The 72,089-nt window shown below is 41.4% G+C and overlaps 1 long non-coding RNA gene across 1 annotated transcript; it reads left to right on the top strand.

The window, feature by feature from the left end:
- Nucleotides 1–37,359: 37,359 nt before the first annotated feature.
- LOC123367657 lies at nucleotides 37,360–40,424 on the top strand. Its single transcript, XR_006578583.1, has 3 exons — nucleotides 37,360–37,516; nucleotides 37,690–37,939; nucleotides 39,437–40,424. It is a non-coding gene; the product is annotated as an uncharacterized LOC123367657 (long non-coding RNA).
- The last annotated feature ends 31,665 nt before the right edge of the window (nucleotides 40,425–72,089 follow it).

Here is a 72,089-nt window from a genome sequence, read left to right as displayed (position 1 = left end):
TATGAGCATCATCTAGGGGATGGTTATGGGGAATGATAAAACTGATCATATTAGACCTTCGTGTCCACAATTGGGAGCTCAATGTGAATCGGGATTTAGGCTATTTTTTAATCTGTTTTTTAAAGATTTTATGAAAGCATTGCTCTAGGTGTCAATAACCAGATTTCCAAGGAAATAGATGGAGGTCAAGGGTTCACAGGCTCTTTATAATTACCTATATTTGATAGATCCCTTTGAAAGACCTACTGTATGTCACTTGACTCCTCAGGAAGTTTTCAGAGGGCTTTAGTGATAATTCCAAACTGCAAATTTCTTTAAAAGATTCCAATCAAATTAATGTCTGAGGGTGATTTGTCAGATTTTATGGAGAGTAAAGTAGATTATCAAACATACTGAGGAAGAATGTGTTTGGCATGTGCATAGTATAAATATGTTTTGGTTGTAGGCTGAGATAAGACAGCCTGAATGCTCAGTTAACACAGCACCCTCCTTGTTATATGCCCTGGAATGCAACGTGCTTTTTTAAATTAACTATAACGACAAAGGCTGCTCCAAAGTAAAAATGAGAAAATATAAGTGGATTTGGAACAGTAAGAAGGCAAGCTATACCCAGTCCCCTTCCATGCTTGGTTCAGTCTCCACCCTCAACTCCAGATCCAAAGACTTTTAACTAATAAGTCTCTTGCAACTCTGCTACATGAAATGTTCCATACCTTAAAGGCACAGTAACCAACTGGAGTTCTTAAAGTTCCATATACCTCACACTTTCCTAAAAATAAAAAAATACTGACCAGATTACCTGATTAAGGGTCTGATCCAGCAAAGGACTTAATTTAAGATTTTCAAAGGAGCCTAATGGAGTTAGGCCCCTAATTCCCAAGAACAACCTTAAGAACTAATTTCTTACCCTAGTATCCAGTCTTTGATCCCATCCCCTCTCTCTCCACACATTTTGCATTGCCTTTATACTTCAGCACAAACACTGAATAATATTGAATAACCTCTCCGTTGTTTTACATTTTGTTTATTTCCTGTTTTCCCCCCAAGTTACTGTACTCGAGAGACAGACAGAAAGAGAATAGGAGGTATCAAAAAAAATCTTCAGCAAACAAAACAGAAACTCAGCAAGGACAATCAGCACTGAAATAAGAGTATATCTGCTTGGAAATTAGCATAAATTGGTTTACAAATGTTTTGACAAAAATGTGACCCTATTTAAAAAAAAATTGAATTTTTTTCACAAAGCTCTAAATAAATATATATATTCTCTCTCTCTCTCTCTCTCTCTCTCTCTATATATATATATATATATATATTTACACGTTCTTTTTTTGAGTGTTTCTTTACATTTTGTTTTTGTTCTGCTTTGGGTTTTTTGCTTTGTTCTTTTCCTGACTTAGTTACATGTCCAGCAGTTGCCCTGTTCCTGGGCACAGACTGACTGAAATAGTGGCACTATTTTGGAAGTGATTTCCCAAACTGAAGAGTAGGGCAGAAAGACTTGCCAAATGTAGCTGAGGTCTGGCCTGAATGATTAAAATATGGAGGGGAGCTTCATTACTTGAAGACAGAATTATGGAGATAAACAACTCGTTAGACTAAAAAGACAGGATGTCTGAACCAGCTAAGATAAGAGGGAGAATACCCAGGGAACCATTTACAAACAAGATAACAAGGAACCAGACAAGTTCGGAATGTAGCAATGACGTAAAGAGGAAGTTGAACATGGCCAATGCATGGACAGAGCATGTTGCACAGGAATTGGTTCCTCCAAAGTAACCAAGGCTATCCAAAAAGGTGCAATGTAATGTATAGTAAATGTAATGAAATGTGTGATGTATATAAAGGAGAGGGGTTTTTTGTAACTTTGGATGTGTGGTGTAGTCTGTATTCACCCGCCTACATTTGAGTCTGGTCAGCTCAGCATAGCATTGCTGTAAGCCAAATAAAGATACTTGAGTGATGAAGTCTAGAGTCAAACCGAGTTCTTGGGAAGCTGAGTGGACATGGAAGGAATCCAAGCACCATAATGGTTGCCTATCATAATGACAATAGTCTTCTCTTCTCCCAGCCCCTAAGTTCGGTGACACCGGAATGTCAGTATGTTTGCACAACACTATTCTTTTTTTACAAGTGTCTTTAAAAAAATGTGAAAATTGTCCCTTTCAACAGTTCCATCTTCCTGGTTGCCCAGTTTGAGTTGCCAAATCTATTTATCATTATATATGTAGTTTACCAGTTAATTTATATGCTGCAATTCTAAATGTCAATTGTCATTGAGGGAAGGGTTCTACTCACATCCTTATGAATAAACAGAATTGGGTACTTTATCATCCCTTAATGGGATAAGAGAAAAGCAGTACTAAGGAACGGAGCAGTTATGTGTTCTTGTAGCAAATAAGTGCTCTGCAATGATAAATTCTGTAATAATGCCCATCAACTGTAAACACATGTGTTACAGGTCTGAAGTTTATGAATAATGGCTTCATTTTGAAGTAATTAGAATCCAATGCCATTAACAGCAGGATGTCTGGATAATTATATTTTAGAATGAGAAAAGGCATTTCTGTTCTTATGACAATTATGTTTATGATTAATGGTATAAATCACAATATCCAATATAAATACAGAACAGCAAAAATTAACGAAATCCATCAGAAGCGACAGTATGAAAATTAGGCAGAATCATAGGTAAAGAACAGCTTCCATAATATTGTTTTACTCTATATCAGGATAGTCTAGTCTCTTTTTCCATCTGCCAAAATCTGCCCAAGATGTAAGCCTTTTGGTTAGTATATGTTGATTCATATTGTGCTCTTGATCTGAAATTGTGAAGATGATTACATGCGAAATAAAGTTAGATTGCCTAAACCAGTTATCAGTTGTTTTGTGGACTCCTGCCAGAGGACAACATTGAAGAGGGTAGTGTTGGCACCCTTGCATGCCAACAGAACAACACAGCTGGAGCTGCAACTGTTATTATTACTAAACACTTGTACAGCACCATAAGTTCATGCAGAACTTTAGGTAAGTAAGTTACATTCCCTGCCACAAAGATCTTACCACTTGAATAAAAAAAGAGAAAGCAGAAAATAGCACTTCAGAAAAGGAATGAAAAGGAACATAATCTATATCAGAAAAACCAAGAAAAAAGAGATGGTGAGATTTCCAAGATCACTGATGAAGTCTGTGCCATAGCAGAGATCAGAACTCAGGAATTCCTGTCTTGTCAGCCCACTAGATCGCAAGAACCAAACTCCAACCCGAGCTCGTCCCCCCTTCTTGTGTAACATCATATCCTACAACAAAATACAGGTCCCACCCCATTTACTTCTCTTTAGTTATCTTCAAGGGCTGCTAGCTTTTACTTTTCCCCTGCTCTTCCAAAGACTTTGGAGGCAGCTAGGGAGGGGGCCTCTGCTCTTCCCTCGTGTGCATGCCTACATTTTCATAAGCGTGGGTATTTGCATATGTGTGTGTGCGTTGGACAAGTAGGTGCTAATTTAATCAATATAATTAAAGCAAAACTGACAAAAGCACTTGGGGAATTGTAAAATGGAGGAAACTGACATCCCCATCAATCAGAACATCTTTGAAGTTTTAAAGTATCTGAAGTTATTTTTCCAACCATACACTACTGCAGACCTTTTCAAAATAAAGAATTCCCAAAAGACTATCTTCACTCAATTGGTTTTCAAAGTGAAGTTTCCTAATAGAATTCATTGTCTTAATTCATAGCAATTGTTTTATTATCCCACACTTAATTGGTTGATTTGCTCCATTCATGAGTTTATATTAAAATTACAATGTTGTGAGAAAGAGTAGCTGCCTCTATATCCAGTTTCATCAGATGATTGGAAACTTCACATGCATGGCACAGGATCAGCTCCTTTTGGCACTAATAGGCTGATATCAAAAACCCATTTCAGAATTATTTTTCATTTTCTGAAGTCTGTTTTAGGAGGCTATTGTAAACAATTTTGTCTGCCATAGTCCAGAGGTCCTTCTCAGCCTAAAGTGTCAGGAGTATCTCACTGGCCATCTATCAATGAGTTTATCAATTTGACATTCAGAGGAGAAAGTAAAAATGTGAAACTGACGATATAAGCAATGGCTGTTTGGGGAGCTGAAAACTGGCAGAGGGGGCTTTTACCCCTCCAACCACTATGTATTTTTTTAGAACACATATGAATCTATTACCTAGCATTATACTGGTTTAATATTGGACTATGCGAACCCATAAAAGTTTCAAATAGCTCCTTCTTCCATTCTAGGATCCTGGGCGCTTCTTACCAAATTTTTTTCACAACATTTGTGGACTTCCACTGAACACTTTAAAAATGTTATGCACAATGGATTATGTCCTCTCTACTACTCACACTTGCTGGTGCTACAGTGAACCTATTTTCATTCCCTATAATCTCTGTCAATCTGAAGGTTTCTATAGTACTGAAGTATCTAAGTGCTTCCCAGATTCATTATTCCATGAACATTTATTTGCAGTTTGGGGTTTTGGTTACACAAATGTTGGGGAATGGCTGTACTTCACATGGATATCTGTATTACCATGCAGACAAGGGTTGTGACAAACACAGGAATTTGCTATTTGTCCTGAAAGCGTTCTCCTCTTGCTTGTCCAGTTGTGAAGCAGAAACAATGACATCTACTTGGCGAGCAGCACTATTCCACTGCGTTTCAATTATACCTATTAGTGATAAAAGAAAGGAAAGTGTCTGTGAAGTGTCCATAGTGGCAAAGGCTGAAGCCTATAAACAAATCATTTATCAAAAGGCTAAAAGTTTTAAAAAGAAAACACTATTTCCTCTCTTTTAAAAGGAGAAGATAAAAAATACAGAACTCCAGTTAGACATCCTCCTCCCCCCGATGAGGTTAATCATTATAAAAAGGTGATGATGGAGAGGGCAAGCCTCATATCAGGAGATGTAAGAAAATGTCAGAGGAATACTCCAAGGACAATGAGCACTGCCTGGTGGAAGTTCTTAGATGCACTCTTGACACGGTCAAAAGGACTTTCTGTCACTAGCTTCTAGGTCCATTTCATAGACACTAAATGATCTTCCCAGCTTACAGTATCCTCTCCAATACAAACAAGTTATTAATATGGTTTAAATAATGTTATATTATATAACATTTTAAACATTTGTAGTGATTCTTGAGTGGCTTTTGAATTAACCAGTTCCATAGGCACAGTTTTTGTGCCCACTAAAGTGAGTTTGGACCCTGTTTCCTTAAGTAGTCTCTCCAAAAAGAGATAGGAAAGATCCTACAATATTCAGTTAAGATACTGAATCCTTATTTAAATGAGCAATCCAGTTCAACTGAAGTGAACAGGACTATGTGTAAGAAAGAGTTGCAGAGTTTATCACTCCCACAGGTAGGTAAATATACAGCAATAGTATAACCTTTTATTCAGAGGTACCCAGATGTTCAGTCATCTCTGATTGTTCTTGCCAAACCATTTTAATAGGTTCCAAGATTTCAAGGCCTTTAGGAACCATTAGACTATCTAGTCTAACCTCATATATAACACAGGCATTTCTATTTTTATGTTGTGCTATGAAGGCCTTCCCTTTTCCATCCTACTTTTCCTATAGCTTCTTGGCAGTCCAGCTTTTCTGGACTTTGGAAAACCTGCATCGTTATGTGTGAACTTTTGGTTTTATTTTTCTGGTGCTGAACTCAGAGTGATTGACAGGTGTCCTGAAGAGGTCTCTCTCAGCACAGAGAAATGCTGGGGTAAAAAACCAGTGAAAAGACAAGACCGAGCCTGAGCTCTCACCAGAGCATCATTGCTCGAGGGCCATTTCATTAACACACAAATCCTTCTCAATGATTTTTTTTAAAGTAAGAACTTTAAAGTAGGCTCTTTCTTAATAAATTAATCGCCCCCAAACGAAGTTTGTGTTAACAGGGAGGAAAAGCTTTGAGTCCTGAATCAACAGCATAAAGAGCAGAAAAGAACCTTATAACACTCACAAGAATTTACTTTCCTGAAGCACAGTTTCGACTCTTTGCAATTTTAGATCTGTAATCTTGATGTCCCATAGAAATTGGCACTGAAATGCTTTGCTATAGTCCTATATGTATATTGAATATTTTAATAAGCACGTTAGAGATATTTGGCCTTCTGAGCACATCAAAGCTGATGTAATTAAATGCAAAATGTACAGTGAAAATGACTGAAACTATGGGTTTAACAAAGAGGGTCATTTATTTTAATAAAACATGTCTTTATTTTTCATCCCTACTGTCGGAGTTTAGGATTATGTCCTCCTAAATAATTCTGCAAGATTCCTCTCTGATTAACTGAGGTTAATTGAGCTCCAGCTATCACGTGCAAAGCCCCGTTTTTCCCATGGACAAATAATGAGCAAGAATCAAACTATCAAGGTAAAAATCCAAAGGAGCCCACTTCGATGGAGCTAAAACTGTAATTTTGTAAGTACAGTTTAGTATTCAGTACAGGCATGAAAGTACATATACTGAATTTAAATAGCCCAATGGTCCAGAAATGCAGTGAGAGAATATATAATTGGGAACTTGTGGCTACTGTACAGTGAAACACTTTCCCAAATAAATGTAAACATTTCAGATGCTGTCCTTTGCAGAAGTTTAACTAGAGGGTTTAAAACATATTTCTAGTGTGTACTCTGATATTTTGAAGAAATGTATTTACTTCAAAATATGGATTTATGAGCTGCTAAGGGGGTGACATTTACATCTAAATTCTGCCCTCAGACATAGGTGTGTGGTGTCCTTAGTGGGCATGACAGCCATGCTCACACAACTTCCATCCTAGTTTTTGATTGTTGTTTGTCTTCTGCATGTGCTTGGATTTGTGTGTATAGGTCAATATAAATATGTGTATGTGTTTTATATGTACATATATAAAACAGACAAGGGAGAGAGTGCATGATGAGGTAGACAGATTTTGTTGGCATGAGTTTGGATGGCATTCCTCCACTGCATTCCTCTCTGTGCATTCCTCCATTGGCTCTCTCTTCTCCATCAAATCAAACAGAAGCTTACTTGTCTTCATCTTCAAGGCCCTTCATGGCTACTTATCACATCTCATATACTTTTAAGATGCTGACTCCCACCTCCAATCAGCCAGTGATGCTAGTCTTTATTGCACTCTTATTAAATTATCAAACAAGCATCTTTGTGCTTTCTCCCATGCTGCCCCCATGCATGGGACAAGTTCCCCTCCCCATAAACATTAACAAAGCTACCTCATTGTCCTTCTTCTAAACATAGAAGTATAGGACTGGAAGGGACCTCAACAGGTCGTCTAGTCTAGTCCCCTTCACCCGAGGCAGGACTAAGTAATAACTAGACCATCCCTGACAGGTGTTTGTCTAACCTGTTCCTAAAAACCTCCAATGATGGAGATTCCACAACCTCCCTAGGTAATTTGTTCCAGTGCTTAACCACCCTGACAGTTATGAAGTTTTGCTTATAACTCTCCTTTGCCATGATGCCAACACAGAACCTGACAATGGTGAATCAGCTGTTGTGCTGACACCACAGCCTCTCATGCTGATTGCTGTTGTCTCATTGTTTCCGTGTACTGCCTCATCTGTCTGTACCCATGTATTATCTCCTCTCTTATACTGTATACTCCCATTTGTCTGAAACCCTATTATCCGAACCCCTCCCTTGTCTCCCAGGATGTATCTCATGCTGGGGGACATGGAAGGAATTCAGAGAATGCAAAGATTCACATACTAGAGCAGGTATCCTTGGCCAGGATTGTGAGGAGGAAGTTGCCCCGGCTTTGTGGTAGGCCACCCAGCTGCAGAGGACTCCCTGCAGACACAACGTGTGGTGGCAGGGTTACCACGTGGCTGATATTTGACTGGCCTGGCCTTTTTTTTTTTTAATGGTTTTTCCAGTTGCCAGAAAAATATATTTAATCTAATGGGGGGGGTTTATGTGGGTCTAAAGCCATGGTTCCCAAACTTGTTCCGCTGCTTGTGCAGGGAAAGCCCCAGGTGGGCTGGGTCAGTTTGTTTACCTGCCGTGTCCACAGGTCCGGCCTATCGCGGCTCCCAGTGGCTGCGGTTCACTGCTCCAGGCCAATGGGAGCTGCTGGAAGCGGCAGCCAGTACGTCCCTCAGCCCACGCCACTTCCAGCAGCCCCATTGACCTGGAGCAGCGAACTGCGGCCACTGGGAGCTGTGATCTGCCGAACCTGCGGATGCGGCAGGTAAACAAACAGGCCCGGCCCACCAGGGGCTTTCCTGCACAAGTGGCAGAACAAGTTTGGGAACCGCTGGTCTAAAGATTTGCACTATTATCTCAATACACTGGGTTATCTAATGTTAAAAGTTTCTGTGTTCAGCTAAAGATGCGGCAGAGCTCCCACTTCTGCAGTTTAGGGGATAACAGATCAAAACACAGCAGCTATCTGCCCACCCACGCGCAAGCGCAGCGCATGTATGTAAGAGAGGGTTTGAATCAAGCCCGCGTGAGATGACATGCGAGGCATATTAAATAGTGGAAGATCAGGGCAATTTTGTGAGTGATCCTATTACACCTCTGGGAAAAAAAAGCTCACATTTGAAACTACACGTTCAAGGACAATTGGTTAAATGAAACAGACTATATAAACTGTATGGCAAAACGTGCTGATAAAACAAACACCCATTTGTTAACAATGATGGTATCAATTTTATCTACATGTCTTATCTCTGTAGATACTATAAGTGGCTATCGAAGGGGGGTTGTGGAGTTGCTTTGTGGTTGGGGTTGGGGCAGACTTGTCTTGTCAGGTGGTGGTTCGGGAGTTGCCGGGTTTTTTATGCATTTCAAAGGTGGTAACCCTATGCAATGGGGAGCCCGCAATCCTGGTGGGATGGCACATAAGCCCCTGGCCAGGACTCTGCTGTGCCCCCCACCCCCTAGACTGCAGCCTTCCCTACACTTTGTGCCTGTAGGGATTGGGTATAACTGGTCCTGTGGCAGCACAGGGAGGCCTCTCTAGCCCCACAGCCATGGGAGTGAGCTGGGCATAGCAGAGCCCCCCGTCCAGGACAGTGAGGAGGAGAAGGATAAGCCCTCAGCTGAGGAGGTGACCACCCCAATGCTGAATGACTCCTGCCCTCTTGATTATCCAAACTCCCAGTTATCTGAATAAAATCCATGTCCCCCATGCTATTTGAATATTTGGGAGGATACTGTACATAGAACGTAAGCTCTTTTGAGGCAGGGACCATCTTTTTGTTGTGTGTTCATACAGAACCTGGGCCTGGTCCATGACTGGCCAAGGTTCCTAGGGCACGTCTGCACAGCAAGTGGCAGCGAGTCTCAGAGCCCAGGCTGACAGATGCTATGGCATGGTATATCACCACAGCCCCAGCCCGAACGTTTACACCGCTATTTGTCACACTGTAGCTTGAGCCAGAGTCTCTTAACCTTGCTGGTGCAGTCCGCTGCTCGCTGTGTAGATGCACCCCAGAGGCTGTGCCAATAAAATAAATAAAAATAATGATGATTCACAACTAATAATTATGGAGCTATACAGGAATTCAGGCTACACGATCATAATGGTCCCATGTGTCCTTATAATCTGTGATTCTCTGAAATGGCAAAGTCATGAATAAATTATGAAGCTCATCCCAAATGAGCATCAAAAACCCACTTCATACCATGCCATAGCAGCATGTATTTGATATATGCTACAGATATTATAGCAAAACTATTTTAGGAATGTGATAGAGTTTTACATGTCTCATGGCTATACAGTCAGAAGGATATACAAATAGTAGCTAAGCTTCTTAGTACCATCTCTAATTGCCTAGGATTTTGAGGGAGAGGAAAACTAATTCATTTAAACCCCTAAGAAGTTACCAAATACCTTAAATCAGATTTCAACCATATAATATAATATTTTATGCCTGAAATCTCAGTATATACCATGCTAGAAGAAATTATATTTCCCATTAGGAATCTTCTCTTCAAAGTTGTAAGACTCCCATTTGTGTCTCTGCTGAGTCAGCAGTTTTCAGGTCTTAAACCTTTCAGAAGGTCAGGACTAAATCGTGCACCTCAGACCAATGATATGTAGACATAGTCCATCTCAGCTATCAGTTATACCATCATAATTCAGGGTCAAGGCCAGGCTCACAGACAGAAATTACTATTACTAAATAGTTTATATCTTCAAAGTATCATACAAACATAGTATGAGTAGCTGCCTATGGAGTAAAGTTGTGCTCCACATTAGTAAGGGTGAAAGAATCTGACTCTAAGTATTTAATTTTCACAACATTCCTGCACAACTGCCTAACCCAAGATTAAAAAAAATCAGAACAAACAAAAATCCCAGAAAAAACCAAAGAAGCCAAAAAAACCCGAGTCACATCAAAAGAATCGATCATGAGATTGTCTTGAAAAATCATGATTTTTAAAAAAAAAATCCCATTGTTTTTTAACAGTCTTCAATACTGTGCGCTGGAAGGTGAATTTCTGAATCCCTAGTTTGCATTTGCTTCCCTGGGGCTGCTAAAAGGATCCCCTCCTAAAAGCTGAGCTTGACATAGCTACATTTCTTTTCCTTCCTCACATCTCCTTTTGCTTCAGTCTTCTTCTCTCATCTCCTTCACCCTCACTATCCTGCACTTTACCTGGGCTTTCATATTCTTTCTTCCTTCCTTCCACAGCCCCTGCCTACCTCCTACACTCCCGCTGGTCACCCTTTTACCAACTGATATCAAACCTACCTTGTTATGCCTCCCCCGCAGCCTACCCACCACACCCTTTTCTCCCCCAGAGTTTCAGCCCATTTCCACTTGTTACCCTGCTTTTCCTCCACTCTCCCTCCTTCTTCCTACATTCTGATTTGTACAGTTTCCTTCCCCCTCCCTGAGTTGCCCTGATCACCCCAGTGTCACTACATTTTCCTGTTGCCTACAGCCCCATTATAAGTGGTGAAAAAGAGACCCAGAGGTTGTGAATTTCTCAAAGCCACAATAGGAGTCATTGGCTGAGCTGGTACCACAGCCTATCATGCTGATTGCTGAACTAATCCATTCTTGTTTCCAATCATTAGCTGTAGAGTGAAGTTAATTATTACAAGTCTCCACATATTGTAGTTAATGAGCTAATGGTCAAGGAAAACAGAGACATAGAGGGGTCTGATCCTGCAGGTGCTCAATGCCCACAACTTTCATTAACTTTAATGGGAGTTGAGGGTCCTCCCTCCATGGCAGCATTATGAAGGGGCACAATGCAGTGCCATATATTTGCCAACTATTGACACCAACACACATTTCAAAATAAATTATTTCCCAGTTTTGTGAGGTGCTCATTACTATCAGTTCCCATGGATGTCTGAAGGACCTGTATCTACTCAGCCTCTCTCAGGATCAGTCCATAAGTCTGTGCATTTCCTGAAATTCAGGTAATTAAAACACAGCAGATGCTTTTCTGGATATTCATGACTGTTCATTTAAATCCAGCTTGATTATTACAAGACAGCTACTTGTTTTGTATTCATGTACAGTAGAAAGTAATCAATTCCTTAAACCTCTCACATGCTCACAGGACATTTGTTGTAAACCAGTTCAGATGAATGGAAAGCAAATTGTTTAACACCTATTACTTGTCAAATCAGGACATTTACACATCTGAAAAAAAAGTTGTAATAAAAAGCATGTTTATCAGTGCTTCACTGAGAAACGTTATTAAAATGAGGCATACATGTATATTTATGAAGACAATGAGAAAAACATGATTTTATTTGGGAGGAAAAAACTGTGTGAGACTATTCTTTCTTTTCCAGAATATCACCATGCAATTGTGTATCTTAGCTGCTCACCTTTTTGTCTCTAAATGAGCACATCTTTCCATTCTCCAGCTACTGAATGGATCCTTCCTTGCCTTATCTTTAATGACACTTTTAAAACACAAAAATTGTCACAGGCAATGCCTTTAATACTGTATTGTTGAAATTACCAAATACTTAACTCTGCCTAAAGGATACTTTGGGATAAATGTATTATGCACGAAAATGTCTTTGTGGATATTTATGATCATATTTTTTCTTACCTTCCTGCTCTATGCTATTGTGTTGTGCTGCTAAATAAAAGCTCCATTCTACCCTGTAGATGGCTGCATTTCAGTGACGGATGAACATTCTTTGCTGTATTTACTCAGCCAGTCTTATTACCTGCATGTGAACAAATGCTTTCCCAGTCTTTTTAACAAACATGCAGTAGCCTTGGATTAGTTTGGGGTGTGAATGCATTTGTCACTAAGAACAGGTTCTTTTACTCAGATGGCTACATCAGACATTTATTGAGTTTGAGAAGGGCGAAACACAAACAGACTTTACAAGCTCTAGCTAATACAGACAAGTTTAATTGAAAATATAGAAAAAGAAGATGAACTATCATAAGTGTAGCAAAAGCAACAAGGAATCCGGTGGCACCTTCAAGACTAACAGATTTATTTGGGCATAAGCTTTTTTGGGTAAAACCCCCACTTCTTCAGATGCATGGAGTGAAAATTACCGATACAGGCATAAATATGTATTGGCACATGAAGAGAAGGGAGTTACCTTGCAAGTGGAGAACCAGTGTTGAAGGCCAATTTAGTCAGGGTAGATGTGGTCCACTCCCAATAATTGATGAGGAGATGTCAATACCAAGAGAGGGGAAATTGTTTTTGTAGTAAGCCAGCCACTCTGAGTTGCTATTCAAGCCCAAATTGATGGTGTTAAGTTTGCAAATGAATTGTAGCTCAGCAGTTTCTCTTTGAAGTCTTTTGTTTGTTTGTTGAAGAATGGCTACTTTTAAATCTATTATTGAGTGTCCAGGGAGATTGAAGTGTTCTCCTACTGGCTTTTGTATGTTACCATTCTTGATGTCTGATTTGTGTCTATTTTTCTCTACAGGTGCCAATATATATTTATGCCTGTATCTGTAATTTTCACTCCATGCATCTGAGGAAGTGGATTTTTTACCCACGAAAGCTTATGCCCAAATAAATCTGTTAGTCTTGAAGGTGCCACCGGCCTTCTCATTGTTTTTATGATTACAGACTAACATGGCTATCCATCAGACAAGTGTAGCAAAATGGCACCTTGCCTTGTGCACACTTTCAGCCTTAGGCTAGTACAAGATAAAACAATGCCCAATTGTTGACATATGTACTTAGTTACTACCTTATGGAGGCTATTAGAAACAAAGACAGAAGAAACAGTCAGGGAAACACAGGAGGAGATGAAGTTTTGGACCGCCTACTCAATTACATTAATTACAAGTGAGACACCTAATGTATCAGGTTTTGTATCACCTTTTTGATACATTTACTTATCTGTGACCATATTCACTTAGGTGTCAGTCCCTTGCCCATATGTGGTTTCTAAGTATCTGTAGCAGGGTGGACCCTGCTCCTTCCCTGAAGGGGTTTAAAAGTGGCCTGGCAGGGCTTGAGAGCTGCTGCTTTAGGCTGGGCTGATTAGGGAAGTGGCTGCAGCCAAGGGCCTTATAAGAAGGCCAGAGAAGCTAGGAGCCAGACAGTCTCTCTCTGCCTTCAGAGAGGGATGGGCCTGGCTGCTTAGCTTGAGGCTGAATACCTGAGTGCAGCAGGGCTGGGGAAAAGGCTGAGGAGCTGGGGAGCTCCAGCCTAGAAAGCCCCAGGCTGCGGCCTAGCAAAGGGCCAAAGGTACTGGGGGTTGCAGAGGGCAGCCCAGGGGTAGGACAAAGCAGCAGGTCCAAACCCTCCTTGCCTGTGATGAATAGGCTGATACTGCAGTCTGCCCCAGGATGTGGGGCTAGACAATGACTGACAGTAGCCACATACTGAGGCAAGGTGGGGCTAGAGAGTGGGGGTTCCCCAAGGAGGGGAGACCCAGTGAGAAAGGGGTTACTGCTAGGGGGCAGCACCTCATGTGAAAGGGCACCGGGTCCAGGGAGGGACACGGGGGCCTGAAGACAGGTGGATCACCAGCCTGCAGAGGGCACTCTGAATGCTGGAACAGAGCTAATTCCCCAGAGCAACCAGCAGGAGGCGCGGTGGGGGTGAGTCCGACCGGTTACAGTATCCATAACTGGGGTTCTGATTGCTGACATAAGCTATTTGAGTCAGTGTTGTGTTAATACATTTCCCAATGTTTGCAATACATGAATGCAGTTAACTTTACACATAATAAAAATCCCTTAGAAATCTGTTATTTGAAAAATAAATTATTTTGTGGTTATTTTGCTATTAGCCAGGATGGGCAGGGATGCAAATCCATGCTCTGAAGTGTCCCTAGCCTCTGTTTGCCAGAAGCTGGGAAATGGCGACAGGGGATGGATCACTTGATGATTACCTGTTCTGTTCATTCCCTCTGAAGCACCTGGCACTGGCCACTGTTGTAAGACAGGATGCTGGGCCAGATCGACCATTGGTCTGATCCAATATGGCCATTCTTGTGTTAGCTTCTTTTTTTTTTTTTTTTACAAAGCACATTGATAAATCTTATAACCTTAGGTCAAGTTGCTTATGCTAACTCTTATACCCCTCTGCTAAAACAGTCTAACTATTAAACTACTATAGGCTGCACTGGCCCTTAGCTTGCTTCCAAGCTTTTATTTTTCCTCATTACAACTCCAATAGGTTCCATTTTATTAGTGTACAGAATTTTAATAAGCCTTAGTATATGATATATAATTTGATCTTGAACCCTCAGATAAGGTCATGGGTTACAGCACAACAACTTTACATATCACAAATCTCCCCACCTCCAGGGATCTAGTTTTATTAACACAGACATTAACAATAATATAGCATAAGTGCAGCTCAAACCTTTTCCCCAGGCTTGGTTATACACAAGTTTCCCATTTCAGGACAGCTTAACCTACAACATAGGTCCTCTCTTTTTTACCTTTATTCCTAGGTGGTGCAAAAACTAGCTGTCAACGATGTGGGATATTCTAGCCAAACACTGCCAGCTTGCCACATGGGCATTTCCTTCTTTCCTTCCTTCTTATCTTTGCATTCAGTGCTAAGTATTTCATAGTTCATTGCTTTTGCTCTTTTTGCATAAAATATATAACAATGCAGACACATAGAGAGTACATACACATCATTACTTAAATTGAGCCCATCATATAATTTTGGGAGACATATCTTATTTCACACCTATATATCATAAGGACAGAATGATTCCAGTTATCTACATATAATTGGGAGGATTCCTTCCAACTCTGAAGGATAAATTTAATTGCAGCTGTTACAAAGATATCTATACATTTTCTCATGTTCTTATATTAGTCCAACCAATCTTTTATGTTTATTGATTTGTATACCTATACAGATATATTCAATGTTAATTTTGTCTTTGTGATTGTTAGGGAATGCAGAAGTCTAATACTTTTCTCCAGAATGTGTGTGTGAAAGGATAGAGGATCAGCTGTCTGACATGACCAGCATAAATCTATCAACAACCCAACTTTACTCAATTACAAGTGGTGGTTTCTATTCAAGCTTATGGAGCAAGAAAGAACTAGTTCCTCTAGGTTGCTCTAGTTTAGTATATATTTGGAGCTGAAAGTGTAATTCCCAGGTCACTTAGACATACCTGTGCTAACTCAAAAGCACAAGAACAAGGGTGAGTATGTCTATGAGAGCTGGGAATCATATCCATAGCTCCAAAAGTAGACTTAGCTTAGATGTTTTCCCAAATCTTGAATATTTTCTTTCCTCAACCTTCTTCCTTTTTAAGTAGAAGCAATTGCTCCAGTATAATCTTTCCACGTATTCTGGAAGTAGACAAAAGGCTGAATCAGACTAGGTGTCACAATTCTGATCAATATGGATAGCACAGGAATTGGTAGTTTAGCACTAGTCTTGTCTCCAGAATAATCACCATCTCTGTATGACCACCATCATACCTCATCTTCTCTTGCTCCGTGTTTCTGCTCAACTCTAGTGCTGACCGGATTCTTTTCAAAACAATTATTTTCATTGAAATATGGGTTTTTACAACCTTTTCATTTTGAAAACAAATTTGAAATATTTTTTTTTAAAGAGAATCCTGAAATTTTGGGGTTTGAAATTGTGGAGCTATGTCATCTTCTCTCAGATTTTTGTCTCATTTTCCCACTAGAAAAGTGGAGAAAGGGGGCAGAAGAGGGGGAAGAAGAAACGTTTAAAAGTGAAAGAAAGTAATGCTTTTACTTTTAAGAGTTGCTGTTGAAAGGATGACACTTAGAAGTGAAAGTAACACCTTCACTTTTAAACTTTCTTTTTAAGTGAGAGAGAACCCCCTCCCCTCAAGCTCCCGCCACAGTTACTAACACTTCAGGAATATTATACAGAACTTGCCATCCTGGGAAAGGGGTTGGCAAATGCAGTTTTAAGCCTTCTTTGTGCTCTTTCCTTGACTATGCCAGAGGCTGGAATGGGACCTGACATAACTCAGGCAGCCCTAGTGGCCTGTTTAAGTTAGGATAGCTTCCCTGGGCTGCCCTGTGGGCTGCTTGCACTTTCCAGAATCTTTCCAGTCATGCATGCTGCAGACCGACTCTGGCCACACAGCCCTCCTGTCTCCAGGCTCACCCCTCGACAGCCCCCTATGCAAAGGGTTGCAAGGAGGTGCTCAGGACACAACCTTCTCATGGCTAGCATCTCTGGCTGGATATGATGCTTTTAAGCTTCTTAATGTCACTCTGGCCTTTTTATCTGGCATGAAGGGGCAGACTAGGGCTGAGATCTCATCCTTTCAATTTTTCGTCAAGTGGAAAAAAAAATTAAAAAGCGAAATGAAGTGGAGCTTCTACTGCCTTCCCTAACCCTACACCCCCAATTATGGGGAAAGAAAGGGACATTTTAAAAATAAATTGTAAGAGGGATTTTTTTTCACAAAAAATGAAACAAACAGAAAATCTAAACAAAAAATTCAAAATAAAAATTTCTGAGACATTTAATTTACAAATTTTTCATTGAAAAACAAAATATTTCATAATTTTTTGTTTTACAAAACTAACCCCCCCACACACAGTTTTGAGGGGAACAAAAGAGATCAGTACTAACCAACTCTAGTCAGTATCTTTTCTTCCTTCCCTCCATTTGCAGAATCCAAGCTATCTGTTCTACTGTTGAGTTCCAGATAGAGCAGGCCAGGAAATGAAATTCCCATCCCATGAAAAATTCAAAGTTTTAGAAATATTTTGTCCTGACTTGGGAAAAAAGTAAAAAAAAAAGCACAGAGATTTTCAAGGGATTGAGTATTCTGACATATTTCATGGCAAAACCAGCAAAACATGCCTCCTCCCAGGAATCCCATGTTTCCTGGGATGCCCAACTCCCCAGCTGCCATAGCATCCATCCAGTTGGGTAGCTTGAGGAGCTGGCTTGCAGGGGACCCAGCTGCCCAGGGAACCAGGGAACCCAGCTGCTAGCCAGGGAACTCAAGGATCAAGTCAGCTGTAGAGCCAGAGACCCTGCCGACTTGCCAGATTTTCCAGACAGGCAGCTGGGGAGCCAGACAGCCCACCTGCCAGCTGGCTGGCAGGAAAACAGGCAGGGAAGCATGCCAGCCACCTGGTTTCCATCAAAGATTGAGATGGTATCAGTACTGTTACGATATAAATGTTTTGATCAATTCTATATCCAAGCCTTCAGCCTTTCCTCTTTCCCAACCTGTCCTAATTCCCAAGACATGATGATTCCATCATCTGAATATGTGAAAGTCCCATTCACTTTAATGAGAGTTGGCTGAGTGCACTTGAAGAGATCATTAAACCTTGTAATCCCTCACTCTTCTCTTATCACATTACTCCCTCTGTCCCTTTCTCACTCTCTCCCTTCCCTCCTCCTCTTCAAAAACATCCTCTCCCAATGTTCCCATGATAGCTGGTCTGGACTCTCCCCTGTAATTCATAGAATCATAGAACTTAAGATCAGAAGAGACCATTATGATCATCTAGTCTGACCTCCCGCAAAATGCAGGCCACAAAAGCTGACCCACCCACTCCTGGAATAATTCTCTCCCTTGATTCAGCTGTTGCAGTCCCCAAATCCTGGTTTAAAGACTTCAAGTAGCAGGTAATCCTCCAGCAAGCGACCCCTGCCCCATGCTGTGGAGGAAGGCGAAAAACCTCCAGGGCCACTGCCAATCTACCCTGGAGGAAAATTCCTTCCCGACCCCAAATATGGCGATCAGCTGAACCCCGAGCATGCGGGCAAGATTCTCCAGCCAGACACTCGGGAAAAAGACTTTCAATATCCCAACATTGACCCTCGGTACTAATTACCAGTGGCGGCACGTTATTGACCTATTGACTAAATAGTGTTATCCTATCAAACCATTCCCTCCATAAACTTATCAAGCTTAAACTTAAAGCCAGAGAGGTCCTTCGCCCCCACTGTTTCCCTCGGTAGGCTGTTCCAGAATTTCACTCCCCTGATGGTTAGAAACCTTCGTCTAATTTCAAGCCTAAACTTCCCGACTGCCAATTTATATCCATTTGTTCTCATGTCCACATTAGTACTGAGCTGAAATAATTCCTCTCCCTCCCTGGTATTTATCCCTCTGATATATTTAAAGAGAGCAATCATATCTCCTCTCAACCTTCTTTTGGTTAAGGAAAACAAACCGAGCTCCTCAAGTCTCTTTTCATACGACAGGCTTTCCATTCCTCGGATCATTCTAGTGGCCCTTCTTTGTACCCGTTCCAGTTTGAATTCATCCTTCTTAAACATGGGAGACCAAAACTGCACACACTACTCCAAATGAGGTCTCACCAACGCCTTGTATAACGGGACTAGCACCTCCTTATCTCTACTAGAAATACCTCGCCTAATGCATCCCAAGACCGCATTAGCTTTTTTAACGGCCACATCACATTGCCGACTCATAGTCATCCTGCGATCAACCAGGACTCCGAGGTCCTTCTCCTCTTCCGTTACTTGCAACTGGTGCGTCCCCAGCTTATAACTAAAATTCCTGTTAGTCATCCCTAAATGCATAACCTTACACTTCTCACTATTGAATTTCATCCTATTACTAATATTCCAGTTTACAAGGTCATCCAAATCTCCCTGGAGGATATCCCGATCCTTCTCCGAATTGGCAATACCTCCCAACTTCGTGTCATCCGCAAACTTTATGAGCCCACTCCTACTTTTGGTTCCGAGGTCAGTGATAAATAGATTGAATAAGATCAGACCCAAAACCGAACCTTGAGGAACTCCACTGGTAACCTCCCTCCAACCCGACAGATCACCTTTCAATACGACCCGCTGCAGTCTCCCCTTTAACCAGTTCCTTATCCACCTCTGGATTTTCATTTCAATCCCCATCTTTTCCAATTTAACTAGTAATTCTTCATGCGGTACCGTATCAAACGCCTTACTGAAATCAAGATATATTAGATCCACCGCATTTCCCTTGTCTAAAAAGTCTGTTACTTTCTCAGAGAAGGAGATCAGGTTGGTTTGGCACGATCTACCTTTCATAAAACCATGTTGTAATTTGTCCCAATTGCCATTGACCTCATGGTCCGTAACTACTCTCTCCTTTAATATTTTTTCCATGACTTTGCATACTACAGATGTTAAACTAACAGGCCTGTAGTTACCCGGGTCACTTTTTTTCCCCTTCCTGAAAATAGGAACTATATTAGCTAATCTCCAGTCAAATGGTACAACTCCCGAGTTCAGAGATTCATTAAAAATTATCGCTAACGGGCTTGCAATTTCACTCGCCAATTCCTTTAATATTCTAGGATGAAGATTATCCGGGCCGCCTGATTTACTACCGTTAAGCTGTTCAAGTTTCGCTTCTACCTCGGATACTGTAATTTCCAACCCCGTACCTTCATTCCCATCAGTCACTCTGCCACTATTCCTAAGCCCTTCATTATCCTTATTAAAGACCGAGGCAAAATATTTGTTTAGATATTGTGCCATGCCTAGCTTATCCTTGATCTCCACTCCGTTTACAGTTTTAAGCGGTCCCACTTCTTCTTTCTTAGTTTTCTTCCTATTTATATGGCTAAAAAACCTTTTACTATTGGTATTAATTCCCTTCGCAAGGTCCATCTCTACCGGCTTTTGGCTTTTCTCACTGCATCCCTACACCCCCTGACCTCAATAAGGTAGGTTTCTTTGCTGATCCCTCCCATCTTCGACTCCCTGTATGCTTTCTGTTTTTTCTTAATCACCCCTCTGAGACGCTTGCTCATCCAGCTCGGTCTAAAACTGCTACCTACGAACCGTTTTCCCTTTCTCGGGATACAGGCCTCTGACAGCTCCTGCAACTTCAACCTGAAATAATCCCAGGCGTCTTCCGCCTTTAGATCCCTAATTATGTTAGTCCAATCCACTTCCCTAACTAGTCGCCTTAATTTCGTAAAGTTAGCCCTTTTGAAATCGTAAACCTTAGTCTCAGATGCAATTGTGTTTATCCTTCCATTTATTTTGAACCGAATTAGCTCATGATCACTTGAGCCAAGGTTGTCCCCTACAACCATTTCTTCAACAAGGTCCTCACTACTCACCAAAACCAAATCTAAAATGGCATCCCCCCATATCGGTTCAGTAACTACTTGATGAAGGAATTCATCAGCTATCACGTCTAGGAAAAGCTAAGCCCTATTATTATTACTAGCATTTGTTCCCCAATCTATATCCGGGAAGTTAAAGTCTCCCATGATCATACAGTTCCTATTAGCATTTACCTCCTTAAAAACATTAAAGAGTTCTCTATCCATTCTTCAGGGAGAGGGTGAACAAGCTCACTTCACTTATTTTCAATCCACAGGAATTATTTTCAGGGGAGTGGGCTGAATGCTTCTACCCAAAACCCATTATTAATCAGCAGGACCCTAAAGGAACCTGCCTCTCCTATAATATTTTGTAGTCCTTCCTCATGATTCTCACCATCACTGGTATATTGATTTAAATGTGAGGTTTTTCTCAGTAAAAACTGAAGATAAAATGGATACAGAACTTCAGAGTTTGATCCAAAGCCATTGGCATCATGGAGAAATGAAATGCTGTGATAGCTTGTCTTGCACCTTAACAGGAAACAATTGGCAGACAAGAAACCATTTAGGAATCATTTTGCCCTTGATACTTTTAAAACTAACTTTTGTGTTGCTGAATCTTTGTTTGAGTGTGAAACATGGTATTTGTGTTAAAGATAATACAGAAACTTGGAACATTAGTCTCCAGACTTTAATTAGAAACTAGATGAAGTTTATCATCACGAGAAGCACAGAAATAAAAGACTTCACACAAAACCAGAATATTAATTTTAACCTCAGGAGAACAACACAAGTTTTGTGTCAATTGTTTTACTACTACATCAAGAGGCAGCAATATACTTTTAGACTATTATTGCTAATTCTTAAGAATTTCTATGGCTGAATAGTTCATAAATATTCTTAGTCTGATAACTGTGCACTTAAATCTCTGTGATATGTCAGAAATACTTATGAATTTCTCCTTGTGCAAAAGAAGTACATATCAGTGGAAGACAAAAATAATAAATATATCAAGAAAAATACACGTGCATTGTTTCATTGAAAGATTGGCATAAACCTCAATAGACTCTTTTTTCATTACTTTCTGTCTTCATCTGTCTTTCCTCTTTTCTCTTTCCATCACACCCTTGTTTGTTTTTTCACTCATTCCAGGTATGGTACTGATAATTCCACAAGAATTTTCCCCATGCTGCTCTACCATCTGCCAATAACATCAGTTCTGACAGGAATAGCCAATATCTCAAGGGTGTAAAACAATTTAGTCTTAGTTATGGATCTGTTCCAGTGCATTTCCTCAGCAGAGATGAAAAACTGTGTCAACTGAGCTGTGTTGCATATGTTTTTTATCTGCTCTTGGCTAAGGATTGAGGTAAAAAAACGCTAAATTCATTTAACTTACAATCTTATTTAGACAGCTTGTACCGAATCTTATCTAGTATTGCATGTATAAAATGAAGAGAAAAGGAGAGAGACATCAATAGTATTGATGGGAAATTATGGAATATAGAGATCCAGGGGTGTACTGTGAGAAATGATGAGGTATATAAGTGAATGTGGATGATGACAGAGGAAAAAATACAATGAAATTAAGAGGAAGTAAATTTAAAGTTAGAAAACTAAGTTTGCCTCCACAGAACACAGCTTCTCTTGCTGTGAGGAATTATCAGTTTATTGCACAAAGCGGGTCACACAAGTTCACTATGGGCTCTTATTTCATCAACAGCAACAAGCTAAAAGTAGGACCAGGCACACAGTAATTTGCTTTCAAGAATCTGGCCCAGTCACACAAGGATTCATGGAAGCTGTGATGCCAATCAGTTTCAGTATCTATGACGCTGACCCCTGGTAAAAGAAAATAGAGAACATAGTAGAACCCTCCTAACTAAAATTGTCAACTTCTCCTTTGATGAAAATACTCTCTGAATCAGACTAATACAAGCAATAGTGTGATCAGTACCGAAGAACCACTCACTCATTGTTAGTGACCTTGTAAATCTGATTATTATCAGAACAAAACAAAACCAAAAAAAAATCCAGTGCCCCCTGTCAGTTGCCAAAATCCTGGATCCCTCTCAGTCAGATTTCAAGCCCTAGTACAGAGACAACACTTGTTGCTCTGCCTGGTGACTACTTCCTGTTCGTAGACAAGGAAAGTAGATCCATACTCATCCTGCTGGCTCTTTCTTCAGTATTCAATACCATTGATCACTATATGCTCCTGCCCTGTCTTGCAGAGGTTGTAGGGTGAATGGAAGCACCCTGGAATGGTACAGGTCTTTTTTTTTTCCAGAATGTGATGGTTGTCGGGATGGTTGTTAGGAACTAAACTTCACAAAGCCTCACCTACAGAGTTCTACAAAACTCAGTTCTCTCCCTCATATTATTCAGCATCTATGTGAAACCATTGGGTGAGACAGTACAACACCAGATGAAGGACATGGTACATGGTCAACACCTCAAACTATCTCTCCTTTATGTAAAAAGAGAACAACAGCATCTCCTGGTTTCCTAATGCCAAGCTGAAATCAGCACTGGAATGCATAGCAGCCAGCTAAAGCTTAACACAAGCAATATTGGATGCCCAAATGTTCATGGTAGCAGTAACATCAATTTCCATCTGTGACTGTGCAAAATTGTGACCCTTCTTATCATAGAATCATAGAATATTAGGGTTGGAAGAGACCTCAGGAAGTCATCTAGTCCAACCCCCTGCTCAAAGCAGGATGAACACCAACTAAATCAGATTCAGACCTGGCTGTAATGACCTATGTATTTATAATTTCAGGTTGTTTATTGCAACTGATATCTAAGAATGATTAATTGAAAAACGTGAGGTGGGACAAAATGCAGCAATCCATCTGCCTAGCAACACAGGTTGCTATGATCACATCACCCCAGTACTCAGCTCTTTGCATTAGCTCCTCATTGGGTCTAGTTCAAGGTCTCTGTAGTGATATTCAAAGCCCTCCATGGGACTGGCTCTAGGTACATCTGCAGCCATGACTTCCAAGAACAGCTATGATCCACCAGAACCATGAAACTACAAACAAATAAACAGAGAACTTTCACAGGAGATTAGCCTAGGCTCTGGAACTAATTCCTGCAAGAAATAAGAATGACCACTGCACAGGCCTCACCATACACAAACCTAGAGAAACAATTTGGGGGAGGTAATATCTGTTGTTGAACCAACTTCTGTTGGTGAGAGAGACAAGCATTCAAGCTACACAGAGCTCTTCCTGGGACCAACACGTTTACAAGAACACTGCATAAATACAAACCTGGGATGTATAGAAGATGAATCTAAACTAAACTCTTAGATGGGATTAAAGTTAAGACAACAAAGAGCTAAAAGAAAAGAAAGAAATAGTGCAAAAGGATTTATCTTAAAACATTAGTGTTTAATTAATAACAATTCATCTTGTGCTCTTATCAAATGTAATATCTAACAGAATATTAAGTAGATCAACCATAGTGTTTCCAAAATAAAAATGCAAATGTACTGCTTGATTTGTGAAAGGCTTCAGAGGATTGTCCCCCACAACAGCAAAGCAAAGGATGAGCTTCTTTAAGGTGGATCATGACTGTGAATAAAACAAAGCTAATGCTCACTGTGCCAACTTGTGCAGGGCTGGCTCCAGGCACCAGCGAAGGAAGCAGGTGCCTAGGGCGGTGTAGCGAGGTGGTGGGATACCCCACAGCCCCACTGAGAGACGAGCCTCCCCTAACACCAACGTGGGCGAAGCCACTGGGCCCTGCGCCCGCCCCTCAGAGGTCACGGCACAGACTCGGAAGTATAAAAGCTCACCTGCAGAGCTCAGTTGAGCCCCAGCCGCCGCAGAGACCAGACGTCTGCGGCTGAGCTCCCTCGGGGGAGACAGCAGAAGGCCATGGCCAGCCTGAGGTCACACCGGGCCGGCCGAGCCTACCCCTTCCTCGTTACCCAGAGGAGGACTGGCTGAGCCTGTCTCTTGCCAGCTACCCCAAGGAGGAGCCGAGCCTGCCTCTTGCCAGCTACCCCGAGGAGCAGCTGAGCCTACCATCTGCTACTTATCCAGAGGAACTTATGGTGTTTGAGACTGCCGGCGACGCTACAACGACTCAGGTACCCTACGAGGGGGAGTGTGGAAGTAGCCCGGGGGCAGCTGACCCCAGTCTGGCTGCAGCACTGCCTGAACCTATGTCAGTGTGTTGCGGTCAGGATCCCCACTGACAGCAGCGAGTCTTTGCCGCTGCGAGGGCCCCAGGCTGGGATGCAGTGGAGTGGGAGGGCCTGCGTCCCCCCTGCCACCCACTCCTTGGGATGGCAGACTACCCCTTCTCCTTGGCCTGGAGAGGCTAAGACCTCTTGCTATTAACTGCTGATTCAGTCCCTGTTTAAAGGCCTGAGTCGCTGACTGCTTGTTTGCTGCCCCGCCCTGACCGAGGGCCTGGGCCGCGCTTTGCCTACTGAGTCAATCCCTGCTTAAAGGCCTGAGTCCCTGACTATTTGTTTGCTGCCCCGCCCTGACCTAGGGCCGGGACTGCTATTGAACTGCTGACTCAGCTCCTGCTGAAAGGCCTGAATCCCGGACTATTTGTTTGCTGATCTAGAGCCTGAGTGGCTATCTGAACTATTGGCTCAGCCCCCTGCTTAAAGGTCTGAGCCCCTGACCGTGTGCTGGCCATCCCACACTGCCGCAGAGCCGACGGCCGGGGGACTAGAGAGAGGCAGTGGGATACCCCACAGCTCCGCTGAGGCCTGGTCTACACTAAGGGGGGGGGGTCGAACTAAGGTACACAAATTCAGCTACGCGAATAGCATAGCTGAACTTGAACTACATTCGTTCGAACTACTCACCCGTCCAGACGCCGCGGGATCGAAGTTCGCGGCTCCCCCGTCGACTCCGCCACCGCCGTTCGCGGTGGTGGATTTCCGGAGTCGACGGGAGCGCGTCCGGAGTTTGAACTATCGCGTCTAGATTAGATGCGATAGTTCAAACTCCGAGAAGTCGAACTCTGCGCGTCGACCCGGCGGGTAAGTATAGACCTACCCTGAGAGACGAACCACGGCAAAGACGCACCACAGGCGGCCAGTAGAAAGGGGCGGAAGTCCATCTGTTGTTGGGGTGGCATGTTCAGGTCTTTGGCAGCATTAATCACTTACTCTGGGTAAATTAAGAAACAAAAGTGATTTTATTAAGTATAAAAGTAGGATTCAAGTAGTTTCAAGTTATAACAGACAGAACAAAGTAAGTCACCAAGCAAAATAAAGCAAAAACATGCAAGTCTAAGCCTAATACTTTAAGAAACTGATTACAGGTAATATCTCACCCTCAGAGATGTTCCAATAAGCTTCTTTCACAGACTAGACTCCTTTCTAGTCTGGTCCCAATCCTTTCCACTGTTAAAGTCCTTGTTAGTTTCAGAAGACATCTTAGGTGGAAACTAGAGGTTTTCTTATGACTGGCCTCCTCCTTTGTTATGTCCCACCCCTTTTATAGCTTTGGCACAAGGCGGGAATCTGTTGTCTCTCTGGGTCCCCACCCCTCCTTCTAAATGGAAAAACACCAAGTTTAAAATGGATTCCAGTATCAGGTGACATGTTCACATGTCCTGTGAGACCCCAGCCTCCATTCTTGCTGGGCTGGCTCATACGGACACAGGAAGGCTTGCAGGTAAATAAACCATTTACAGCCAATTGTCCTAGTCAGTGGGAGCCAGGGTCACTCAGAGGATTCAGGGAGCCTGGGGAAAACAATTTCGGGGGCCCCTTCCATAAAGAAAAAAAATTGCAATACTATAGTAACATGTATTTGGAAATGTAAAAAATAACCAGTGAAATACATTCAAAAATTATTTTTTAATAATTTGAAAATACACAAAATACATTTAAACACATTAAATGCTTTAATGGTATGTATACATTTGCAATTACATAATAGGCTGTTGCTGGGTGATGGTGATGGTTGGTGCCAATGGGCTGTTGCTGCCTGGGGGTTGTGCTGCTGTTGCCCAGGGCTGGGTGGGGAGCTGAGCTCTGGGTCAGGGGGTGCCTGGCTCAGAGAGGCTGGGCTCAGAGCTGTGGGGGATGGGGTCAGGGGGTGCCCAGGTCAGAGGGGCTGGGCTCAGAGCTGGGGGTCAGGGCTGGGGGGGATTGGGTCGGGGGGGTGTCTGGCTCAGAGGGGCTGGGCTCGGAGCTGGGGTCAAGGCTGTGGGGGGGATGGGGTCAGGGGGTGCCCAGCCCTGGCCCCTTACCATGCTGCTTACCCCCACCTTCCCCGTCTCCCAGAGCCTCAGCGTGCTGCCTCCGGGAGTGGTCCTGGACAGCACTGCAGCAGCAGCGTAGCTCCAGCGGGACCTGAGCTTTCCCAGGTCAGCCCGCCGGAGCTTGCAGCCCCGCCCCCTGACCACACGGCTCTGAGCGGGAGGAGTTCAGGCCCCACCCGAGCCACGCCGCTGCTGCAGCGCTGTCCAGGGCCACTCCTGGACGCGGTGCGCTGAGGCGCCGGGGTATGGGGGGAGGCGGAGACAAGGGGGAGCCTCTGACATTTTCGTGGGAGCCCCTGCAGGGCCCGGGGCCTGGGGCAAATTGCCCCACTTGCCCTCCCCTACCCCCCCCCGGGCAGCCCTGGTGGGAGCCATCAAAATTCTAAACCACCATTAATGGCCCACACTTTGCATAATTACAATAGGATCTCAGAGTTATACTTCATATTTCTAGCTTCAGATACAAGAATGATACATGCATACAAATAGGATGATCACACTCAATAGATTATAAGCTTTGTAATGATACCTTACAAGAGACCTTTTGCATAAAGCATATTCCAGATACATCGTATTCACACTCATAAGCATATTTCCATAAAACATATGGAGTGCAACATCAGAGGCCTATTTGGAGGCAGATGACTGAGTGGTAGGCCAGATCAGCAACATCACCCAGAGAAAGGTGGGAAGAACTTAAATCTTGATATCCAGAGGCTAGAGAAGACACATGAGGAAGAAGAATCCTGGGTAGTCCTAAGTTTCGGGACCCAGATGAGACATCAGCCCCTCCCCACCCAAGTCATTTCACCAGCCCAGTGAGAGCACCCCACAGGAGGTAGCAGGGAAAACCTAGTTGTGTGTTTCATGTTTAGCTGACCAATGTGAAAAGAGACTGTCCCCTGATGGAGTGTGTCTACCCTGGATGTTGTTATAGCCAGGTTCATGGTTTGCGGGGGCTCCTCAAACCGGTGTTGAATAACACCATATGTGGTGTCTGTAAAACTGGGGAAACAGGTAGTGAAGGGCCTGATGACACAGATTGTGGCTAAACACTTATTAGGGGAAGGAAATTGACTTCTATCTGGTAAGATAGATTGGCATCAGCCAGTCCACAGATCTTGTGTGCGTGGAGGGACTCTAGTATACCCACAGGGCTGTGGCGGAGTTAGAGGTATAAGAAGGCCAGAGTAGCTGAATGAGATTTAGAGTGCTGAGGATCCTTTCATGGCCTGTGATCCTGGGCAGAAACTGGCAAGGTTTCTCAGCCATGATGCAACAGGAACATGAGCCAGTAGAGGAGAAATCTACCTAGCTTGTGGCACTACAATCAGGAATGCTCAGCACTTCTGGGTGCACTGAAGGGGGTTGGAGGGACTTGTTAGAGCACATGGAGACTGCTGAGAGAGGAAATCTGAGATAGCTTCACAGCCTGGAGGAACAACTATAGGAAGCCATTGGGGACTTGTATTTGGTACATGCCTCTGTGGCCGCTACCAGTGCAACTGTGGCTACATTGCTATTTATACTTATGCTAGCTTGAGGAGAGCTAGTGTGAATATTTGTACACAAACAGAGGAATCACAGCCCTAGCTTAGAGTGCAGATGTAGCCATAGCAAAGTTGTTTTGTGTGACAAAAAATTATTTCACTGGAAGACAAGATGGTTTCACTTTATTACAAATTCTTTTTAGAATAAACCTCAAATATTATCCAGTGCTTCAGAGTTTAGATAAGCACACTTATACTTGATCCAGTCAATTATTCTTCCCACTCAATCACAGTTTTGACAGCATAACAATTCTTTGTCACAAATACTTGAGTATAGTATTTGTAGTACTACAATTCCTCAAAGTCCAGTATTGACTATACCACTCTGCAGCACAGTTCCTGTGATTATAGGCAGTGTTGATGTTCCTCTTATCACTACTGTCTAAATGCACAGATGATAGGAACATGTAGAAGCTGCAGTAATGCAAGTGTAGTAATGTTATTGTTAGGTATATAATCAGAATACATTTTTATTTTAATCTGAAAATAAAAGAAAAAGTTGGAATGTTTCATAGCTCTAAAACAAAGCTCTCCAAAATTCACAATATTGTCATGGACCATAAAGGTGCTTGCTGTCTGTGTACTGTACTATCTGACCTTGCTCATTCAAAGATGCACTTGTTACAGAATGTCAGTCTCTAATGAGGCCTAAAGTAATTGAGCCTGATTGAACTGGCAAGATGCTGCCTAATTAAAATGATAAATGGAATTGGCTGATCATCTATGGAGGGCGAATGGCATGGAGGACATTAAACAAGGTCATTCTGTCAAGGAGAACCACTAATGCTATGAGTTTCTATTCTTTGGGTGGTGTCCTCCAAATATGGGCTATCCCGCCTACTGTGTAATCATGAGCATGGTGTATCACTTAGAAGGCATCCACTACAATATGGCAGAGGCTCACAGCTTTAGGGCTGTTCTGGGCAAAGGTCATTGAGTGTTCATCCAGTCCATCCATGATCACCTTCCTCCCTTATCCATATTTGAAGATGCAGGTAGAAAATCTATTAGCATTGAGGCTGAGACGACCGAGGAACTTTTATAGGCTTTTATAATAGGTAAGGCAGCACAATATACCTTCCATTGCCACAAGGGAACAAAATCTGTGTTGGCATGTGGTAGATGACTTCAAATTTACCTTTAAACTGGTCAACTGAGCCTTTGGCTTTGGTCCTTTTTAAGTCTATGAGCAAAACCTTGATCAGCTTGTGAAATATAACAGCTGTGCCGTATCAGTTAAGTACAGATCCAATTAAGGAAGAGGTGTATATCCACACCACCTTAGGGAGAACTGGGGAAGGGAGGCACAACTTCTTTGTTTCCTAGTATGCAGGGATATTATTCAAGCTGCAGCATCATTTTGCTACCCCACAGTACACCCAACCCATTCTGTGACTCATGTGGAGGGGGAATCATGGCCGTGACATCTCCCCACTCTAGTTGGGGACATGTATGGCCCCAAGAAGTACATAGAAGGAGCAGTCCCTACAGTTTCCTCAGCACAGGGACTGCAATTATCCATGTGCTTGTGTGGGACATGCATAGGAGTTGCAAAGGTTCTGAATGCCTTCCTTCCATGCATCTGCATGCAGGCCATAGTATCCATTTAAACCTTTCTGTTATACCAGCAGCAGGGTTGTGCGCCTGGTCACCCAAGCCCTTCTATTCTGCAGCTGTCTGAGAAAAAATGTCACATTTAAAAGTCAGCCATGTCACATGGAAAGAATTGCAGCAGCGGCTGTGTGCTCCCATTTTTATTCATGTTCTTTCTAAGGTAAGTCTACAGATCTGGCCCAGAGTCCATATGAATTTCTAGCAATTATTGAAGGAGATTAGGCAAGAAGGCCAGAAGAATTACCTCTCTGGTTACCATAACGCCAAACAGCTTCCATCAAAGAGTTTTGCTTGCTAAGTAAGTCTGAGGAACAGGGCAGGATTAGAAAAATGATGCCAGTGGCTGTAGGGGGCTGCTTAAATGCGGATTATTGAAGTTGTAGTTAAAAAATTCCAAGGTTTAATGAATCTCAATGGGTAGATTTATCTTATAATTGCAGATCGTAATTAGAAGAATTGAACTAATTAGAACTGATTTATTATACATATGCATCTAAGCTTAACTGAAAGTAAGATTTTTGTGCCTAATTTCAGAATGACTGGGTGTTAATGTGCAAAGTGTTTTTTTTTCTTTTTTAGTAGAAGGTGTTGCAAAATCTGCTTATATTTCTCTTCTATGCATTAGACTTTCATGCTGTTTCTCTGTTATTAAATATTTAAAACTTTTTTAAACAAAACAGAGATTATTTATTGGTCCTGGAGTCTTTGACTCTAACTAATAACCCCAAAACATGAAATTTGGATATTAATTTTATTTCAGAGGACTCCTCTTATAACAAATACTCATGCAAATAATTAAAACAACAAAAGCTCTACAAACAAAGCAGTCTTTTGAATGGCAATCTTTGTTAGTTGGATAATTGCTGTGCAAGCTTTAAAGCTTTAAAATGGGTGTAGATATAAATATGAGTAATATTAATTTGTGGGTTATATTAAGGTTTAAATGTCTATTAATATTCATAAGTCTTAAGGGTATTATTATTATTATTTTATTATGGAGTTTTCATATACATAGTAATGCTATTAGCTCTCATTACTGAACAGTACATAAAATGTTGTTCACCGTTAATGTAGTTAAGAATGGATTTCTCATCTCATAAAGGGTGGATGTCAGGGTGATGAAAAATGTGCCATTCTTAAAATCTCAGTGGCCTACATATAACCATGTGACAATTTCATGGTTGGAACTGAGCTCTAGTTTCCATGTTTAGAAGGGAAGGGAGAGGGAAAGGAGTAGAGTTTACAACTACTTGCTTTGCATAATTCCCTGTATATTGGGAAGCCATATTTCTTCCCTAGAAGCAGCACACAGGGTATCACTGCAGACAATAAAAAAATGGATGGAAGTAAGAAAAAATGTTCAGGTACTGGATTAGATTCACCCTCATCACTGCACAAAGATGCAAATTTCATCACTACACCAACAAGGTCCAAGGGGCATCAATAGGGAGTCATTATATCAGGGAGCAGCAGCTTTAATCTCCACTAGGGACCAAAAATCCTGCTGCAGGAGGATACTCGAATCAGCACATTCCCGGCTGGCCTAGATAGTAATAATGTGGGTTGTGCTGGCCTCCTATCCATTGGTAGAGGGTCACTGTGAACACCTTATATTGCCACAACTTCCCCCAGTGGACTTTGTCTTCAGGAGTTGTGGCCATATTTTATTCCAACTTTCCTAACATATACTGTATAGTGAATACATACAGTATTCCTAACTATAGAAAGAGTCTTGAAATTAAAATCAGTCTTATATGATTCAAGCTTTTTAAAAATATGGAGTCTTTTACCTGTTTGCACAGCAATTAATACGATTGTTCTGTAGCCTTTAAGGAATGGGTTGGTTGTTTCAGTTTTAATTTTTAGAGAACGTGTCTACATCACTAAAAACAACCACCTTAACTGGCATTCTTGTTTCAGCCATTTCAGTGTAGTAGCTGAATGAACTACCTTCTTGACCAAGAAGTGGTTCCTCATGGAAATAGATGATGTCACTAGATGGGGAAGCTTGCATTACTCATAATACTTTTGTTTTCCACAGCATATCTTATCCAAAGATCTCATTTACTGCTATTAATTAATTAACCTATCTCATAACATCCCTGTAAAGTAGGCGTTAACCCCCTTTGGCAATGGAAAAACTAAGTCACAGAAAGGTAAGTGAGTTGCCCAAGGAAAGAAAGCAAGTCTGTGGGAGGATAATCCAGAGCTCCTGACTGCCAGGCTTACACATTAACCACTGGATCATACATGTTCCTGGTGTACTTAGCGTAGGGTTAAACAGAGAATTTCAATGTCCAAGTCTATCAAACTGTCATATGTCCCAAATGCTAACTTCCCTGTAAAACCCGTTATCAAAGCCTTTGCTATTTTATTTAATTTGTTGTGGAAAATCTAGCATCAGTGAAGTGTCTGAGAACATTGGTTGTTCCAGTGAAAGGATGGATGTTGGTAATTCTGTATGCAAGTTACTGAAGTTTGATTGTGGGGGGAGGGGGAGGAAGGTTTGGAATGAAGGACAACAGCATGTTTAATGGCTATGGGACCAAAGTTCAAGTTCTCAGTAAGAAGAGTGTTACCAGGACAAAAGACATGGAATAAAGGGAACTTTTCACCCAGAGGGAGAATTTTGTCCTTCAAGTATTCAGCAGAAAGAAGATATGGAATAGCCACTAGCTTAGGGAGGCTTTGACTGATAGTGTGCCAGTTGTTGCCCTTGTCCAGGGTCCCACTGAAGTTAACAGGACTCCATGCAGCCAGAATGAGATGCCTGTGAATGATCAATTTCAGGCCTAGGGCCAGAGTGAATATGCTGCTGGAAAGAGACAGAGGGATAGTGTGTGAGTTGAGGGGAAATGTAAAGTTGGGTAAGATGAGCAAATCTGGAAAAGAACACAGGACAGAGTAGCATAGAATGCAACAATAGATGTTAATCAACAACAGCCACTGAGATCATGAAGAATGGTGCAATTCGGAAGTTACAGCTGTTGCTTTTCGAAATGACAATCTGCATGTGGAAAAATGGGTGAAGAGGAAAAAATTCTAATTTTTTTAGTAAAATAACTCTTAATTGTTAGTGGTTAGAATGATTAATTGTAAATGTTATGAATTTCTTTTTATGACTTCAGAAAATATGATGACAAAATGTGACATTCTATCATCCATTATGTATGTCAACTTCATTATAAACTTCCCAACATCCAAGAAAATTCTGCTTGTAATGAAGTTAATAATACAGATATTACATCAAGAAAGGTCACATCAGGCTGGCATTTTAATTTAGCCACCTCTTATTAATGTGGTGGTAGGAATTCTAATAAAAAATCATTAGATCAGATAGAATAACTCATCCAATAAAGCCTGGAGAAATGTCAATATTGACACTTGCAATAATCTTATATGCACATTTAATGTATAACTGTAGAAGCAGCAAAGAATCCTGTGGCACCTTATAGACTAACAGATGTTTTTGCAGCATGAGCTTTCGTGGGTGAATACCCACTTCTTCGGACTACTTGCATCCGAAGAAGTGGGTATTCACCCACGAAAGCTCATGCTGCAAAAACATCTGTTAGTCTATAAGGTGCCACAGGATTCTTTGCTGCTTCTACAGAACCAGACTAACACGGCTACCCCTCTGATACTTAATGTATAACTGATTAATGCTATTATATGAACATGTCTTCCAAATAAGAAACTTCTATAAGGTTAAGTACAATAATCCTTATTAGATGCAATAATTGCAGGCCCAAATATTTCTGATACATTTTAGATTAATAGATGAGATGACATTTAAGAACAAGATGTGGGTAAAGTTTAAAAGAACATTATGAAAAAATATCAGAGGGGTAGCTGTGTTAGTCTGGATCTGTAAAAAGTGACAGAGTCCTGTGGCACCTTATAGACTAACAGAAGTATTGGAGCATAAGATTTCGTGGGTGAATACCCACTTCGTCAGACGCAATGTGTCATTATTTACATAATAAAAACTGTTAAAAGAACAGGAGTACTTGTGGCACCTTAAAGACTAACAAATTTATTTTAGCATGAGCTTTCGTGAGCTGCAGCTCACTTCTTCGGATGGTAGTCACTTTCACTCCAGGTAGTCCTTTTCTGATAGGCAAAAGAACTCAATGTATAGATCTTATGGCTAATATAGCAATGGGCCCAATTTTCCACCTCTTTCACTATAAAAATCATTTACAACTGTGCAAAGGTAGGTGTAAATGCTTTCTGATCACAGTGGTAGCAATTTATGCTAACTTGCACTCTCTTTGCACAGCTATAAATGACAACACAAGGTACAAGGCAGTAACTGTCCCTATTAAGATAAAAAAGCCACCTTTTTATAAGCCTGAAAGGCTTTTCTTTAGGTATGTGCCTATTGAACAGTTAAGGCCTGTTCCTAAAGTCCTAGATTTTGTTTTTGTAAGGAGTGCCAGGTCAGGCCCTTAATTACCTACGTTCTTATGAGATGTCTACAGAAGGAATATGTGGCGGTGTTAACACCATGGTTCCTGAAGCCGGTAGTAACACTTTTCTCCCTAGCGTCGTCTCTTATGAACACAATCTAAAAGGAGCTTTCTTAATACAGTATTAGTAGTCCATTATTTTTGTGAAATCATAAATACTGATGGAAGGTGGTCCATAAAGAAGCCACATTCTGAGTATGGGTGGGTGAAGAAGGCTGAAATAAAACAAAGAACAGCTTTCATATCAACCTGGACTCCATTCTATCCTGCTGTCCATCAATCCATCACATTTACAATGTGCCTGTCACTGTAATACCTAGACTGATAAGGAGAGAAGTGTAAGGTATTGGGAGTCAGGACTCCTGGGTTCTATTCTTCACTCTGTCACTGACAGCCTTGGGAAGGCAATTTATCACTTCTGTGCTTCGGTGTACCTGTTTGTAAGTAGGGATAATACAATGCTTGCCCACTTGACTGTGGTGTTATGAGTCCTAACATTTGTAAACTGCTTCATGTTCATGAAAGATGTACAAAGTATTATTATATTACTTTTGCTTTAAAATCTCTCCCCTAGCTCCAATTTACCATCTTCTCAGTTACTGTTGATTCCCGCTGTTCCCTCTCTTCTCCCCAGCCAGCTACTCTGCCTATATTTATAGGCTGAACCCTTGCTCGAAGATAAGTTATCCTTATCAATTTGATCCTTTTCTATCCTTCTAGCCTTGCTGACCTTCTCATTTTATCCTTATATCATCCAAGTCTACACCCACTTCTAATGAAAATTTCACTTACTGGGCTGTTGCCTTGAGTCAGTGTTATGACCTCAGACTTACTGAATCTTCTCTTGTGACATGAAACCTCGCAACTGTGTAAGATATATTACTAGGCACTAGGGACTGGGCTATGCTGATGAGTCATATATCACTCTAAGTTTCTTTAGCCCTATTTTATGTTTGCCACATCACTTCATTCTATGGGCACAAAAATGTTGTTAGTGCTTTGGCACGCTATTATAAATGAAGTGAAAGCTGAAGTTGTTAAATAAAAGTTGGAACCTGTCTACTAAATGAAAGGCTCCCAGTGAATGTTGGCGTCTTTCTCTGGTGGCTCTCTTATGCCTCTAATTAATAAAAGGCACCTATAGATAAACACGTTGAAAGTTACCACAACAGATGCATAGGCACAGCTGAGCTATGCTTTGTGGAGGTGTAGTGATATGCCACCTTTATGGCCCCTTGTTCCTGGGGCAGCTGGGAGCTGATTTGGTCCTCAGTGAAAACTAGAACCTATGTTGGCTGCAATAGTCTCCTGGCACTGCTTTGATCTCTCAAAACCACTGGAGCATTGTGCATTTAGGCCATGCTCTCTTCTAGCTCTATCTTCTCAGAACAACCCTGCACTGCAGATGAAAGCAGAAGAGCGAGAGCAACTGGTGTATAACTAACTTTACTGGCTTTATGTCATTAGGGATTCTCCTATGCTAGGGGAATCTCCAATTGGCTGTTTAAACCAGATTTCCACCACAGCATCCCAAGGAAGACAGAAATGGGCTGCAGATGGAGCTCGCTGTGTTTCAAAAGTCAGATAAGCTCTTACATCTCAGGCCTCCAAGAGATTAAGCTACTGCATGTTGTCCCTATCCTGGCCCACTGCAGCAGGGTGGATAGCTGCTTCCCCACATTGTTTTTGCTCCCAGAATGGAAGATCAGTCAGGCCTATGACCATGGGGTGGAGTGGGAGGGGAGTGTCCTCAAGATGCAGGCTCCAAAGCAATCCTTTGTGCTTGTGGGTAAGACTAGATTTGCAGTAAATAGTCTCAGAATTTTAAAGACATAAGTCTTCAGAAGACAGATTAGCACCTGAAAGTGTGGCTCTTGCCTTTCATTTCTGAGGAAGGACTTTTGTAACTCATTTAACTCAGAATTTATGGCATTTTTGTTTGCTGTGAGACGAATACAGATTATTATCCCTTTACATGAGGGATATAAGATGCTTTACTCCCAAGTACTGCTGACTCCTCAGCAGAGACCACTTTGGATACACTGCTTGATGGGTTTAAAGCAGAATTCAACAGTATACTAGATAAAAGGGAGCTGGGAAGGGGAAGGAAGGGAAATTGATGTTCTCACCAAATGAACAGATGATTCTGGCAAGATTTCCAGGAGAAATATGACTGTAGCTAAAATGCAATCACACTGAAATGGATTTGTGGTGACTGACCTCACAGAAGACCAATCTACTATACACTAAATGAGAATTACTTTAAAAAAGAGGTGGACTCACCATAAAGCAAGTTGTCAGTCTAACCAAATACAAGTGTTTTACCCTCTCCCCATTCCAACAGTGTGTATTTGTGTTGACATTTTTCTCTGTCATCTGCTTGAAACAGTGCCTTGAAATTAAGGAAGCACTTGCATTTCATTAGAAGCTCTCAATTGCTTAGCAGTCTTAACACAATTTGCTACAGTACTTAACTCTGAAATAGGAACTGAGGTCAATGTCATCGTTACTGAATAAAGATGGGAAAGGAGGGGCAAATAGTTGAACTATCTGATTTTCTGGAATGGTAGTGAGTGCTATAGAGGGGGAAAGGAAAGGTGGGGGGGTTTAAGTGAAATAAACCATTTCTTATCCATATAGGCCCAAATCCAGCAAAACATTTAAGCATGTGAGTAGTCCCACTGACATGCACGTGCTTAAGTGATTTGCTGAAGTGGGGCTACATTATCTTCCAAACAAATTTAGGCCTAAATTCATCCCTGGCATAGCTCCAGTGAAGTCAATAGAATTACATCAGGGATTAATCTGGCTTCTTGTGCAAAATCCTGATTTGGGCTGCGATGGGGCAGGCTCCCCATAGTGGCCTTGAGAAAGCTGAATTAGGCCAGGCAGGCCCAATCAACCAATTCAGCAGCAAACAAGGGAGAGATTTAGGCTACGAGGAGGTCACTAATTGCAAGCAAGTTCACCTCTGAGGGAACAGGTGGGGCTTACATAAAGCTAAGAGACTAGCAACGGAGAGATTGCAGGATAATGGTCAGTCACTCTGAGGGAAAGAGAGATAGGAATCCATAGGGCCTAGTAGACCCTAGGAGAGTCAGATCTGACTAGAAGGAGTGGAAGCAAGGTAAGACATAGTCCAGAGGTGAGAGCAGTAATGTTAGATAAGCTGCACACCTTCTTGGTAAAGGACCCTGGAGTGGAACTCAGAGTAGAGGGTGAGTCTGGGTTTCCCTACCAACCATTGCACAGCGGTACTGCTTGGGGTAGTGAATTAGAAGACTGCCTGGGTCACTGCAGGAGTGACAGGGTCAGGCTGTTGGGCATGAGGACTGCTGATGCTGCTTGAGCAGAAAGACTTTGAAGGACTCCACCCTGGAAGGGGAAACCACTTAGTTACCTGGCCGGAGGACCAAATTGTGAAGAGGAAGCTTCAGCTCCTGGAGTGAGACAGGAGCCGCAGAGTGAGCAGGAGACAGGGAGTGATGGATGGGGTGTGAGCCTGGCAGAGCTAATCCCCAGAACAGCCAGGAGGAGGCACTGTTGAGTGGTGAGTAGCTTGCCCTGTCACAGGGGCTAATTCAGGAGTGATGTAAATGGTACTATGAATCATATATTGTGGTGTAAATGCAGGGCCGGTGCAAGGAAGTTTCACGCCCTAGGCAAAACTGCCACCTTGCGCCCCGCCCCCAGCCCTGAGGCAGCTCCACCCTGAGGTGACCCCCCCGTGGCAGCTTCCTCCCCACCCCCCCGCCCTGAGGTGCCTCCCCCACGGCAGGCCTCCCCGCCCCCGGGGAGCCGTCTGGCACCTCCCCACCCCAGCTCACCTCTGCTCCAAAAGCCCTGCTGTTGGGAACCCCTGGGCTGGCTGCCGGCGGCGGCGCGCTGACCCAGGGGAACCCCTGGGCTGGCTGCCGGCGGCTCAGACTCCCTCTCCCTCCCAGTGCAGCGGCCACTGAAAGGCTTTAAAAAAAAAATTAGGGGCGCTGCTTTTTGGCGTCCCCAAATGTTGGCGCCCTAGGCAACCGCCTAGTTGGCCTAAATGGTATCACCGGCCCTGTGTAAATAGGTCAGAAAACAATGTAATGGGGAAAGGACTAACACGTGCCAATACAGCAATCAGCGAGTGTGTAAAGTGAGTATAATTGACATGCTGAGAGAGCATACTGAGGATACTTAATCAAGAAAACTTACCAGGAGAGTGCAATATAAACAGTTTAAGGTTTATTTTATTTTACATGATCTTGTTAGTGGCTTTTCCTGTTAAACTCAGCCCACACACTCACTGTGGCCTGAATCTCAGTTACACTGAGATCCCATGATGCCGTTCTGGCACAGTAAAAAGACCTCATAGGGGATGGAAATGGCTGCCTGAGAGAGGACCTGTTCAAGGAGCTGTGGCTAGTGCAGAAATGATTTAAGGAGTCTACAGCAGCCCGGCTCCTAGCTCATGTCATGGGGGTATAATGAGTAGAAAGAATGGCCCATAAGGGGTCCCTAAAAGTGGAGGTTGCCCTAACTTACACTGGGAGCCAGGCACAGCCCTGGAATACAAGGAGAACTGGGGTGACCAAAAGCCACCTTTTGTTCCTCTGTCCCTATGCCAGGCACAGGAACGGGACAACTGAAAATCGGCCCCCTGTGAGTCAAATTGGTGCAGGTTACATGGCTATACTCATTTTCTATCCCATTGTTCAATCCTGCCATCATTTACATGGGTTCACTTCACCCACAGATGCCAGTGGGAGTTGCATACCCCATAAGCTTCGGCAGAAGTAGTAATGTACACCACCCTGGCCTTTGCATCATTGCAGAATCTGACTCATAGACAAGAAAAGGAACTCAGTCATTCAGGTGTGTATGTTGCAGAGGGGAGGGTTACATTTTCTACACAACAGGGTGCCAAGCAGGGCTGGCATAATTATTAACAGCAACAAACAAAGGTTTTCCTTTTCGCAAAAAATATATATGTCACTCGAATAATGTGCAAACACTGTAAATCATATCAAGGCTCCCCTCACCCCTTTTGCTTTTGAAATTTCTTTAGCATATCTGAAGAGGCAGAGAGACAGGGGCTCCAAAAGCTTCAATAAAATGTTATGTGTGACAGAACAGACAGCTGGTGAAAAGAGGAGACTCATCTTACGGCAAAGTGACATTGAGAGCTTTCAGAGATGCTTGCTGTGTTCACGCTAGAGAAAACCTTGATGTGTGCAATAATCTACAGCCACAGCCTTGAAGATTTCTCTCTCTTTCTCTTTTCCCATCCTCAGTTCTCAATATACCTGTAAAGCATCAAGATGAGCTGAAGAGCACTCAGACAATTTTTATGTGATTATGTGGGCGACTATAAGGGAGAGATGTTTGGCATTATTATGAACTTTTCCCTTCTTTTATTTTTGTAAGTTGTTCTACACCTGTGCTGAGCTCCTAGCACCACTGAGCACTAGCAGTAGCCCAGCCTTCATACATAATTCATGCAATCAAAACTTTGCAACTGTGCAAAATTGTGTACCCCACATCCTGTGCCTCCCAATTGGCTTTCCATAGACTGTCAGACATTACAGCAGTGTGGCTCGCTCAGTGGCCATAAACTGAAGCACTAATGAAGCTGCCTGAACTGCACAGTGGAGAGTCAGTTAATAAGTCTCTATTTTTAATTTTGATCAGCTGACAGGAGGTCCAAAGTGTTGGAAAAGCTTTAAAACAAAAACCAACAGCAAGAACAAAAAAAATCATTGTGGCAGAATTGAGTAGGAAATGGACACAGATTTTAAGAAAGGTTTTTACTTCTGATGGACAAAATTAAATATCCCTTTGAAAACACCAAAGTGTTTCAAAATCGACCATCTAATTCAGTAAGTAGGCAGTTAGATATGAATTGCTGAAATAAATGCCTTGGAGGCATTGTGACCTTAGAAGTGTGTTATCTTAAATTCATATATGCCTTAGAGTGTGTGTCAGCCAAAAAAAAAAGAAGAAAAGCATCAACCTCCCAGATGCCCCCCATTCTGCCTATGCTCTTTTCCCTTCCTCCCCGCTCCTTTCCGATATGTATGGATAGGCACTGAGTGTGTTGCCTCTAGAGAGAACAGCAGAACAATAGGTTTGGGAAATCTCTTTTGTCATTTGCTAAACATAGGGAGTGAAATTCTGTCTCATTGACATCAAGGGGAGTTTTCTCATTGACTTCAATGGGGTCAGGATTTTACCCCTGAGCCATATCCTCAGTTGAAAATGACACAACTCCACTGATGTCAATGAAGGGAAAAAATTCTTCCTAGCTTCTGGCACTCAATGGTTGATTTATGCCCAGAATATGAGTGTTTCTATTCTAATTTTAACATACTGTATTATGTCTGTAGCTATATGTATATTTGATCCATATCCATTTCTAATTCACTGTTTGAATCTTACTCAACTCGTGATGTCAATGATATCTAGAAGCAATAAGTGCCACAGGTTAATTATGCTTGTGTAAAAATATATTTCTTTTTCAAAGTTTTTAATTCATTGGCTTTCAGTTTTATTGTATGCCCCTGGATCTAGTTTATGAATTTGCCTTCCTGTACCATTCCATTTTTATCCATCTATATTATGGCTCTTATTCATCTTCTCTGTAGACTAAATAGTCTCAAGCTTTTCAATCTCCCCACGTACCCAATTGTCTTCATAAATCTGATCATGTTTGTCAGACATTTCTAAAAGTCAAAACCAGCACCTTGAACTTCATTGGTAAGTCATCTGGAGACAATGTTGCTCTTCGAGTATTGGGGTCATATGTACCCTGCAAGGTGCACCTCTCAATGGATAGGTAGGCACATTCTGCACTAGCTTAAACTTCTTACTGGTGCAATCATATGTGGAACACATTAGAACACTAGTGTGGAGGTGACAGAGGCGTGGATGATGGTAGGAAGTGTATATCAGAAAGGAAAAGTCACACACTTATAGACAGAAGTAGATGATGAAACGTCTTTCTGTCTACAGCTACCGTTTGATAGTGAAACTCCAGCACCGCAAACCTTTTTCACAAATGGCAGCTGCATTTCTTCAATCAAGTCTCACATATCACTCATGCCAGCGCAACTCCCCCAGACCATTTTGCCCTTGCATGAATTAAGCCACAGCCTGCTGGTCCTCATCTAGTCCCTGATTTCACAAATACATTAGGTTATTCATTCCTCTGCTTCAGTTGGGCCTGATCTGATGGGGTTATTCAGCGAATACCATCTGCATAGGGAATATGCTGAAGACCATGTTACCTTACCAACACTCCTAACAACTTCATATACACAATGATCTGTGAAAAAAATCAACCCCTACAGTATTCAGATGTGAGAACAATCAGGGCACATGGGCATTGCCCAAAATTACATTTTGGAACATCACCAAATGAATATCAACAGGACTGGTCAAAAACAACTCTATCCATCTCTATTAACAACTGCAGACACCCCAACCAAACATGGCCAGTTCTATAAAAGTTAGCTCATAAAGCAAATAAAATCAATTTGTAAATATTATCCATTGACTAGCACAACCAATACACTTTCCACTTCCAATCCTGTTCCAAAACCTGACTAATCAGAATCTAGGAAATCTGAAAATTCTAAAAATTGCCAGGGTTGACTTTTAACACTGGTGATGGTATAGACTCAATAGACTCCCCTCACTAACTAGAAAGATAATCAGCATCAAGCAATGGTTTCTTAAACAGGGACCTCACAGTAGTTCCTTTATATGTTGACAATCTGGCAATCTGAATTTATGTTATGTGTCTCTATGTATTTTTCTAATTGAGGTGTTTCCCTCTCAGCAGTCTGGTTACTGGCTACATTGCCAAACAAAAGTGTTTTTTTTTAAAATAGTAGAAACTGCTACTCCTGCTTTGACTCTTTACTCTCATCCATGCTATGGAGACTTTGTCTCCAGCTTCAGTCTTCTTAATTCAGAGCATACATTTAAAGTACCATGGCCACTGGCACAGGGCTACTGACAGACAGTGACAAGCTAATGATCTAGCACAGGAAGGGAAATACAAAGTAGCCTATTCAAAAAAGTTGTTAAAGATTCTTTAATGACCTGCACCTCTGGAGTTATTCTGAATTATAAAAAATGCCCAACCCGATAAAACAGTGCTACCACATACCATCACCAGTGTCAAAAGTTACCTCTCCCTGCCGCCTCCTCCTCCTCCATAGAATTAACTGAAAAAAAACCAAAAAAATCAGTTGCTGAAAAGCTTGTATCATTATATAATTTCTAGAGGAAGTTGCCCCAGTTCTCCAGTAGGTCCAAGAGGTAGCTGCTGGGAATGAGCTATGACTCCTTGATACTTGGCCACCTGGTCCAGATGGAAGTTAGAGTAGGCTCCTACTGTTCTAACTTCTACCACTGGTGTAAGCTTCCATAATGGAGCTTATGCCACCAGAGGATCAGGCACAGTCAAGCTTGGCTCAACCATGCTCCCCTGTCCTCCAGCCTTCCTCCTCCTCGTTCTTACACTGGAGGTGGGGGAGAAGCTGGGCTAGGAAGCAGCCAATCTGCTATTGCCATCTGTGCCATCATGCTATTGGAGGATCCTCCTACACAAGGTGATTGAGGGGCGGGGGATCTCTGGTAGTTTTTAACAGGTCTTGCAAAGTGCCTAGAGAAGCTGGCCCAATGTTCTTAGAATTAGTTTATATTGCCATATTATCCTTGAAATATTTCCCACAGTGAATGTAGAAAATGTGATGGTGACTGGAAAAAGAAAATGATATGGTGCTGATTCTTCCAAAGTGGTCCTCCAATATTTCTACAAATTTTGCAAAGACCCGAATGGTAAAAAGTGGGTGTCTAACTTTAACCATTCAAAGCTGGAAAGCGCTGGCCTTTTTTTTCCCTCTTCTCCAAACTTTGAACTTGCTCCATTACACTTTATCAGTGCAAAAGAATCTTTAAAATATCAAACAGGGGAAATAGGTTGTCAAGAAAACTGGTGGCTTAAAATATGGGAGAAGACCTCTATTTCTGACTGCAAAATAGACCTGTACCTGAACTTTGTTAATTTGCAAAAATGATTGCAGGACAGAAATTTGGCTAATTTAATGGAGATTTATGATAGCGGTAAAATATTGTAAATGTTGCTACCACATTCCATTTTTGCTTTTATTATCTTCCTCTTACTGAAGAGCAAAATATTATTATAGTATTGCAATAGTTTAAAACAATTTTTATACTTTAGATTTTACTATTTTTACATATAAATCATAACCCTCTAAACAGGGGGAGCTAGGGAATTCCAGCTACCATACAGGTTGTAAATTCTTTCTGGATGGGTCCCTATGAAATTTACAAAAGAGAATATTCCCTATCACACTTTCAGTAGTCTCCTCCTGCACTAAAGCATAAATCAGATATTTTGCTTGCTTGCTTGCAAAGGGTGAATACCCTTGCCCTTCTTGGGTGTGCAGTATAGTGAATGGCTAATTCACATTCTCCATTACTTATGTACATTTCCTCAATAGCTCTGTACAAGGTTCGTTTTGGAGCTCAGGGAAAAAGGCATTTATCATTCACATGCCTTGTAAATTTTTGAGTCCACGTCCAAATGCTGGACATTGGCTTACACCTATTGCTGACTGCTGTGCACAACTGTGGGGGTGCTGCAGCAACAAAAGTGCCATTCATTAGTTTCTATAACCGTCCATGATCTGGTAATAATTCAGTAATTCTATGGTATTTTTGAAAAGAGCAGGAAGTGTCTTGGCCATCTACTTCTCACTATAACTGATACGATACACTAGGGCTGTGTGCAAGCTATTGCAGTATCCATCAAATTACACTCACTGCACCACTAATATTTAATGTCTTGCTTTGTAAATTGCTTTGGGATATACTGAGTATAACAGCCTTTATATTAAACCAAATGGTGTCCCAAAATCTGCTATGATGCTTGCATATGCATGTACGGGCACTGATTCTACAAGACATGCAGTGAAATGTGACTGTGTATCTGCAGAAATGAGCCCTGAAGTGCTTAGAAATTAGGGAAGTGTTTGCTGTTTCCAAGACTGCAGCTTTTCTTGACTTGGAAGTGTGAAGTAGTGAGTATTTTCATCACACCATAAGAACTAAGGTTGTAACAATCAGTACAGAGGCCTGAATCCCCAACAGAATGTCTGTTTTATGCAGCCTCATGTTTTATGCAGATTAAGTTTTTCCTAGATTTTTTTTTGTGTGCATTGCTAGAGCGTATTAAGCTTTAGTGGATTTAGACAGGAATTGGATTACAAAAAATACAGCTAATGTCATAATCTTTAAGAAGAAATGAGGGGGAACAATTGGAAAAAATATGTGGAGTGGGAGATATCAGGGATAAGAGGAGGAGAGATACAGCAAGCCACTTTCTGGTAAATGATGTGAAAACTGATTAAATATACAACATTGCCTCACAGTCTGTCTAGCAAAATGAAATTTACAGTATGAACACAGAATGAATTTTCTCAGAAGTGTTACTATTAAAAACTGAGGTAATTTCTATGAAAATTTTCACTTCCTCCAGATCAGACTATTATAGCCTATATATATAATTAACTGCTTTTATATAAAGATATTTGAGATAATGAATACTTCCCCAACTACAATATATGCCTCACTGACACTCACAGTTAAGGAGAGTCTATGAAGTTTAAGGTCCCAGTGGTGCAAAAATGTTGTAAAATGTATGCACCTCTTTACTTTGTGCACTGTGAGTACTTTCCTTGGGGACCTGATTCTGAGCTATTAACTTCAGTGGGTACAGGCTCAGACGCTGGGTGGAAAAAAATGCCTCACTAAAGTTATACTGCATATTTTAAGACCATGCATATTTCTTTTCAGGATCAAGGCTTTAATGTCACTTGAGAATCCCAACCTGAAAATTATCTTAAAACTTTGTTACAAGTATTATTAATTATTATTTATTTGTATTACTGTAGTACAGGGGTAGGCAAACTACTGCCTGTGGGCTGGATCCGGCCAGTCAGGGCTTTGAATCTGGCCGTGGGATTGTTATCCCTGTGGTGCCGCGGGCCCCACACTGCTCCCGGAAGCAGCTGGCACCACGTCCCTGCAGCCCCGGTGGGAGGAGGGGCAGAGGGCTCTGCGTGCTGCCCTTGCCTGCAGGCACCGCCCCCCACAGCTCCCATTGGCCGAGAATGGGGAACCACAGCCAATGGGAGCTTCAGGGGAGGTACCTGCTTGCGAGGGCAGCGTGTGGAGCTCTCTGCCCCCCCCAGGGACCGCAGGGACATGGTGCTGACCGCTTCCGGCCCCAGTGCGTGCCACTGCTACCCCGGAGCTGCTCCAGGTAAGCAGTGCCGGGCCAGAGCCCACACCCCAAACCCCTCCTGTACCCCACACCCCAACCCCCCTGCCCTGAGCTCCCGCTGCACCCTGCCTGCACCCCAACCCCCTGCTGTACCCGCACCCTTCCTGTACCCCAACCCCCTGCCCTGAGCCCCCTGCCACAGCCCACACCCCTTCTGCACCCCAACCCCCTGCCCTGAGCCCCTCTCACACTCTTCCCTGCACCCCTGCCCTGAGCCCCCTCCCACACTCTGCACCTCCTCCTGCACCCCGACCCTCTTCCATGAGCGCGCGCTTGGGGCGGCATTTTGCCGGCAGGGCGGCAGGCGGCTCCGGCGGACCTTCCGCAGTCATGCCTGCGGGAGGTCCACCAGAGCCGCGGGACCAGCGGACCTCCCGCAGGCATGACTGCGGAAGGTCCGCCGGAGCCGCCTGCCGCCCTCCCAGCGCACCCTCCGCAGGCACGTCTGCAAGAGGTCCCCCGGAGCCGCGGGACCGGCAGCGCGCCCCCTGCGGCATGCCGCCGTGCTTGGGGCAGCCAAATTCCTAGAGCCGCCCCTGCCCCACACTCCCTCCCACACCCCAATCCCCTGCCTCAGCCCTACATTCATGGCCCTGCATGCAATTTCCCCACCCAGATGTGGCCCTCAGGCCAAAAAGTTTGCCCACCCCGATGTAGTGACTTGGAGTCCTGTCTCAAGACCAGGGCTTCTTTGTGCTAGACACTACAACTTAAAGAGATGGGTGGGGGGGATACATATTTCTCCCCCTCCCCCCCAGTTTGTTTACTTTGTGAATTCATAGCACCTTGTATTCAGTCAGGTTTGGATTGTGGGGTGGGGAGAGTTGGAATTTGATGACTGTGTATGCTTCTCTTGGCTCTGCAAAAGGAGTTTTGACAGTAATACCATGCTGAAAGTGAACATGCAAACAGGCAGCAGGGAACTGACAGGAGTAGGCACAGAAAGAAAGGGAAGAGAGGTGAGCCTGAGTTCTTTTAGTGATTTTCTCAGACCAAAACAAAAAAACTGCTAAACGTAAACAGAGGAGCCAATATACTTATACTTTTTTTGAAAATAGATTTTAAATACAAATAATTCAGGACATGATAGTAAAGGATGCTATCAGAAAACAGTATCTTTTAAAAAAAAAACACACTCAGTTTTAACATGTATGTTAAAGGAACATTGTACATTTACATCATTTATACCATTTCAGATTATAATCATTGTCTCAGTATGGAACTGATTCAGTAAGGTATTAAACAAGGCAAGATAAAGCATGTAAGGAGCACCCTGGGACTTAACTGGGACTACTTATATGCTTAAAGTTAGGCATATATTTAAGTAATTTGTTGAATCAGGGTGTGTATTTGAAAACATTATCTTGGGCTCTGATGTTATCATATAGGTAGGCTCTGGTCTGGTAAAAACTTGGATGGAAGGCATCCAAGTTAAACCCAAGTGCTGCAAGAAGTGAAGGTGGTCACCAGGTATACTCTACTCTGATGATCGGGCACTGGGCTGTTGAAAATGGCTTAATTAAATGAGACAGAGGGAAAAAAAAAAGGTCCTGACCATCTGCGGCCATTAAGGATCCTATGGCAATTTTCCCATGCATAATTTTTATCTATCCCCAGTATCCTGCAATTTCAGTCAGATAGGGTATTATTCTACATTTCCTGATCTAAATAATTCTGTGATGTAGCTGTTTGCTGTTAAACATCTGTCACGTTCCAACTCAGAGAGGACTGCACTTCATTAGCTTGCAGGAGGAGACTTACATGCAAAATATATAGTTTGTAAAGTACTTTTGGATCCATCAAGATGAAAGGTGAAGTATAAATATAAAGTAATACTATTCCTTACAAGTCAATCAACATCTAGGATTCACAAATATCCTGAAGGATCCTGGCTCTGTAAAGCACTGACTTGTATCAATGTGAAATACTCAATGATCAGTAAGATCATTTTTCTTTTCTTGGAACACTCAATAATTCAGAAGTGTTCTCCCCTTAAAAAGTAAGTTTGTGTGTGTAATTGCATAGAAAACTGTGCACAAAAAATGCATATTCTCATCATTTTGCCATGGCATAGTGAAATTCTCTTGCTATGGAGATCCATATAAAACTAGAAGTGTAAAGCATAAGGAGATAGAAATGTTGTGAATGACACTGGATGTTTTACTTTTGTTGAATTTTTTATTAGAAAGAAAATGTGAAGCTTTAATGCCTAAGAAAATGACATAAATGGATGAAATGGGATTCTAGGGCACAAAGTGAATTTAGTTAAAGCATGCCAGATGAGTGGCACTTGGCTTTGTATATTTGTAGATGCTATATATTAAAATATTGTCAGTTAATTTAATGAATTATTAGTTTTACTGCACGTTTATGTACTGAGTGCTGTGAGGCAGACTGATGTCAATAAAAGGACTCCTGTTGACTTTAAAGTGAGTTATAGCAAAACACATGTGTACATGGAGCTTAACAAAATTCATTAAAGCCAAGAACCCTCCCTCACCCCAAAATTTGCTACTTTACCATATATAATGTAAAGGAAGACAGATCTAAGACAATACTATGCAGACGTTATCAGTGAGATAATAGAAGTAGGAGTATAGAATTTTGAATGACAGTTTAATTGCACAAAATATATCAATATTAATCAATTTAAAAGTGCTAACATGACAAAACAAATCCTTGTAGTACCCCATGTGGGAATGAACTATGAGCAATCTCTTTAACTTCATGAACACTGTCCTGCATGTCCTCTGGGGAGTATTGGTACCATATTAAAACAAAAGCAATGGAAGTGCCTGTTTCTTGTCTTTATGGATGGCTATCAAACTCAGTTTGACCATTGTGCACCTGCTCCGTTGAGGGAGTTTGTTATAGTTAATGCCTCAACCAAGGTTTCTTTGACAAAGGATATGATCTTGAACCTCTTCAGTAGGGGAAACAAGGAGTCTGTTTCTACAGCAGTCTAGCAAATATGATCACAGTGTCACATATCTTGACATAAAATCCATTCTGGCCTTCTTGACTGTAACTCTCAGTGGAACCCCTCAAAGAGTACAGCATACATTTAAGGATTTAAGATGTTTTGCAGCATGTCCAGAATACAGCAAGATTGTATGCTGAGGGTCTTATTCCAGCCACATAATATTCCTTCATTTCCATTTTGACAACACTTTGTGTTCTCTTTCACAAATTTAAAAAGCCACTGGTAGCCAATTCAGTGCTAATGCCAGGCCATTGTATTTAGCTTTGTTCCCAGGCAGTAAAGGGCACTGCAGGTGAGAGGGTAGGGGTGACAGAACTACTTGTTAGTCTGGATTGTACCCTGGGTATGTCGCAACATATTTATTTGTTTACAGAAAAGACTTTTTTTTATATATTTTGCTGATAAATTGCAAAACACAGTGCTACCAATATGTCACATTCCTATACAATATACTCTCATTCTTCCTTTTAAAATTATACTTTTATTTTTAGTTTGAGGACAATGTCTTTTTTTCTGCATCCCTGCATGCAACTAAGCAAATGTGCTGGACTTTTAAGGTTGTCTCTTTTTTGAGCTCCTTTTCTCCTCTGCTATTTTCTAATCAAGTGTTTCATTTTACTATCACAGGCTACTCTCACAACCTTGTCATTACAATTTACCCTATGCTTATGCATAGTATATGTTTAACTGAAGTCCCATATATCTAGCCATCTGCCATCTGAGCAAAACTTAGTCTCAAATATAAAGGAAAAGGGAAAATCTCCAAAGAGAAATGTAGACAAAGTCTTTATTTTATCCCATTACCAATAGGCTCTCCAGGCTCAGCAACACCAACCAACAGTGAATTAGAAGGGCATGATACTAGTGCTACTACCTCTGCTGCTAGTTACCGAGCAAAGATGAGCAATGATGTTTACAACCATAGGGGAAAAAGTGAAAACTCCACATTGCAAGGTCTCTCTTTCTCCCCAGAACACTGGTTAAAAAACCAAAACCAGCAGCGGCAATAACAGAAACAGAAAGGTTTGTTGCAGTTGTTATGCAGAAGGCTTTAACATTTATGATACTGGCATCTGTCTAATTTCTACTAAACAGATATATACAATAAACTCCACCTGGTTGTATATAATGGTAAAGAATCTTATTGTGAATGACAAGTGAACCAGATGGTAGGCAGCAGGTGAAATACTACTGGTGGAAGGGTATGAAAATGCTTTCTCAAGAAGATCGTTACTGGACTGGGTTTTTTCTCCGAGTGAAGTAACAGGGCCCCCTTAAAGTGTGCTAGCTTCTATGGGTTAGCTGTCAGATAATATTGAATACACATGACTAATATGCACATACTTTTCTAGGGCAAGCCACATGACATGTAGATGGATCTATCCCAAATCATTCAATACCAGCCTATTCAGACCCAGTATAAACTTACTAAGATTCCTTGTCTCTACATCTGTTCTAATTATTCACAAAAGGCAGGTAGAGGTAATTCAATTTCTCTCTGATCATTACCACATAAGAATTACATTAGGTTTTCACAGTTGGCATAGTTCAGTTCTTTTTAATTTCAGCTGCAGTCATGGAATGCTATGCCTCACTCTTTCCCACTTATAGGCAACCCCATTACTAAGGGAATGATTAGTATTCAAAAGCATTTTAAAGTCCCATCCTGTGTCCTTTACAACTTCATAATTCATACTTAGCTTCCAAGATGAAATTTTGCTCAGATAAAAAAAAAATCTTACTGATTGTTTACTCTGAATAAAAAGTCTTTCAGAGCAATTAGCAAAATACAAAGAGAAAAATCTCAATGTCTATGTTAGAAATTCACACTCAAGCTGGCTAAATTCTAAACTTTCTCTCCTAAATTAAAATATAAAGAAAACCCAGTAGCTAAATATGTAGAAAAATGTTCCATTTTGCAAACAAGGCTTTGGCTTGACTCAATCTTTTCATTTGTTTTGGTTTTTTTTAATGGTGCATACATATACTTGGAGGAGTGTCTGGGAAATTACACAGAAAACAATCAGTATGATTCTAAGTGCATAGAACTTTGTAATAGTAATATATAATACGTAGTATTATTCAGTATCGTGCAGTAATCATTCATACTAACTAATGCCTTCATGTAATTCAACTCACTTCAGACCCTGTGCAATCTATGTAATATATAGTATAGTGTGTATATAGTATTGTAATATCTGAACGCCTCTCATGAAGGTAAAACTTGGATTAGGTTAATGAGAGCATAGAAAAAAGTTCCTTCAAATTCAAAGAACAAAACTGTACTTTACTAAGGAAAGAATTCCCATAAATAATGGAGAGTTTAAGCTTTTCAAGAGAACTTATTTACTAATTACATTTTTTTTGTTGCAACTGAACTCATTCATTCTAGAGGGTTGCATATGGCTAGCCTGTCCTAGTCAAAAAGACAGATATTTTTCTGAGCCTTTATTGCTTCTGCTCCATACATCTATCCAAGTTAGCTTTCAAACAATTGTTGAGGGTCTGAATCCATCCTGCAGATCACTGATGTTTAGAATAATTTATGTTTTAGAGGACTTGATAGCAGCTTCCCACACTAACGCTGTACACTTTAACGATGCGCTGACAACTTTTCAAAACTGTGTTGTGTGGAATTAGTTACTATTCTGGTTACTATACTATGGCCAGAAAAGAGCTGACTAGAAAGACTGTTCTGGACTGATCATTCACAAAATTATAAATCGGTCTGTGTGTGCATTAAACATTTACTGCGTTTTATCAAAACTTGGTATATTACTACTTCACAAACAGATTGAAAAAACAGATTATGGTGAATTTTGCTGTCTCGTCATGAGTAGAAATTCACCAGAATTTTCTCTTGACAATTTTTGTCTTTCAAAGCACAGAATTGGGCTGTGTGAGAGGAACTATTCAAACCGGAGGGCAGTGTGAGGTGGCTCATAGAGTCAGTCCAGTTCCTAGAGGATGGATGTCCACAACACAAATCCACTACAAGAACTGGTGACCAGTTGATGGCATTCTTGTTGCCATTACACTGGTCTACAATTTTTGAGAAGTCGTCTGCTTCAGAGATAAAATGTGCTATTTATTATGTATGTTGATGTGCTGAATTCAAATATGACAATTAAAATAACTGATTGGCTACTGTTTTTAAGTTATTTAAGTTTTTACATTTTATGTCTATGTATATTGTGTAGATAGTAGAGTTTTAATCACAAATCTGAGGACCAACAAAGACACCTTCCTTTATCTTAGCTTCACTTAACTTTGGAAATTTTCCATGGAGGTACTTGAAAGCTGCTTGTGTTTTGTCAATGGCCTTGACAGTGTTCTTCATCAGATCCAGCTTGATGTGTAAGGGTGGTAACAAAATCTTCTTTGATTCAACAAGTGGTGGATGCTGAACACTTTTCCTCCCAGGCTCCAATGACTGTCGGAGTGGCCAATCTTTCTTGATGTAGTGGGAATCTCTTGCACGATTATCCCATTCGCAGAGAAAACAGCAGTACTTTGTGTATCCAGTCTGCAGACCAAGCAAGAGAGCAACAACCTTCAAATCGCCACAAAGCTGCCACTGATGTTGGTCATAGTTTATGCACCTCAAAAGTTGTTTCATGTTGTCATAGGTTTCCTTCATATGGACTGCATGACCAACTGGAATTGATGGCAAAACATTGCCATTATGCAGTAAAACAGCTTTAAGACTCATCTTCGATGAATTAATGAACAGTCTCCACTCATCTGGATCGTGAACGATGTTGAGGGCTGCCATCACACCATCGAGGTTGTTGCAGGCTACAAGATCACCTTCTATGAAGAAGAATGGGACAAGATCCTTTTGACGGTCACGGAACATGGAAACCCTAACATCACCTGCCAGGAGATTCCACTGCTGTAGTCTGGAGCCCAACAGCTCTGCCTTACTCTTGGGTAGTTCCAAATCCCTGATAAGGTCATTCAGTTCACCTTGTGTTATGAGGTGTGGTTCAGAGGAGGAGGATGGGAGAAAATGTGGGTCCTGTGACATTGATGGTTCAGGACCAGAAGTTTCATCCTCTTCCTCTTCCTCGTCTGACTCAAGTGAGAATGATTCTGGTGCATCAGGAACCGGCAGTCCTTCTCCGTGGGGTACTGGGCGTATAGCTGATGGAATGTTTGGATAATGCACAGTCCACTTTTTCTTCTTTGACACACCTTTCCCAACTGGAGTCATCCTTCAAGAAGTAACAATTGCTGGTATGATCTGTTGGCTCTCTCCAAATCATTGGCACTGCAAAAGGCACAGATTTCCTTTTCCTGTTCAACCACTGGCGAAGATTTGTTGCACAAGTGTTGCAGCATATGTGTGGGGCCCACCTCTTGTCCTGATCTCCAATTTTGCAGCCAAAATAAAGGTGATAGGCTTTCTTAACCATAGTGGTTATACTGCGCTTTTGTGATGCAAAAGTCACTTCACCACAAACATAGCAGAAGTTATCTGCACTGTTCACACAAGTACGAGGCATCTCTGCTCACTTTGGCTAAACAGAAATGTGTCCCTTTGCAAAATCAAACACTGACAAATAAGAGAGCACAACTGTCAGAGTCTACCCTCACTTGAAACTGGGCGGTTTCAAAGTGAGGACCCGCATGTCTTCCCCCCACCCCAAAATCCTAGGGTAGGTCTCCCCTTCGGCTGCCACCACCCGGTCAATTCCGTGGGCCGGGACACCCCTGTTTCCCCCCTTGGGAACACAGATCAATTCACAGAGGAGGAACCTCCCCCCCTCTTCCCTCTCTCCAGCCTGCTCTGGAGACAGAGTTGCCTGGATTCAAACGCCTTGAATCTCTACACACAGGGAAGCAGCCCACTTCCCCCTCCCCTTCCCCTGAATTTCCCCAAGGGAAGGAATTAACCAAGTCCAAAGAAAAGAAAAGAATTTATTAAGAGAACAAAAAGAAAGTACAGAATCTCTATGAGCCCAAGCTGGACACTCATCAGGGTATAACCTTATCAATCTCTGGAGAGAATCCCTCTCCCCCTTTTCTCAGTAAAAGCAATATCAGCAAACAGGAATAAAGCATTTCCTTTAGCAAACACACAATTGCAAATATAGAAATCAAATCATAAGACTAATTCGCCTTTCTAATTATACTCACTATTATTAGTAGAAACTACTCCAGGAGAACTTGGAGACATGACTGTCCCTCTGTTAGATCCAAAAACAGTTCTCACCAAGACAAAGGCTTCCCTCCACAGAGATTTGAAAAAATCTTATCTCTGATTTGGTCCTCTGGTCAGGTGGTCACCAGGTACTACATGTTAACCCTTTACAGGTAAAAGAGACCTTAACCCTTAACTATCTGTTTATGACACGCCCCCCAAATCGCCAACAGTGGGAACTACTGGTGGTGATTTCCTCCTAGCACTGTAAACATAAACAAATAAACAAAACACATGCACTAATACATAAACTAATAAGTATATAAAAAACAAGATTTTTGACACTGAAGAACACTTTGTATGCATTTGAGCGGACATACTTGGCATCGTCCTTGCCCATCCCCTCCCAGTGGAAGGAATGTTTTTACCTGTTTTTGCTTTGTTGACCCCAGAATGCACCCTGGGATGTCAGGGCCCAAGCTTAAGAGCTTGTCCCAGTACTTAGTTTTAACTACCAACAGTCGTTGAGGTTGCTGGCATTCCTGGTGTCCACCAGAAAGAATGTCCTTATTTAAAAGTCCTTGTTTTACAACAAACTGGAATTGGGTAGAAGAGCTGAGAGGCGGTGGGTTGCTTCGTGCCGCCGCCCAAAGCTTTTTTTAAGGCTGTCATCGGCTTCCTGCTCAGTCCTGGAACTGTTTCCTTGAGGCGGGAGACACCAGTTCCTCTGGGAGCGATGTAGGTGATGAGGTTGTTTTTCATTGACTGTGGACCGCTCTCCGCTGGTGCACAAGGTGATATTTCAGGCTCTGGCTGAGCCTCTTGGGTAGAGTTGTCTGCTGCTTCTGCCAGTTTAGGCCCGTTGGCGCCCCCTGGCGGTGGAGTTGCAAGCGCTGGCGTAAGTGCTGGCACTGGTTCTGCCGCTGGTTGCTTTTCCAGTTCAGGTCCTGGGGACTGGATGTACTATGGCTGCTGTAGTTGTTTGGCATGAGATCCGGTTCCACCACCTCTGTCTGGGTCTCTGGTAACACAGACAGGGTCCTGGTGGATGGCTCAGGAACAGGGATGGGAGTGCCTGCTTGTTCGGCCTGGCCGCGGGTGACCACTCCCCCCCTCTTGGCCAGCTGCACATGGTTGGCCAAGTCTTTCCCCAATAGCATGGGGATGGAATAATTGTCATAGACAGCAAAAGTCCACTTTTCTGACCAGTCCTTGTACTGGTCTTCAGGGATGCTGTACCCATGGCAGGTACTTTTAACCTTTTTGAAGAAGGCCTTAGTGTCCTCACCTGCCATGTAGGTGGGAAATTTTTTGGGATGGGGAACAGTGCCTTCTGGTGCTGGCCACACCCCTCTGCAGTCAGTGAATTTTATGTGTGGCTTGCTGGTGTTGCTCTTTGGTGCTGGCCACACCCCTTTGCAGTCAGGGAATTGGTTTCCCCAATTCCTAACCCTTTCTATTCCCGAGAGACTGAATAGAAAAAAACCAAAACCTTTTCATTTGCAAATGTGTAGTTGCTGTTTGCTGATATACTGAGAAGACCCAAAAAAACTGGTTTGTCCTGTTTCTAGCACTTGCTAAGTACCTCACAGTGGGGGTCCTTTCTAACAAGCCTCCTAGAAAAACTTGCACCTCTTTCCTAGCTGTTTTTAAGCAGACAGAAAGAAAAAAAAAGAGAGAAAAAGAAAAGAAGAAGGAAAAAAAATCCTTTTCTAACACAGCCTGTTAGAAACCTTATGCCTCAGCTAAACCAGCTGAAAATCTGTTTCCAAAAAACAATCTTCCTAATAAGCCCAGCTGACCGGCTGGTGCTACTTAGTACCTGCAGAAAAGTGTAGTAAATCCTCTCAGAGATTTGTATTCCCTGGCTCCAGAGGATTTGAAAAGACACAGGAAAAAAAATCTGGCTGGAGGGTTTCTGTCTCCCCCCCCCAAACCGGTTTTCCCTGTTGGATGGGAATGTACTTTGTCGAGCACTTCCCCCCACCTTAGGAAATCCTGAGTGATACCTGATATCACAAAGAAGGACACACCTCTAGGGAAGAGTTTTTCCTCAGCATAGCCAGCAGAGAAAAAAAAACTCCTCCTAACCCTGAAAACTGCTTGAAACTTGCCTTTTCCTCAAGCTGCCTGTCCAAGCAACAAGAACGAAAATATGCTTCCAACAAAGCCTGCTGGAAAACTAAATTGCCTCCAGCCAACCTGGCTGAAACTGTAAACTGCCTCTGCTCTGAGTTGCTGTACTCAGCAGCCCAGCTGAAAGGCTGCTGCTAACAATACCCCTGAGAAAAATCTGGTCTATTCCTCAGGGATTTGTGTTCTCCTGTCTTCTGATCCTTTCAAAAGACACAGGGAGAAAAAAAAAACCTGGCTGGAGGGTTTCTGTCTCCCCCCCCAAACCTGTTTTTCCTGTTGGATGGGAATGAACTTTGGCGAGCCCTTCCCCCCAGGGTCCGAAACACCGCTGCCACCATGTCAGAGTCTACCAACAACACTGTATGATTTCTAGAGCTGATATAGGGCAATTTGTTCAGCAGAGTGATGTAAGCTTCGTTATGATTGCATCATCCATGACTTCTAGGAATAACATGATGCAATTCATATCATGTATGACGCAATACCAGCTTCAGATTGCATCATTCATTGTTTTGCCTAAAAAGCAAGTACTGTCCAAACCCAGTCATAGATTTATTCATAGATCCAGTCAAAGATGTATTTTGGTCATTTCTGGTTTAAATTGAGATCCCTTCCCTTTATAACTCACTTATCCTCCGCTATTCCCAAGTCAAGGGTCGTATATACTGACCCAATAGCATAACTTGAAAACTAGAGCCAATCAACAATTTTAAGCATCATTTTCATTCTCAGTGACCCAGAATTAGTAAAGTTTGACTACATTTATTTCAGAAGCATTTTGGCTGTAAAGCAGTGTTACCAGCAAAGAATTTAACGAGGGTGAAACAGGCACAGAGACTACCAACATTTTCCTGCAGAAAATTTCAATGTTAAATTTCAATGTTGAAGATACTGCATTTTCCATATCTTACCTGAGGCAAGCACATTGTGCAGAATAAGATATTAAGGCTATGTCTATCCTACACAGCTATTAGTGACATGGCTATGTTGCAGTGTAGCTGCTGTTTGTTGGCTCTCCTGCTGACAAGAAACTTCCACCCCCCAATGAACAGCGTTTGTGTTGTCAGCAAGAGAGTGCTCCTGCTTACAACTCGCTGTTCACACTGGCACTTGTCATGGCAAAACTTTTGTCTTTCGTGAGGGTGGGGGTTAACACCTCTGAAATACAAAAGTTGTGTCTTTCAGTTCCCAGTGTAGACATAGCTTAACTGTCATCAGACCACTTCAGAAGCTCTCCTCTTGCTGGAGAAGTAGGTGCTGAATATATTCTAATAATTTGATTTAGGGCAGAATTATTGTAGCCTTTCAAAATGGGATGGTTTTTCTAGAAAGCATATGCTCTAGGAATTATTTTGGGAAAGTTCTATGGCTGGTACTATGCAGGAGGTCTGACTAGATCAGTGGTGGGCAAACTTTTGGCCCCAAGCAGTCAGGGGTGGGGCTGGCCCCTATCTAACTCCTCCTGCTTCTCATCCCCTGTCCTAGGGACTGATCACTCCTGGAACCCCCACTCCTGACTGCCCCTTGCCACCCCATCCAACCCTCCTTCCCGACTGCCCCTGGAGACCCCTGTCCCCATTCAACCCCCCTGCCTTCACTAGCAGGACCAAGTACTGATTTCGCCTCAGATCTCAAAGTGGCCCCCTGAAGGATTGAACTCACAACCCTTTATTTAACAAGCCAATACTCAAACCACTGAGCTATCCCTCCCCCAATAGTCCTATAGGTGTTGCACATGTCTATTGCACTGTTTAAATAGTAAATCACAAGTAGTTTACTCTGAACTCATGTTTACTGACTGAATAAAATCTAGTTGATAAAGAGCTAGGCATTTCCAATGAGAAATGATTGTTAGATTTTGGTCTGAGCATATCTAGGGACAAGCAGCTAAATAAAGATCATAAAATAATCCAGTGTTGAATGCAGCCAGGTTCACCAATTGACACAAACTGTCAACCTTCTAACAACACAAAGCTCTTTGACTGTGTGAAGCTGGTGTATGATTCCACAGCCTGGTTGAACATTAAAAGCATACACACGGTGGCTGATTTGTTGTTGTTGACCTAAGCATTCTCCTTAATTTCTCTCTGCTTACTCTTTATCTTATCAAATTAAACAGCACAGTTATGCTTTCCACTGTTCATCACTGAGACTACCTGAGCAAAGGTTGTTAATCAGGAATGTTTAATGATTGCGTACATGGCTCTCTTAGGTTTCTACCCTGTTAGACTTCCTACTTCATGACATTTATTATTGTATTTTCCCCAATTTGTGTACCTTATAAAGAAAATTTTTATAAATGATTGTATGGATAGCATTTGACTCCCATTAAGATACATCGTACTCCTACTACTAGGTAGGTGCTCTGTTGGAGAGGTTGCAGGGAAAGGGGAGCATACCTGAACATGTGGTTTCCAGGAATTAGGTGGGTTTGTGAGGAAATTATTAAAAAGATTCATCTTAAAACAAAACACCAGCTTCCCAGAGATCTCCTAACTTGATTATTTAATGCTCCAGTAAAAGATCTACATTCCAGACAGAACATATTTTTCTTTTTTGTTAGCAGCAAGACTCTGTATTGCACATTATTGGAAAAATGTGACTTCTCCCTATGGAATTGTGGTATATTTTAATATGGACTATCTTATGGAAAATCTTTTACATCAAATCTATATTCAAGAGAAGCACCAAAAAGAGGATAGATATTTAGAAATTTGGACACACTTTTTTAGTGCACTCCAGAGAAAGAGGTATATTTAGCCAACAAGCCAGAATATTTAGCCAGGTTCTTTGAATATTAACCTGATCCTGAATAAGTAACAAGTAATGTACAATGCAGTTTGCAGGGTTTAAATTCAGTCAGAGCCATCTGGAGTGGAGTTCCAGTAAATATTTTCAGACTCGCAGGAGCCATGGTACGCCTCCCTCCCCAGTTGGGGCTGAAGCCCCAAGCCCTGAATGTGAATGTGTGTGTGTGGGGGGGGGGAGGAGAGTGGGAAATAGGGAGCTCTGGGAAATAATCTCGGAGAATTTAAGCCCTGGTAGTATGTTAATGTTTTATTGTAACTTTGGCTTAATCAAAAAGAAAACGTAGCTCATTTATTTTGTTTCTAGTTCAATTAATGACTGCATTAAGTAACTGACAGATAACTAATACAGAACGGGCTGAGGGGGATACAAAACTGGAGAATTTCAATGGGAAGGTTTGCAATTAAAAGCTTATCGGCAGCTACTTTTGTTATCATTTAATGCTATCCTGAATCCTCCAGTGAAAACCTTCTAGTAATTCTGTACAATTCAAGGGATCAAAATGATTTTTTTCCTTTAAGTTATAACAGGGCAATTTTAATTAGTAATCACTAGCAAAATACAAGACAATGCCTTGTTTACACAAAGATTATTGTTCATGTCAGCTTCATGAAAATAATTACACACAACACTTGGGAGAATTTTTCATCATTATGGAAACCTCAATAATGGACTCCTTGTATAAATTCCTGTTTAACAAACCAGCTACTGGGCACTTTAACCCCTCCCCTCTTCCATAGTATAATATTAATTGGAAGTCTACATGGATACACTGCTTGGTAAACTGGCTCCCTGTTTAAGGGATTGAAGAGATGCTGCCACTGCTGCAAAGTCCCCCAGAGGGAATTCAGCTTGTGCTAAATTGTACCTTTTCATGTAAGAGATCCATGCTGTGCAATCTCACTACTTGTCAATTAAAGAATGGTGTTGTTAGGATTTAGCCAATGGCACTGATGAAGCTGGAAAATATCTGTTTCCCTTGAGTGCTTCCAAATATGGTATCTTTCAGCCCAAGGGATATAGCAAATTCAATATCATTTCTAGAAGTACTAGTTCTGGAAGACTCTACAATTGGGATTGCATCAAAATGTCAGACAAATGGGTTTTCTGTTCCACATGCAGAATAATTCTCCTAAGTACCAGAAGATGTACTCACAAGAAATGATGAAAAACAGGGGCAGTGTTATTTAACCTTCCTTCCTATGCTTTTAAGGTAATTATCATCAAGCTATTTAAAATTGGAACATGCATGAACAGAAACATATGTATTGTATTGTAGGCCTCCACACAGTACTCAATCCCTTGATGGCCATTAATCATTTTAATCTGGTACTTGAACAACTAGCCATTGATTTGATCTGTTTGAATTTACAGATTTAATCTCCTACGGATAATGACTCCTGCAGGAACTCTAAACCTGAAAAACAATACCTATATTTTCTAACACATTGATCGTTGAAGTATTTGTATATAAATCGGACTCCTCTGTGCACTTCCACTATACCAGTATAAGGAGTCTTACGAGATCTTGAAAGGTCACTTATTTATTATTAAGTCTATTAGAAGGTTCTAGTGAATTTTTATTATCTTACCTGCCTGATATAGTACTTCCTACAGTCTGTAGCTGGCACTACAGGTTTTCCTAATGGAAACCATTGTCCGCCCTTTTCTTTATACCCAAACTTATTGGTGCAGCAGTTTTCTCTTCTAAGACAGAAGAGAAAATAGAGTTAAGAACATTGCCCTCTAAATACTCTAGATGCAAAAGATGGGACTAATTCCAACAATTTCATAAAAAAAAAGTCAAACAGGTGAGGCTTGAACCAAGTCCAGCCAGCAGCAGGCTTAAAACAGGTTCTTTTTTCATAGAGCGAGATGCAATTTGAAGGAGAAGGATTTTTAAAGGAAATTCTCCTTCAAAAATGAGAACTTTCCACAGTGCATGTATTGTAGATGTTTTCAAGTGCATTTGTGCAATATTTGTAACTGTGTAAAAAAACATTGGCACTCATATGATTTTTTGTGGGTCTGACCAATAATGAGATGAAGTAACCATTTCCATAAGATAATTATCTTTTCTTCTCTCCTCCTCCTCTTATAAATATGCAATGATTCATGTGCTGATGCACGCAAGTCATTCAGTATAGTACATTATTTTTCCACCATCTATGAAGGAAATTGATTTTGCTTCAGGTAACCTTGGTACAGCTGTATATGAAGGGACCTTCTATAAATAACATTGACTCCATATTTACTTAATTTTTAAACTCAATGCAGAGAGCGATAGCTTGGTAATAGTAAACTGTACCATTTAATGCACTGTATACTTTTAGAATGCCGCAAACATTAACTGTATATAGTTTTATAAAACAAACAACAGATATTACTGCTACTATCAGTGCTAAGGTGGAGGTACTGAAATTCCCTTTTACAGCATCAAGGCCCTAATTCAGCAAGGTGTTTCATAGAATATCAGGGTTGGAAGGGACCTCAGGAGGTCATCTAGTCCAACCCCCTGCTCAAAGCAGGACCAATCCCCAACTAAATCATCTCAGCCAGGGCTTTGTCAAGCCTGACCTTAAAAATCTCTAAGGAAGGAGATTCCACCACCTTCCTAGGTAACCCATACCAGTGCTTCACTACCTCCTAGTGAAAAAGTTTTTCTTAATATCCAACCTAAACCTTCTCCACTGCAACTTGAGACCATTACTCCTTGTTCTGTCATCTGGCACCACTGAGAACAGTCTAGATCCATCTTCTTTGGAACCTCCTTTCAGGTAGTTGAAAGCAGCTATCAAATCCCCCCTCATTCTTCTCTTCTGCAGACTAAACAATCCCAGTTCCCTCAGCTTCTCCTCATAAGTCATGTGCTCCAGCCCCCTAATCATTTCTGTTGCCTTTCGCTGGACTCTTTCCAATTTTTCTACATCCTTCTTGTAGTGTGGGGCCCCAAACTGGACACAGTACTCCACATGAGGCCTCACCAATTTCTTTTGGACCAATCCTCTAATTTGTCTAGATCCCTCTGTACGCTATCCCTACCCTCCAGCGTATCTACCACTCCTTCCAGTTTAGTGTCATCTGCAAACTTGCTGAGGGTGCAATCCATACCATTCTCCAGATCATTAATGAAGATATTGAACAAAACCAGCCCCAGGACCGACCCTTGGGGCACTCTGCTTGATACCAGCAGCCAACTAGACATGGAGCCATTGATCACTACCCGTTGAGCCCAATGATCTAGCCAGCTTTCTATCCACCTTAGAGTCCATTCATCCAGCCCATACTTCTTTAACTTGCTGGAAAGAATACCATGGCAGATCGTATCAAAAGCATTGCTAAAGTTAAGGAATAACATGACCACTGCTTTCCCCTCATCCACAGAGCCAGTTATCTTGTCATAGAAGGCAGTTAGATTAGTGAGGCATGACTTGCCCTTGGTGAATCCATGCTGACTGTTCCTGATCACTTTCCTCTCCTCTAAGTGCTTCAGAATTGATTCCTTGAGGAGCTGCTCCATGATTTTTCCAGGGACTGAGGTGAGGCTGACTGGCCTGTAGTTCCCCAGATCCTTCTTCTTCCCTTTTTTAAAGATGGACCTTTTTCCAGTCATCCGGGAAAACCTCCAATCGCCGTAGCTACTTTTAATGATGGGTATAGTCTCATTGTTGTACTACATTAGCAAAGGTTCTCATTTCTCCAGGACATTATTTTATATCTTAAAAATGAGACTGAATTAATATAATCTGTTGGGTATGCCCTGCTCTTAAAGGCCTTATCAAATACTATTGAAATCAGTGGGAATCTTTCTACTGACTTCAGTGGGCTTTGGATCAGACTGTTAGGTCAGATCCTATACCACTGAGGATAATGGGAGCTTGTCACATCAGTGGGATTGGGCCACCAAAGAGAAGTCCATCAGTCCGATACAAAGCTCATTGCAGTAATCCAGAAGTGGTGCTACAGTGCATCCTACCAGAAAATTCTTCTTGCAGCTCAGGCTGAGTATTGACAAATGAGTGGGCAGGTGGAATAGGATTTGCTGTGCTCTGTAATTTTTACATTTTGAATGACAGAAAATAGTTAGGTGTTGATTTACTCTTGAATAGTCACTATACCTGCAACTCCTGCAAAGTTCTCATCCTTACAATGAGTGTATCTGATATTTTTAAAGTAATATTTAACTTAATTATGTGACATATACATAAAAGTAAAGTTGTTCGGTGGAAATAAAACTATTACTATCCATATGTTGTCAGGAAACCTTTTTAAGAGTCGCTAAAACAATTCCCAAGCACAAAGACTGAAATCTGAGTAACATAAAGCAACCTAACTTCCAGCAATTACAGATGCTGTCCTACAACAAATCTTTGACAACTTCCACCAACTAAAAGGACTTCAAAAATCATTTTAATTATACAGGCCGACTCTCTGACTGTACCACAGAAGTCAGAGGGAGATTTACCATTGACTTCAATGGTAAAAGAAGCAGGCCCATGATTTACAAAAAGGATCCTGTAACTTGTACGTTTTTGCTGTAGGAGATGCCTGCTTGAATTCCTAATTCATCATAAATCTTATAACCTGACAACTGAAAACTTGAGGTGGGAAAGATGTCATAAATGTCTGGTATATCATCTTCAGGTGGCAGCTCTCAGCTCAGTGGAGTACTTAAGGCACGGAGTGCAGTTATTTAATTAATTCAACTAACAGTGATTTTTATGGTATAACACACTGTTTCATTCCTGAAGATGTCCTATCTTACCCTAAATCAATGAATACAAGGGCCCAATGCTTCCCTTACTGACACCAATTTTACACAGAAGCAACTCCATTGCCTTCAATGGAGCTACTCCTGCTTTATACCAGAGGGAACATATCAGGAACATAATAGTAAAGGCTTATTATTATTATTACTTGTATTACAATAGCATCTATAGTTTCCAAGCAAGATCAAAACCCATTGTTCTGTACAACTGTACAAACACAAAGTGAAACATTCCCTGTCCTGAAGAGCTTGCAGTTTAAATAGACAAGACAGAGTGAGAAGGAAACAGAAGCACAAGGACCTAAGTTGTACTGCTCCAGGTTCTACAGGAGATCAACTGCATTGCTAGGAATAGAACCCAGAGCTACTATGTTCCAGGTCACTGGAAGACAGCCTGACTCCCTTTTCACACCCATAGATCACCTGGGCGGAGTTAGATGCCACATGCCAGTTGGAAAGAAAAAGTTGGTAAGAAAGTAATAAAAGCCCCCGCTAATGTGAAGATGATTATGAGCAAAAATTTTAGCATCCCTCGCTCACTACAAATTGCAGAGAGTGTGTGATATGTGAGTTTAATTTGAATTAATACGCATATCGTTAGGAGTCCCTCTAGATGTGTGACAAGTTTAATGTGCCTGAGTGACATTATAAAGTGCTAATGGAAGAAACACAACAAGAAAAATTATGAGTTTAATTAAGAATAGAAACTGAAGAAGCCCTCTAGAGTGGAAATACACTCTTATAGGCTTTCCTCCTCCCCCCCACTTGCAACCTTGAAAACACTCTGTTCAGATCAAAGTTAAGAGCTATGTATCGAAATCTACTTCTCTGAGATTCTTACATCTTAGAATGATTTTTCTGTATCCTTTATCACAGAATGGAATTAAATCACTCCAAACACACATTAAAAGAGAGAATATTCCTTCCAAGCAGGTTGGAAAGGAGCCTGAGTTTGCCAGAGAAGTAATTAAAAAAAGGGGGTAGACGAAGGCTTGTGTTTAAATTGCAAATAGAGATTTTTATCAAATGTTTCAAACATGGCTTGGCAGCTTTGAATACATGATGAAAGTAATACTACTCTTCCCTCCCCCAACTGCCATCAACAACTCCCCTTTTTACACAATGCAGTTAATTATTCTGTGTGTGTGCGCGTGTGTGCCGGGGGAACGAAGTTGTCCCTTCAGATCTGGCAGTTTTTAAAATATTTCACATTTCCAACAACTGAAAGGTAAATCAGATTATCTTTTAAACAACAATCTACAAGAAATAAAAACAGTAACAAAATAGGCACTGGACAAACTAAGGATTGTGTTAGGAAAAAGTAATGAAATTCCATTTAATCAGAGTAAGGTAATTGTGAAGGATTAACCAGCCTGGGAAAAACAAAAGGAAATGAACATATGCTTCACTGTTGCAGCTCCTCTAGATAGGACAGTGAGCCAAATGTCTCAGTTTAGAAATTTCAGGGGCTGTCATTCTAACATTTGGACAGCTACTTAAATTAACAGTACATATCCCCTTGTAATGTACTTACACAGTAATTGCAACTATTTGATACATTTACACAGCTAATGGAGGGATAGGTGATAAGAGTCTTGTTCTTTCTTTGAACAGAATGCCACATACATGCAGCACTACACTTTGTTTTGTTGTAAACCAGCAACCTACACTAAGATTAAACCCATGTAGAAATTGAGATTACCTCCTCTGCAAACTGAAAAATAAATAATAAACAAATCTTATCTCCAAGACTGATTATGCAGTCTGAGCTTCAGTTCAGAGGAAGGCCCCTTATTAACTGTAAAAGCAACAAAGAATCCTGTGGCACCTTATAGACTTGCATCTTCAGATGCAAGTCTTGCATCTGAAGAAGTGGGTATTCACCCACGAAAGCTCATGCTGCAAAACGTCTGTTAGTCTATAAGGTGCCACAGGATTCTTTGTTGCTTTTACAGATCCAGACTAACACGGCTACCCCTCTGATACTTGACACCTTATTAACTGTCCATGCCAAAATGGGCCAATGGTAAGTGGATGAATTGCTGAAGACTGTTTCACTCACACCTGAACCAGCATCATGACTTTAACAAATTTTACCATACATTCTACTATATACTTTTTAAAAGGTCAAGAAAACAGAAGGGTTTTTGTCTTATTGCCTTTTATTTCAGCAGCTCTTTTATCTGTATATGGTGACATTTCACAGAATTTCTAAACCATGCTGTTTAAAACAAGCAACCTCAAGTATTGAATTTAGACCTAGAAATCCAATGGGGCTTGAAATCCCATTTTCTTGTTGATGGAAGTAGGAATTCAATCTGTTTACCATGACTACTTCCCTCTTTCTTTTTTTCTTTAAAAAATAATTAACATAATTCAATCAAAAAGATGAAATAGAGTAACTGACACTGAAAATAGAAAATTGCTTGATTTCCTTGGAATTTAGGCCATTTATGAAGAAAAGACTCTCTCTCTCTCTCTCTAATTTCTATAAATAAATATTTCTATAAATGCAAATTTGACACCCATTTTCTTGACTCATCTGCAAACACATTCCATAAAATGAAATTATAAAAAAATATATCATGTCTGCCCTGAAAATCCCTTGTCATAGGCCTGATCTCCACGTAAAAACTAGATTGACATAGCTGCTAAAAATGGGTGATTAAACAACCATGAGATTCTTGTGGTATTTGTGAAAATATAGTTAGGTCAACCTAACCCCCACTGTAGATGCAGTTTGAGCAACGGAATGTCTTGGAGAGGTGGATTAACTCCAATGATGGAAAAAACCCTTCTGGTGATTTAGGAAGGGTATACGGTATGGTACTACAGCAGCACAATTGCAGCACTGTAGCTGTTGTAGTGTAGACATATCCATAATGAATTCATGTTCCCCTCATGAGAAGGATCATTGTTCAAAGGCAGGTTTAAGTGTCCTCAGAGCACAGTATTTTTTGCTTCTCAGATCAGCTTTCTTTCTTTGTGTCTGGGGCTGAGACTACACCTCCCTCCCATGCAAGACTCTGGCAAGAAGACCATTAATGTAATTTATCTCCACCTTGGTAGTTTCAATCATTCTAGATGGTGAAATGTCACTCTTGGAAACTCTTGTAGCTGCACTCCTCAAATTTGTGGAATTTTAGAGGCCAGTGAAGAATGGCATGATTTGGTCTAGAGGCTACCTGCCTGTCAGGTTTTTCTTCTTAAAGTTCTGCTGATAATTTGGTAAGAGAAGACTGTTAATCCATCTATCTTGGTCACATGCCAACTCAAGTAATTATGTTCCATCTATATAACTTCCCTTTCCAACCTTACTAGGAAAAGCTGGACTTTACTTTCTGTCCTAAATAATTGTGTAATGTTGTTGCTTACCATTATAGTTTGTCACTCAGCTGAGCGAGGGCTGTGTTTTAACAATGGACGAAATGATCTCCATGTAGCTTGCAAAGAGCTCAGAGATCAAAATTGCTGTATTAACATAGGGTCATTACCACACATTGCTGGTAAAAAAAAATAGTGGAATCATCTTCATTAGCATGTGAATTATGGTGCTATCTCAAATGCATGCACTTTGAAAATCGAAAAATACACTTACAGGCATGACCCTCAGCTCTTCTGCAAATATGATGCATATATAATAGAAGAAGGAATGGTGCAGCAATGTGCTAAGAAGCAGTTTTTAAAAGAGAATAAACATAGGTGAGTATAAAAATAAAAAATATATTTTTTGCATTATTCTAATATTGAGACCACAGTGGCGTTCAGTTTAAAAACACTTGATTTCCCTTAGAGAAATCTTAGATTCCTCACACTTTCAGGGTAACTGCTCCTGTATTCCCCCTCTGTTGTTCCTCAAGGGCACATGCTTGATGGCTGGGAGCCTGAAACATTATCTTGTATGGAGACATGCAACTCTCCCTCCTGACTGGGGTTTTAAGGCTGCACCACTTCCTGCCTTACACTGTGATATCTCCAGCAAGCTATTCTGCCTAAAGACTTTGCTTTCTCTCTCCAAGTTCTATGAAAAATGTATTGCCAGAAGTTACAAGTCACCATACAGCTCTTTCTAAGCAAGCACATTTTTTCTTAAGGTAAAGCATTACAGAGAAAACACATGTTAAAAGCTTACCAGAAGTCACCCATCATAGGTGATAGGTGAGGCTTGTTGATCTGAAATAAGGCTCTGAGTCAGTTTAAATGCATCCTTTTATGCCAAAAACCCTTTCTTTGTTTTCCTAGTCTCTAGAAACCCAGTTTTAACCAATATATGCACACCGAGGTGTGGTACCTCTCTGTAGGTGTTTACAATGTGAGTGATTCATCTTTATCAGCCCCTGCTGTTTTTTGTTGCTAAAGGAGCTGTGGTAACCCTCTCCCCTGGAGTACAGCACAATCATATATACAATCCTTGGCCCACAGTGATACATACACTTAATACAATATGTTCCCTCAAAATACTAGATGTCACAATGGCCTTAAATCTAAACCTCAGATACAAATACCCTTTCCCTGGAATTTTAAGGAAAGTCTGGATCCAAATGATTGAGACTTGACTCCATCTCTGCTTTCTATCTTTCACGGACAAAGTTTTTATCTCTCTGCTATAAGTTTGTCAATCTTTTTCTCTTCATGGAGAGTTTATAGAATGACCTCACACAAGCTGATCTTTAAAGTACATTAAAATAATGACAATAAATATGCATATGTGACTAGTGGCATATGCATGGAGATTAAATTTGGGGCAATACCTACATTATATTTGCTGGTGAATGGTGGAGTTAATCTAGGTCTCTACTGAATGCCAAAACACCAGAAAATGAGTTTTCTGTCTAGGATATAGGATGGGCCTTTTTTTCATTTGGTTGTGGTGTGTTGGTGTAAGGTTTTTTTTGTTTTTTTGTTTTTAAATTACTATTTTTATTTTATTTCTGTAACTTTTCAATTACTTGCTTTGTATTTCCCAGTATCAATACCACAAGAATCTCATGGTTGTTTAATCACCCTTTTTCACAAAACAATTCTGGAGATAGTGAGGAGCCATCACTAACTGTACTTGTTAACTGGCAATACCCTAGACCCTTTCAAGTTGACCTTCAGACTGGTGTGGGCCACAAAATCATTGTTTATGAATATTTTCATATTATTTGGAATTCTGAGAAGGTCAGCCATCATTCTACTGGATCTCTCCAGTATCTCTCACATTTAACTTTGTCAACCATGAAGTATTGTTCACCTCATGGTACCAGGTGGGGTAGATAAAAACCCGATGGGATGGTTCCAGTCCTTTCTCATGGACTGATCCCAGGGGTCATGATGGAAAACTACACCTCAACCTCAAGAGTTTTCACCTGTGGTTTTCCATAGATTTCATTCTGCCCCCCACCCCCCATGTGCATTTTCCATCACGCACTTCTCCACTTGCCAGATATCCCTTCTCACAGCTGTCTGAAGCTCACCCTGCAAAATGATGGAGGTAATGTAAATCTGAAGAAGAAGAAGAAGAAAACATTTTGAAGAACTATGCAACAGCCAAACATCACCCTGAACAGAGGCCATTTGTTTCACCCCTCCTTGTCACTCTGGACTCCTTGCTTATAGATACATTGATAACAAAGATGCAGGCAAATATCATCTTCCATCCATATCTGGCCAACATACTGGACACCCATTCTGACAGACATGGACTTGGCCACCGTAACCCTTGCATTTGTGACCTCCAGATTTGGATATTACAATGTGCTGTAACTGAATTGGTCCAACTGCACTGAAGTCAATAAGAATGTTCCATGGTCTCCTGGGGCTTCTCCTCTTTCCTAAGCTAATGCAAGAATTTCTAATGTGGCTCAAGCTGCTTCAACAGGGAGATGTTTTTGTTCTCATAACTTGTGATATGGATGCTCTAAGAAAACCCTTCTAGAGATACTGAATCTCTTAAATCAGTGCAAGATAATGTGGTCAGAGAATAGATATAACAAGAGATAATAACATAATAAATTATATACTCTTGCCTCCCCAAGAAACGTGAAGCTCTTGGAAAGAGGCATTCCCACTAAGAGCCAGCCTTGTGTAGTACACAAATAATGGATCAAATTTTGCATTGACTTACATCTCTTTGAGAAGACGTGGGCATGGTATAAGTGCATGCAGAATTTTTGGTCTCATAACTCAAACTCAGTGTGCAATGCATCTATTTATCAGGTACACAGTATTCAGTTACATTTACTAGTGCCATTGTAGTGTCATTGTTACATTGAACTAAAAAAAAATCATCCCACAGGAATATTTAAAGGACAGGAAGAAATCTGTAACCCTATTTATGTGTATATATTTATTTGTTTGAACAGGGTGTATTCTGTGTCCAGGATTAAATCAAATCAAGCAGAATATCACCAACCTATTAAAATCCTCATAGTGACTTGAGCCTCTGGTTTTCTGTTTCAAATGGTCTTTCTTTAATTGGTTAGTGCTGCTCATTGATGTTGATGGCTCTGACAATTAGTTTCATATTTCAAACAACCTTTGTGTGAAGAAACAGCACCTGAATTTCTTATAAGCATCAACTTTCCTAACATTGATCCATGACTTCATGTTTGGGGACAGCGTGTCTGATTCCCTCTCTCACTTTATCTGTCCCTTTGAAATAAAATAATGCAATCTTCCCTACAGAGTAAATTTTGCATCAGCTTTTCACACAAATGGTGGCGAAGGATTTTCATGGAAAAAATTGAAGCCTCTCAAATGTTGCAGGCTCAGTTGCCTATCTGTGCGTCAGTGGTCTCACAAATGAGACTTTGATATCACATTTCACCTTCTTAATGTAAACCTTTCTCACTTGTATAATCTTTACTCATGCAAGCAATTTCATTGATTACAGTGGGACTACTCTGAATGGATACTTGCAAGAGTAACAGTTTCCAGGATTAGCCCCAGAATTTGTACCTAATAAATTGTTCAGTCAAACATCAAACATTTTTCTATTACCAGAAAAAATATAGTCAAATTTAAATTAATGTCCCTGTTATGTCTATATCTGTTCCAGTTACAATCAAAACTAAGCATTTAAAAGTATAGAACAAAAAGTTAAAGGAATAGCAATACACAATTAATTAGTTAATATAATCTCAAAATTTAAATGTGCATGTGAAAAAAAATATGGCATTGCATGTTCCCCAAACCACCTTATCTCTGTCTCTGTGAAACCGTTCCCACTCTGTTTAACAAGAATTTGGTTAGATCATAAAAAGCACAACTTTTGACATTTTAAAATCACTGAACCCTAATTAAAAAGTAATACATTTTCTATGGTAAATAAGTATTTTACTGGCCTGGCTTGGTGTCAGGAGTCTACCCTCACTTGAAACTGGGCGGTTTCAAAGTGAGGACCCACATGTCTTCCCCCCACCCCAAAATCCTAGGGTAGGTCTCCCCTTCGGCTGCCACCACCCGGTCAATTCCGTGGGCCGGGACACCCCTGTTTCCCCCCTTGGGAACACAGATCAATTCACAGAGGAGGAACCTCCCCCCCCCTCTTCCCTCTCTCCAGCCTGCTCTGGAGACAGAGTTGCCTGGATTCAAACGCCTTGAATCTCTACACACAGGGAAGCAGCCCACTTCCCCCTCCCCTTCCCCTGAATTTCCCCAAGGGAAGGAATTAACCAAGTCCAAAGAAAAGAAAAGAATTTATTAAGAGAACAAAAAGAAAGTACAGAATCTCTATGAATCCAAGCTGGGCACTCATAGGGTATAACCTTATCAATCTCTGGAGAGAATCCCCTCTCCCCCTTTTCTCAGTAAAAGCAATATCAGCAAACAGGAATAAAGCATTTCCTTTAGCAAACACCCAATTGCCAATATAGAAATCAAATCATAAGACTAATTCGCCTTTCTAATTAATACTCACTATTAATTAGTAGAAACTACTCCAGGAGAACTTGGAGACATGACTGTACTCTGTTAGATCCAAAAACAGTTCTCACACAGACAAAGGCTTCCCTCCACAGAGATTTGAAAAAATCTTATTTCTGATTGGTCCTCTGGTCAGGTGGTCACCAGGTACTACATGTTAACCCTTTACAGGTAAAACAGACCTTAACCCTTAACTATCTGTTTATGACACGCCCCCCAAATCGCCAACAGTGGGAACTACTGGTGGTGATTTCCTCCTAGCACTGTAACATAAACAGATAAACAAAACACATGCACTAGTACATATACTACTAAGTATGTAAACAACAAGATATTTGACACTGAAGAACACTTTGTATGCATTTGAGCGGACATACTTGGCAACGTCCTTGCCCATCCCCTCCCAGTGGAAGGAATGTTTTTAATCTGTTTTTGCTTTGTTGACCCCAGAATGGCCACTGGGATGTCAGGGCTAAGCAGGGTATGCTTATGTCTGTGGCCAATATGTGGACAGTGAATGGGATGCAGGTGAATATGTAGTCAATGTGAGAGATATTGACTACTCGGGAGGGACCATGATGTATTTTACACTGAA

This window comes from Mauremys mutica, chromosome 3 (assembly GCF_020497125.1).
Source record: "Mauremys mutica isolate MM-2020 ecotype Southern chromosome 3, ASM2049712v1, whole genome shotgun sequence".
Lineage (NCBI taxonomy): Eukaryota > Metazoa > Chordata > Testudines > Geoemydidae > Mauremys > Mauremys mutica.
Note: the sequence above shows the minus strand (reverse complement) of the source record. Positions and strands in the feature narration are given on the sequence as shown.